Source organism: Vipera ursinii (assembly GCF_947247035.1).
Source record: "Vipera ursinii genome assembly, chromosome: 1".
Taxonomy (NCBI): Eukaryota; Metazoa; Chordata; class Lepidosauria; order Squamata; family Viperidae; genus Vipera; species Vipera ursinii.
The window spans coordinates 259956940-260023676 of NC_139512.1; the positions used below are offsets into that span (position 1 = coordinate 259956940).

Here is a 66737-nt window from a genome sequence, read left to right on the forward strand (position 1 = left end):
AATCCCTGCCATATAAATAGTCATGGAATTTTTTTATTCCAGCAACGATGGCCAGGGCCTCTTTGTCAATATGAGCATAGTTGTGTTCAGCAGAGGACAACGTCCTTGAATAAAATGTTATAGGAACCTGTTTCCCATTTTTTTCTATGTGACTTAAAACTTCCCCCACCCCATAGGGAGATGCATCACATGCAAGACATACAGGTTTAGACTCTTTGTAGTGAGTTACAGTGGACTTTTCTGACAATAGTGTTTTAAGTCCTGGAAACATTTTTCATGTAAGTTAGTTCATTTCCATGGAGCTTTCTTATCTAGAAGCCTGTGGAGGGGCTCTGCTATTGCTGCCTTATGAGGTAGAAATGTGTGCTAGATGTTTCAGAGGCCCAAGAATGCTTGTAGCTCTCCTTTTGATTTGGGCCTAGGAGCCATTTTAATGGCCTTCACTTTAGAATCAGTGGGGTGAATGCCATTAGCATCAATTTGGAAAACCAGGAATTCTATTGAAGAAACCCCAATACTACACTTGTTCTTTTTTAATTTGAGGCCTGCTTCATGAAGCCTCTGCAAGACAGCCCTGAGCCTACTGGCCAACACTTCTGGGGATTCCCCTGCAATAAGAACATCATCAAAATAAGGGCAGATGCCCTGAATACCCTTGAGTGTATGCTCCATGATTCCCTGAAAAATACCTGGTGCAACACTGACTTCAAACTGTAAGCGTTTAACTTTGAAAAAACCCCTGTGAGTCACGATCATTTGAGCTGTGGCTGTGGCTTCATCAACCAGCAATTGCTGATAGGTCTGTGCTAAATCAAGTTTAGCGAAAATAGTACCCCTTGCAAGGAGGCTAAAATATGATTGACCACTGGGACTGGGTAAGCGTGTTGCTTGAGGGCTTTATTTAGGGTGCATTTATAGTCTGCAAAAATACGAATTTCCCCTTTGGCTTTAAGTGGGGTCACTGTAGGAGTTTCCCACTCCCCACCATCAACAGTCTGCAACACACCCTGTTCTATGAGCTTATCGATTTCGGAATCAATTTTATGTCTTAAGGCAAAGGGGACCCTACGAGGCTTAACCTTGATTGGGACTACATTGGAATCTAACTTAAATGAGATAGGAGGGCCTGTGTATGTTCCTAGGGTTGAATCAAAAACATCTGCATATTCCTCACATACTGAGAAGAGGTCTGCAGTTTGTGTCCAGTTTATGCCTGTAATCTGAATACCTAAGGCATCAAACCAATCGAGTCCAATGAGACTTGTTCTATGGTCCCCTACTACTATTACATCCAGGTGCCCCAAAAACCCTTTAAACTTTACCAACAAAGTGGCTTCTCCAATAACTTTAATGTGAGCATTTTGAAAATCCATTAGGATTATGTCTGAGGGCCTCAGCTTGGCCCATTTGTTACTGCGCCTACACACGAAGTTAAAAGTGTCTTGAGAAATAATTGAAACTGCAGAGCCAGAGTCCAATTCCATCTTACATGGAACTCCTTGTAGCTCTATCATGAGTTTAAGTTTGGGTTTGAGGGGGCGTCGAGCCCCAGTGCGGCATATGCTTCTACGGCTTCTGAAAAAACCCACACTAACTAGACCCTGGGCCCCAGTACCTCTCCTAGTCGGTTCTTCCAACTGGTGTTTGGGTGGCCGGACCCTCTGGCGGGGTCTGCAAACCACTGTGATGTGGCCTGTCCTTCCACAAGCTCTGCACATGGTTGATCGAAATCTGCAGTTGGCGCAAAAATGGTTGCCTTCGCACCCCTTACATCTCGGTAAGAGAACTGCCTTGTAATTGTCCTCTCGCTGCTTTTGGAGTTGGTTGATTTCAGTTTCATCCTCCTCAGAGAATTCTTCGGTGCATTTGGCGTCCTCACGGTGGACCGTTTCTTCAAACTTTGTCAATTTGGCAGGCTGCACTGTTTGAATGGCACCCCTGGCAGCTTTGTCAGTCATCACCTCGTCTTGTCCTTCAGAAAACGTTAAATTTGGCCTAGCAAAGAGTCTCTGCTGAAGCATTCTGTCCCGTAGGCCGCAGACGAGCTGGTCTCGTAGTCACTGTTCTAAATTTGAAAATTTGCAAAGGTGTGCGGCCTGCCTCAGCCTTCTATGAACTCAGAAGCTGATTCACCCAGTTGCAGCACTCTTTGGTCGAACTTGAAGCGCCAAGCCATTTCAGACATCTTGGGCTGGAAGTGCCCAGCTTCTTTTTGAGGTCAGCGTAGGAGACTTCTTCAATAAGGGTCAGCTTGAAAAGGTTCTCAGCCAAATCAAAGGTTGCTGGGCCACACACGCAGAGTAGTGTTGCGGCCTTCAGTCCTTCTTCTGCGATCTGATTGGCCCTGAGGTAGTTTTCTACTTGTGATAGATATGATGGCCATTCCTCCACGTGTTTCACATCGAATTCTCTCAGTTTCCCAACCTTCGGCATTCTTTTGCTGGTTCCTGCATTCTTTTGGATCCTGCTTCCAGGCTCAGGGAATGAGTCCACTGAGCATGAGGTCGCTAGCGTAGCTTGCTAGCCGACCATGAGAGGGGGGGGAGAATGCCTTTTCCCTCTGGCATGCACTGCCTTTTCCTTATAGACTTCAACTCTTAATCAGTGAAGCAGGATCCCACCCTCGTCGCCACTGTTAAATAGTGGGTTCTTTGGCGCAGGAACGAAGACGTGAAGCTGAGAACAAGGTAACTCATCGTTTATTTCGTGCAAAAACTGTACTGGGGAAAAGGCTGTAACTAGCCGCAATATATAGTCTAGCCCCTAGGCATCAGCCAATAGGTTTGAATCAACCATTGCCACCTGGAGATAGCCAATTGCAGCACAGGAGACTTGTAGTCTGGGTTGCTGGAGAGCCGTTAGCTGCTCCAGCAACCCACATGGTATTCTTTAAGAGCCCAGTACATAACAATAAGTGTACCTAAAATAGGTGCCTTCAAGTTAGTGCTGACTCTTGATGACTGCCTAGACTAGTTCCTGCAATTTACTTGGCAAGATTTTTCTAAAGTGGCTTGCTGTTGTCTACTTCTTCCTAGGGCTGAGAGAGAGAAGGACTGGCCCAAGGTCACCCAACTAGCTTTGTGCCTAAGGGTCATTGCTTGCATAGATTTTCATACGAAATTTGGCAGATATTTGTTGATTTTAGAAGTTAATCAAAATATTCAAAATCTAAAAAAAATGTGCATCCCTGCACAAGGTGGTTAGTTGGATTTTTAGTTTTGCAGCCATCCTAATTATGCAAAAGAAACAGTTAAAATCCTGTTGACACATATCTGGGTCACAAAAACATATTGAAAATTTGACTATTTCTAAAGATGAATTTGCAATAATGGAATATATGCTTGGTTGCAGCTGCTGAACTGTGTGGTTTACTCATGTAATTTACATTAGTTGAAGAAGAAAAAATCCTACTGAGTCTTTCCCTCAGCAAGAATTGGTATTTTCCAGACATAAAATCCCTACCAGGAACATTCCAAACACAAAAAGAAAGAATATGAATCGGCCGCGGCCTGGCCTAGCGTCTTGGCTGAACTGGCTTGCGTCCTTGTTGTGGCGTGGAGGCCTCCCGCCCTTTTGGAACGGCAGCAATGGCCGGGAGATTATGGCGGCCTGACGATTGGCTGTTGCTGCGTTTAACGCCCGGTTGGAGGTTGGAGCAGGGCGCAGTTGGTGGGCGCCGTATTTCGGTATGGTGGTCCCCCATACCCCTTCAGCAAATGCAGAAGCAGCGAGGAGACAACAGTGGCCTGGAGATCGGCTACGGACATGATCTCGGAACTATAACTGTGGTGTTTAGACACCGGACCTTCCTGCTCATCTGCTTATTTTAACATTAAGCTGGTTATTTGGACATGGTTCATGCCCCTGCTCCTGTAACTTCCCTATTGATAGTCCGGAATCGACCTGGGACCTGACTGTGGTGGTAAGGCGGTTTTGGATTGGCCATCAACCACCCTTCTGGTGTGAGAGACCAGTTGGGGTAGGTTTACCCCGGTAGTTGTACTCTGTCCACCCCTGGCTTGATTCCTCAGCTGTAGTGAGAGGGCGGTTGGGGTTTCTTTTGCCTGGTTACCAGCTCGGGTGAGAGCGGAGCCAGATTGGTGGACTTGAGGTACTTCCGGACTCAATATCAACGTCATCTTGATATTAACTTAATACCATCTGACTACCCACTTGTTTACAACTGCCCTATGTGGATATCTTTTGCACTATATGGCTCATCTGCATTACTCTACTGCTGACCTGTATGCCCTCAGGGGGGCTCCTCCTTCCTAGGTACAACCTGCTGCCTTTTTCTGTAATTGCCTTAATGACGGGCCCAATTTTTGGGACCCCAAGAGGTGGTTGGGCATGGATAGGGGCCTCTGGTGGAAATGCATTAAGAGGCCCCTAGTATGTTTTTTAGCCAGTTGTTTTAAAGGGTTAGGGAGGGGGGGAATGGTAGGGTCAGGAGGGAATTAGGATGTGTTTCCTCAACCGGTTGTCAGTCTGGGCCTGAGATGGTTCCCAGCGAGATGGGGTTGGGGTTGGGGTCTTCTGGTTCTCCTGGCATTCGGGTGGGGTTTCAAATCCCCACAACGATTGGGAATTGCAGCAGGCGGTTACACGGAGGGCCATATCGACATCTGGGATCATGCCCCCACTGTCTTCAAGCGGTGGTGTGCTCCAACCCTCCGGTTGGTACCCGTTTATCCAGGGGTGAGGGGGATCAGGTCCCTGAGCTCAGGCTGGTGTACTTTAACACCTCATCTGTGGTGAACAAGGCTCCCCTCGTCCACGATTTGATCGAGGAGGAACGCGCGGACCTGGCATGTATTACAGAAACCTGGTTGGGCTCAGAGGGAGGTGTCCCTCTGACTGAGCTTTGCCCTCCAGGTTTCGGTGTGCTGTATCAGCCAAGGGCTCAGGGCAGGGGCGGTGGGGTGGCGGTAGTTATATGGGAGACCTTATGTCTGCGGGAGTCCACTGTTGTACAGATAGGCGGGAGTGAATCCCTCCTCCTGAGGTGTGGCCCTGGGGCTCAGTTGGGCTTGTTGCTAACATACCTGGCACCCAGCTGTGTGGCAACGGCCCTGCCCGAGCTTCTCGATGCCCTCTCAGGGTTGTTGGTTGAGTTTCCCAGACTTATAGTTCTGGGTGACTTTAACCTGCCTTCTCTGGGAGAATCATCTGAGTTAGCCTGGGAGTTCTTGGCCTCCATGACGGCTATGGACCTGACCCAAGTAATTTGGGGTCTGACTCATGGGGGGACACACTCTCGACCTAGTTTTCTTATCTGGGCAGTGGCTTGATGATCTGGGAGGGGGCTCGCCAACTATTGTCCCCCTGTCATGGTCCGATCATCACCTCCTGCAGTTGGTCTTCCGTTATGCCACCCCCTGCTGCTGGGCAGCGGAACCGACCAGGTGGTTCCACCCCAGGTGCCTAATGAATCCAGAACGGTTCCAGACGGCGCTTGGGTCTATACCTATCCCCCTCACTCACAACCCAGCCGACACCTTGGTGGATGCCTGGGAAAGGGCTGCCACTGAGGCGTTCCACCGTGTTGTACCCTTGCGACCCCTGACCTTGCACAGATCCCGGTGGGCTCCATGGTTTTCTGTGGAGCTCCGGGAGATGAAGCGTAGGAGACGAGGTCTAGAGAGCTGTTGGAGGTCCAGCCAATCCGAATCTGACCGATTGCAGTTAAGAATCTTTATAAGGTCTTATCTTGAAGCAATGAGGACGGCAAAGGCTAATTACTTCTCTGCCCTCATCGTGTCCTCAGATAATCGCCCAGCCGGCCTGTTTACGGCGACTTGCTCCCTTCTTAACCAGGAGGTGAGGGAGGATCCCTTACAGGGATGGGCCGAGGAGTTTAGTCATCATCTGATGGACAAAATCGCTCAGATCCAGGCCGGTTTGGACTCTGACTGGGCAGAGTCTGACGTGGAGGAATTGGACGGTCTTGAGCATGTTATCTGGACTGAGTTCGATCCTGTTTCCCCTGATGATGTGGACAAGATGATGGGGAGGCTGAGCTCCACCACCTGTTTGTTGGACCCGTGCCCCTCCTGGCTGGTTTATGCGGCCCGGGAGGAGACACGAGGCTGGTTCCAGGCAGTAATAACTACTTTCTTGAAGGAGGGTATCTTCCCCGCTGCCTTGAAGGAGGCAGTGGTGAGATCCCTCCTCAAGAAGCCTGCCCTGGACCCGGCTGTTTTAAATAACTATTGTCCAACCTTCACTTTTTGGCAAAGGTTGTTGAGAGTGTGGTGTCACATCAGCTTCCTCTGTTCCTGGAGGAAACTGATTATCTGGACCCATACCAATTGGGTTTCAGGCCCGGGCACAGCACGGAGATGGCATTGGTCATGCTGGTGAATGATCTCTGGTGGGCTCGGGACAGGGGTTGTTCCTCTGTCCTAGTCCTATTAGGTCTCTCAGCGGCTTTTGATACCATCGACCATGGTATCCTACTGCGGCATCTCAGGGGGTTGGGAGTGGGAGGCACCATTCTACGGTGGTTCTCCTCCTATCTCCTGGGCCGCTCGCAGTCGGTGTTGACGGGAGGGCAGAGATCCGCCCCGAGGCCTCTCATTTGTGGAGTCCCTCAGGGATCGGTTCTCTCTCCCCTCCTGTTCAACATCTATATGAAGCCGCTGGGTGAGATCGTTTGGGGTTTCGGGGTGGGGTATCATCAGTATGCTGATGATACCCAACTTTTTTTCTCCACCCCGAACCAACCCAGTGATGCCCTCGCCGTGATGTCCCATTGCCTGGAGGCGGTCTGGGTCTGGATGGGGAGAAACAGGCTTCATCTCAATCCTGCCAAGACTGAGTGGCTGTGCATACCGGCATCTCGGGTTAACCAGACTATTCCATCTTTAACGATGGGGGGGGTGATGTGTTACTCCCCGTTGATAGGGCTTGCAACTTGGGCGTCCTCCTGGATTCACGGCTCAATTTTGAAGACAACATAGGAGCCGTGACCAGGGGAGCTTTTGAACAGGTTCACCTGGTGCGCCAGTTGCGACCCTACCTGGATCGAGATGCCCTACGCACAGTCACTCATGCGCTTGTGACCTCCCGTTTAGACTACTGCAACGCTCTCTACATGGGGCTGCCCTTGAGGACCACTCAGAGGCTTTAGCTGGTGCAGAATGTGGCCGTGCGAGTTGTGAAAGGGGCTTCCCGACACTCCCATGTAACACCTCTACTCCGCGAGCTGCATTGGCTTCCGGTTGCCCTCCGGGTGAGATTCAAGGTGCTGGTGATGACCTATAAAGCCCTAAATGGCTTGGGTCCGGGATATCTGAGGGAACACCTGCTGCCGGCATCATGTTCCCTTTGTCCAGTGCACTCCCATAGGGAGGGCCTTCTCAGGGTGCTGGCGGTAAAAGATTGCTGGCGGATAACACCCAGGGGGAGGGCCTTCTCTGTGGGTGTGCCTGCCCTTTGGAACCAGCTGTCTGCGGAGCTTAGGACTGCCCCCGACCTTCGTTCATTTCTCCGGGACCTGAAGACCTGGCTCTTTGAGCTTTCCGGCCCAGTCTGAGAGTTTTAATTGGGGGTTTTTTATATATTTTTAGGGATTAAATTTAATCTTTTTAATCGTTTTTAATTTTTGTATCAATGTTTTAAGTACCCTGTAAACCGCCATGAGTCCTTCGGGAAAGGGCGGTATATAAATTCAATAAAATTAAAAATTAAAAAAAAATGAAGTACTTTTCCATTTCATACAGCCAGTACTGAATATTTATAGGATGAGAATCTGGGTAGATCGAATGATGATTAAGCTAAGAAGGGAAAAAAAAACTTTACTGGCAAACTCGAAAAAGTCAAAGTGGATCCATTGAAATGCCTTGGTAGCTTCAGATTTTTTTCAGATTCAAACAGTAAATTTCTATGGAGATTTTTTAGCTCAAATCAAAATACAATCAGCTCACTAGGCAATTTATTCATTATTGCTTTTGGGAAGGGTTGTGTATTTATTTTTCTCACAATTGTAATGCTTTATTATTGGGTCTTTGTGTAAACCTATTACAAAACTTTCTATATAATCACATGGAGAATGATAGGTTTGAAATAAATATTTATTACCTAGGAAGACAAAGATTTGTAGCTTGAATATTTTTTTGGTTTAAGTTACTAGCAGTTACCTTGCTGTACATTAAGAGAATACTGTAAAGAAGTTAATCTTTAGAATTTAATAATCTTCAGAAGACATATTTGCATCTCTTTTAAAGTTATTAAATAGCAATAAATTTCCATAAATTTTATGACATTTAATCAAAGTGTCTCTGCTATTCTCTACCTTCCTTACCTTCCGTTGAGTCTTGTTTTCAGATCAGGACAATATTTGGTGGAAGCAGTTATCAGTTCCTTGGAGATGTCTCCATAAAAGGACACTCACTTTAGCTAGAGTAAGCCACATTTAGTCATTCTTACATATTGATATTTTGTTTTAAAACAATACTGCAATATTACAAAGTAACTTGGTACTGAATTGAAAATAACATTATTAGATTGGAATATTTTCTGCTGTGATGATGAAAAAAGTTTCAGGATTGGGATTAATAAAGGGAGCCATACAGATTTTGATAGGCCTATCTATGTATCAGAAACAAAATTCTCCTTCAGTTCAGCAGACTATGTATCTTAATTCAACACAGATAAAAAGGAATCAAGGCTATTGCATCATTGGGGATGTCATTTTTTTAATCATATCCTGCAGACACTGCTGGAAAAAGACAATACATAAAACAGACTATATTACATTAGCTTATGGCAATGTCAGAAATAATTACTGTCTCTATGATATTTACCATTTGCATATGCAAGTTATATTTCATTACAAGATTAATTTATATTCAGCTTGACCTCACCCACATAAGCCTGCACTGCCACTAGGTGGAGCTCATTTGCAAATGACTTCCTCTCCCTGATTTTCAAAAATGGGAATGAGAGAAATAGCCACAAGAGAAGGCAATCAAGGTTGTAATATATTTTGTTTCCTTTGTGCTAGGACCTGTGTGGCAAGATCATGAGCATTGTGTCTATCATTTTAAACAAAGAAAATTTCCACACTGAAAAAAAAAACAAAAAAAGAAAATGGACTCAAGAAAAGACAAAAACTAGAATAAGTCAGAAAAGATGAGTATGCAAACACGTAGATTTTAAGCCTGAAATTGTTTTATTAGGTATAATTCCAGAAAAAATTGATAAACAAAATGTATATTTAACATTACATGTATTAACAGCAGCGAGGATTGTATTTGCGCAGCACTGGAAAAAATGAGACAACACCATTGGATGAAGCGATAATTAAGAAAATATTGGACTGTGCTGGAATGGATAGTCTTACATTGAGAATCAAAGAAAAAGGAGGCACAGAATACTTACAAACATGGAACTTGTTTTATCAGTGGCTGGAAAAACGAGACAGAGAGTAAGAACTTAACATTTGTGACTATGCAAAAAATCAACCCAGACAACACATTGTTCATTAAGCACTAACAAATTGTAATAATAGAAAATTAATAAAATACTTTAAAAAAAGAAAAGATGAGTATGCAGACTCCTACCAATGGTCATTGTTTTACAGAGAATAAAGATAAAGGATGCTAAATGCAGCATCACAGAAACTGCCTATAGTACTTAGTTTAAGGATGATCCAAATTGGGTAAAACTACTTGAATAGCTTCCTTGTTATAGAAATGCATTTTTACAAGCTTTTCTAATATACGGCCATTCATAGATCAAGTATATTTTGAAAACATTTCCCCAAATATTCGGCTATATCTATACAGTGATGGAAAACAGTGACGAGAAGATGTAATTTCATTCCAGATAAATTCATAGATTTGTTTGGAATATTTGGGAGCTGGGAGTTAAATCTTCCTACCTCAGATATTGAAAAACTGGTAAAAGAGTAAAACTCTGGAGATACTTGATTAAAAAAAGAGTGTAGGGACACAACTTATTCCAGAAAAATTCTAATTAAAAAGACAACCAAAATAAATGTTTCAAACTTGATAAGTGAAGATCTTAACTGCTATACTGTTTTCTTAGTGCTGCTAGGGAAGGTATAGAAGCCATTAAACTGCATGATAAGCACTGGCTCAGTTGAAGGGGCATTTTCTCCTCCACAACATAGTCAATAAGCTTCAGAAATTAGCCTGCAGCAAACTGAAGTGCTCCAGTCAAGTAGACAGAAATACTTGAATATCGACATAAAGAGAAAAATTGCATTTTTGGAGCAGAAAAACATATGTGGAAATTGCTTTGAGAGTGATTGGAGGGTCAAAAGAGAGCAAGATTGTTGTTTCCAGCCAGTTCTGACAATGGGTGAAAAAATATGTCTCAATTTGACCTCAGTAAATTAAGTATGAGAGAGTCTGGGGCTGCAATGTAATGTGCGGATGACCCTGGGCGACAAGAGGAAGAGATGTTGCTTAGGAAACAATCAAACAAGAGAGACAGGAGCCCCCAAAGGATTAATGGTCAGTGATAGAAACTTAGGAAGGACCCATACTAATTGTTTGGGCAGTTAGAAGTAGAAAGAGGTGGGATGAAATATCTGGTATTTTTCCCCCCTTACAGCATTGGTTACAGAGGACAATACTTTGAGAAAATTAGAAGAGGGTTTCAGCCCAACCTTAGGAGTCATAGGATAGGAATATTTCAGGTAAGTATAAACATATTTATATTAAAAGCATTTAGATACCACTTTTAAGTTCTGTGCAAAAATTCTTTGCATTCTTGCAAATTGTAAGTTACTGTGTGTTAGAAAGATGGAATCTACCTTGTGACCACAAGTTCCTAGTGTTTTCTTTCCAGCATTATGGAAGTGGTTTCTCATTGCCAACCTCATTTTTTTTAGCATCTTCAAAGCTAGGTTCCAAAATATTTACCCCTCACCTGTGCACAAAAGTAAAATGGCTGTCTATATAAATTGTGTGTGTGCGTGTGTGTCTGTGTGAGTACAGGTAAAACTCAAAAAATTAGAGTATCATGCAAAAGTTCATTTATTTCAGTAATGCAACTTAAAAGGGGAAACTAATATATGAGATAGACTCATTACATGCAAAGCAAGATAGTTCAAGCCGTGATTTGTCATAATTGTGATGATTATGGCTCATGAAAACCCCAAATCCACAATCTCAGAAAATTAGAATATTACATGCAATCAATAAAACAAGGAATGTACATAGAACAATATTGGACCTCTGAAAAGTATAAGCATGTATATGTAGTCAGTACTTGGTTTGGACCCCTTTTGCAGCAATTACTGCCTCAATGCGGCGTGGCATGGAAGCTGTCAGCCTGTGGCACTGCTGAGGTGTTATGGAAGACCAGGGTGCTTCAATAGTGGCTCTTCTGCATTGTTCAGTCTCATGTCTTTCATCTTTCTCTTGGCAATGCCCCATAGATTCTCTATGGGGTTCAGGTCAGGCGAGTTTGCTGGCCAATCAAGTACAGTAATCCCATGGTCATTGAACCAGGTTTTGGTGCTTTTGGCAGTGTGGGCAGGTGCCAAGTCCTGCTGGAAAATGAAGTCAGCATCCCCATAAAGCTCGTCTGCAGAAGAAAGCATGAAGTGCTCCAAAATCTCCTGGTAGACGGCTGCGTTGACCCTGGACTTAATGAAGCACAGTGGACCAACACCAGCAGATGACATGGCTCCCCAAATCAACACAGACTGTGGAAACTTCACACTGGACTTCAAGCATCTTGCAGTGTGTGCCTCTCCATTCTTCCTCCATGTAATATACTGGGTCCGACGCAAGGAAGAGATGCCAGCCGGAGTACGTGTTCAGCTCTTTATTGTGGAGGGTGCGTACTGAGGAACAAGGGCTACCTGGCCTCCTTATATACCCGGCCAGGGAGGCGGCCAGCCAATGGGGTTGGCCCTAGGTTTCCCGCCGAAACTAGGTTTCCTGCCAAAACCGTCCAGGCCAACGCCCCCTGGTGGCTGTTGCTATGCAGATGCCTACAACTGGATACATAACACCCTTCCCCCCTTAGAGAAGAACCATCCTACAACTATGTACATGCATAACTATATACAATGTGTGCCAATACATATGCAGCGAGTTGGGGATCACTTGCAAACATAGTCCGCTAAATACGCTGGTGTCCTGTGGGGCCTGGTGGACCATCTGTGTGTGGCTTCACCCTGGCCTTGAACGTCTGGCTCATGATGCCCCTGTGCTGGGTTGAGTCCGGCCGTTGGATTCCTGCCTCCTAAGGTGCCCTGCTGCTGCTGCAGGGCCGACTGCAGGAGGCCATTCTCCTCTAGTTCAGGGTCCAAGCCGTTTCCGGTTAGTCTGGACTCCTCTGGGGTGTGGTTATCCCGTTGGCCATGGGTGGTTCACTCAGGGACCCTTCCTCTGAGCTGGTCGATGTGCCGCCTGATGTGTCGATCCCCCTCCACCCCCACGATGTAAGAGAGAGGCCCCGTTTTTTCAGACACGATCCCCGGAATCCATGGGTGCCCTGTCCCGTAGTTCCTTACCCAAACCAGCTCCCCCATGTTGAGTACCCTGTGTGATGAGGGCCTCTCAGTCTCTGCCGCCACTCGATCAGGGTGCAACCAGTCAAGCTTGGCGATGAGGCGCCATCCCCATCATAGTTCTGCTGGGCTCTTCCCAGTGGCAACGCACAGTGTGGTGTGTTGGGCGAGCAAAAATTTTGCCAGTCTGTGATGCCAGTCCCCGCTGATGATGCGCCAGAGTGCGTCCTTGGTCGTCTTTACCATCCGTTCAGCTTGCCCGTTAGTTAATGGGTGGAAGGGTGCAGAGGTGGCGTGTCTAATCCAATTCGCCTTCAAGAACGCTTGGAAATCATTAGCGGTAAACTGAGGCCCGTTATCAGACACAATTATGTCGGGGAGGCCGTGTGTGGCAAAGAGAGCTCTGAGCACCTGGATTGTCCTACCCGAGGTCATGTTGGGAACAGGGATTACCTCCAGCCATTTGGAGTGGCTGTCCACTACTACTAAGAACAGTTGGCCCTGAAATGGCCCTGCATAGTCAATGTGGATGCGGGACCAGGGTGTGTGTGTGGCCTCCCACCTGTGCACGGGGGCGTGTGTCATCTCTGGCCTGGATCTCTGGCATGTGTAACAGCCCTTCACCCGCTCCTCGATGTCCTTGTCCAAACCTGGCCACCAGAGGTAACTCCTGGCCAGTGCCTTCATCCTGACCACCCCCGGATGCCCCTCGTGCAGGGACTCCAACACTCTGCTCCGGAATGCTGTGGGAATAATGACCCTGCTTCCCCAAAGGAGGCAACCCTGGTGTGTGGAGAGCCCATGTCGCCTGGTGAAGTATGCCTGGAATTCGGGTCCCGGGGACTTGTCCTGCCAACCAGTGCAAACCCACGAGTGTACCCTGCTCATGATGTTGTCAGAGGCTGTGCTGGTTGCAATGTCCTTGGCATGTACTGGGCATTCTGGTAGTTCCTGCAGAGCTAGGATCTGTGTTGCTGGTGCCGGATCTGGTTCAGTGGTGTCTATGGGTAGCTTACTCAGGCCGTCTGCGTGGCCCATCTCCTTCCCTGGCTTGTGCACCAGCTTGTAATTGTAAGCTGCAAGGAAGATGGACCACCGGAGCATTCTGGGAGAGTATTTGGGGGGTCTGCTTGTCCATTGTGAACAGGCCTAGCAGTGGTTTGTGGTCTGTGTAAATGGTGAACTCCCTGCCATATAGATGATCGTGGAACTTCTTAATCCCTGCCACGATTGCCAGGGCTTCCTTATCTATTTGGGCGTAGTTCCTCTCTGCTCCAGACAGCATCCTGGAATAGTAAGCTATTGGTATTTGAGCCCTAGTAGACTCAAGGTGGCTTAGTACAGCACCCACGCCATAAGGGGATGCATCGCACGCGATGCATATGGGCTTCATTTCTATGAAGTGTGTTACTGTGGACTTGTCAGACAGTAGTGCCTTTAAGCCTCTGAAACTTTGGTCATTGACAGGAGTCCAGGCCCATGCTGCCTTCTTGTCCAATAACCTGTGTAGTGGTACTGCAATTGCTGCCTTGTGAGGAAGAAAGGTGTGATAGAAATTGAGCAGGCCCAGGAATGCCTGAAGCTCTGCCTTGTTCCTAGGTGTGGGTGCCAGTTTAATTGCCCTTACCTTGGACTCCGTGGGGTGGATTCCCTTGGCATCTATCCTAAATCCCAAAAATTCAGTGGAGGGAACAGCAATGCTGCACTTTTCCCTCTTCAGTTTGAGGCCAGCAGCGCACAGCCTGGTTAATACCTCCCTTAGCCTGCCTGCCAGTTCTTCAGCTGATGCTCCTGTGATCAGGACGTCATCAAAATAAGGGCAGACCCCTGGGATGCCCTTGAGAGTTTTCTCCATGATCTCCTGAAAAATGCCAGGAGCTACGCTGATCCCAAACTGCAGCCTGTTTACCCTGAAAGCTCCCCTGTGAGTCACTATCGTCTGAGTGTCAGCCATTGCCCTGGTCACCGTGAGCTGTTGGTATGCCTGCGCAAGATCGAGCTATGCAAAGATGGCACCGCCTTGGAGGGAAGTGAGAACATGGCTGATCGTGGGGACTGGGTAAGCGTGCGGGTTTAGGGCACAGTTCACCGAGCATTTGTAGTCGGCACAGATCCTCACCTCCCCATTGGGTTTAAGTGGGGTGACTATCGGGGTCTCCCACTCTCCCCCATCTACGGGCTCTAAGATTCCCTGGCCCACCAGCTTGTCCAGTTTGCTCTCGATCTTATGCTTGAACGCGAAAGGGACTCGCCATGGCCTGACCCTGATGGGGGAAATGCTCAGGTTCAACTTGAATGAGATGGGGGGCCCTGTGTACTTGCCCAGCTTCCCATCAAAGACGTCTGCAAACTCCTTGCAGACGGCCTCGATGGATTCTCCCTGGATCTGGTGGATCCCGGAGACTGTGATTCCCAGGGCCTCAAACCAGTCTAGGCCGACTAGACTGGCTCTCCAGCCCTCTACCACTAAGACCTCCAGGTGCTCCTCGTGACTCTTAAACCCCATGGAAATGGTGGCCTCCCCCTTTACCTTGACCGGCGAGTTTTGGAACTCGGTCAGGGCTAAATTTGAGGGCCGTAATTGAATCTGCTGCTTGCTCCGGCTGTTAATATAGTTAAGGGTCTCATCTGAAATGATGGAGACTGCCAATCTGGAGTCAAGCTTCATGCTGCAGGGGACGCCCTGCAAGCGGATTGTTAATTTAATTTTTGATTTGAGCAGCTGGTGGCTACCCGTGTGGTGGATGGCCAGCCGGCTCTCAACATAGCCAATTCGTAATTTGATCGGGGCCCCAGTACCTCTAAACGGCGATTCATCCTGGCGCAGCTCGTGGATCTCTTCTCGGGGGCAGCGACTATGACAGACTGCGGCTATGTGGCCTGTCTTCTTGCAGGCCCGACACGTGGCTGACCGGAACTTGCAGAGGCTGCGCACATGGTTTCCGCCGCAGCCTGCGCACTTCTGCAAGTTGTTGGCCGGCTTGGGCTTGTCCGGGCACCCTCCTCGTTGGCCGTGGGTCAACTTCCGCTGGAGGAGGTCGATGCTTTGTTCGTCCTCCTCGTCCTCGGCTGAGATGACTTGCTGGTGGATGCTGGCCATCTGGCTGCTGGTTCTGGATTCCTGGACAGCCTGGACAGCCCCGCAGGCCACTTCATGGGCCAGGATGGCGTCCTGGGCCTCCTGGAGCGAGACCTCATCTTTCGCAAACAGGCACTCCTGCAGCCTCGTGTCTCGTAGGCCGCAAACAAGCCTGTTGCGTAGCTGCTCCTCCAGGTTCGAAAATTTGCAGGCGATGGCGGCTTCTCGCAGGGCAGCGATGTAGTCGGCCCCAGACTTGTTGGGACGCTGGTCCCTCTTCTCAAACTGAGACCTCGAAGCCAGTTTGGACATGCGGGGCCGGAAATTTGCATTAAGCTTGTTGACGAGGTCCCGGTAAGAGACGGTTTCTATGGCCTCTGGGGCAAACAGGTTTGCGGCGACCTCAAGGATTGCGGGTCTGCCTATGCAGAGCAGGGCTGCCGCCTTCAAGCCGTCCTCCGAGATTTTGTTAAATCTCATGTACAGCTTGGCATGCGACAGGTATCGGGCCCATTTCTCCAGGTGGCGGGTGTCGAACTCGTGGGGTTGCCCTGTTCGTGCCATCGCCCTTCCGTTGGTTGCTGCGGCATGTGGTCAAGATGCTTGTTGCGGTGGCCGGAGCCGCTCTCGGGTCTCTCGCGGTGGCTAGCGGTCGCGTTGGGGGAAAAAGGAAAAGATTCCTCTTTTCCTTCAGCATGCAGTGTGTTCCTCTAGTGACTTCAGCTCTTCTGTCGGCCTGATCCCATCCTCGTCGCCACTGTAATGTAGTGGGTCTGACGCAAGGAAGAGACGCCAGCCAGAGTACATGTTCAGCTCTTTATTGTGGGGGGTGCGTACTGAGGAACAAGGGCTACCTAGCCTCCTTATATACCCGGCCAGGGAGGCGGTCAGCCAATGGGGTTGGCCCTAGGTTTCCCGCCGAAACTAGGTTTCCCGCCAAAACCGTCCAGGCCAACGCCCCCTAGTGGCTGTTGCTATGCAGATCCCTGCAACTGGATACATAACACTCCAGACTCTGCAGCCTCATTTGGTTTCCAAATGAGATGCAAAAGTTGCTCTCATCAGAAAAGAGGACTTTGGACCACTGAGCAAAAGACCAGGTCTGTTTTTCTTTAGCCCAGGTAAGACGCTTCTGACGTTGTTTGTTGTTCAGGAGAGGCTTGACAAGAGGAATACATTTGAAGTCCATGTCCAGGATCCATCTGTGTGTGGTGGCTCTTGATGCACTGACTCCAGCCTCAGTCCACTCCTTGTGAAAGTCCCCAACACTTTTGAATGGCCTTTTCTTGACAATCCTCTCCAGGCTGCAGTCATCCCAGCTGCTTGTGTACCTTTTTCTTCCACACTTTTCCCTTCCACATAACTTTCTATTAATGTGCTTTGATACAGCACTTTGGGAACATCCAACTTCTTTTGCAATCACCTTTTGAGGCTTTCCCTCCTTATGGAGGGTGTCAATGATGGTTTTCTGCACAACTGTCAGGTCAGCAGTCTTCCCCATGATTGTGATTCCTACTGAACCAGACTGAGAGACCATTTAAAGGCTCAGGAACCCTTTGCAGGTGTTATGGCTTAATTAGCTGATTAGAGTGGGACACTTTGAGCCTAGAATATTGCACCTTTTCACAATGTTCTAATTTTCTGAGATTGTGGATTTGGGGTTTTCATGAGCTGTAAGCCATAATCATCACAATTATGACAAATCATGGCTTGAACTATCTTGCTTTGCATGTAATGAGTCTATCTCATATATTAGTTTCCCCTTTTAAGTTGCATTACTGAAATAAATGAACTTTTGCACAATATTCTAATTTTTTGAGTTTCACCTGTACATTACTCAGTAAAGATGACTAATAAGCAGCATTTACATCCACAACTCAGAATTATTACTTATAGTATATAGTTTATTCCAAATATATTTCTGTCAAGATTTTTTGAAATTTATATTTCTGTCAAGATTTTTTGAAATTTTGATAGATAGATAGATAGATAGATAGATAGATAGATAGATAGATAGATAGATAGATAGATAGATAGATAGGAATGGCTCTGCTGCCATCTAAAGGCTACAGTTAAGAATACAGTAAGATTGGACTTTTATTCATAGCATTTCAAAATTATAAAAAATTCTTCTTCTCAGAAGATTTGCCTCTTTTTGATAACCTCTGAATTATATAATTTTAGTGCCCTCATTTGGACAGTTCTTTCTAGGCAAGAGTTTATGCTATAGTAATGTGATCGCGATCACCTCTTAGCAGCATAATAGAAACATTTCAGGTTTTAATTGAATCCATAACTGTGGGCACTATCATGTAAAAACAGGATACAATTCCAACTAAGAGAACAGAAAAGGTAAAACACACCTTCCTCCATTCACAGATACAGATTCTGCTCTATAGAGTAGCTTCAAGTAGCTTTATGGTATAGATCAGAGGTCTCCAACCTTTCTGGGCTTGCAGCCTGGAGGGAAGGAGAGCGGCTTCCAAATTGGTGTACGCACACATGAGCATGCAAACGAGGCCATTCACACATGCTGCATGCACTGGCACTGTGCACATGCACAAATGGCCGTGCACCCTCCACAGTGGCTAGCAGCCTTGTTTGTGCCTGAACAAACAGCCGTGCACACACAGCCAGCACTAGCGGTCCCATTCGTGCCAGTGCAAATGCGCCACACACACCCACCCGGCGCTAGCAGCCTCATTCACGCATGCATGCATACGCAAATGGGCCCGCGGGTGCTAGCGCAAGTGGGTGGAATGCATGCCCACTCCTGCGTGCACCAGCCAGCCATTTCCACGGCCTGGTGGCCAAGTGCCCATAGCCCCATCCCGGGCTGTGGCCCATAGTTTGGGGACCCCTGGTATAGATCAAACCAAATAAGAAAATGCCTGGGATTATTTCCCTCCCCCTCCAAAAAATAGTCTGCCCTTCTGTGTTCAGGTATCCTCAAATTGTGTAGTGATTACAGTTCTCCAAATTTCCGAGCATTATCCCAATGTACCTGAAGGGCATTTATAAGGAAATTCTATTGTTCCTTCAATCAGACTGTCAGGGATAAGGCAAAGTGTGAATATCCATACATGGTTATGTCAGAGGAAAGTCACACCAAGCAACTTTACCTTCTGAAACAATAGTCTTACTTTAATGCTTCAAAATAGGGTGCATCTGCTGCAGTGCACCGCAATAATTAAAGCCTTCTGTTCTTGCCTCTGAATTTCAGAGGCCCATCCAGAGGGAACTGTAAACTGTTAGTAATTCTTCATGCCAGATCTTTACCTAGGGCTTTGTAATACATTTCTCTGCACAAACTGAAACCCACACTCATAATGAAATGTCAAAAACAAGTCTTGGAAAGATGAATTGCTTTTATTACTGATACAAGAATTCCTACAGATCTTCTATTGCAGAATCAATATGCTGATGATACCCAGCTTTTCATCTCCACCCCAAACCAACCCAGCGATGCCCTCGACTTGATGTCCCATTGCCTGGAAGTGGTACGGATTTGGATGGGGAAGAACAAGCTCCAGCTCAACCCGGCCAAGACTGAGTGGCTTTACATACCGTCATCTCGTTTAGTCCAAGAGGTTCCATCTTTGGTTATGGGAGGAGAGGTGTTACCTCCCGTTGATAGGGCACGCAACATAGGTATTCTCCTGGATTCATGGCTCAGTTTTGAAGATCATATAGGAGTCGTGGCCAGGGGGGCATCTGCCCAGGTTCTCCTGGTGCGCCAGTTGCGCCCCTATCTGGACCGAGATGCCTTACATACAGTCACTCACGCACTCGTTACCTCCTGTATAGACTACTGCAATGCTCTCTAGATGGGGCTGCCCTTCAAGACCACCCGGAGGCTCCAGCTGGTGCAGAATGCGGCCACGTGAGTTGTGATGGGGGTTTCCCGATACTCCCATGTAACACCTCTACTCCGCGAGCTGCATTGGCTCCCGGTTGCCCTCCGGGTAAGATTCAAGGTGCTGGTGATGACCTATAAAGCCCTAAATGGCTTGGGTCCCCTTGAGCTTCGGATGGCCCCGGATCTCCGGTCCTTTCGCCGTGGCCTCAAAACATTCCTTTTCCATCAGGCTGACCTGGACTGACGATAGGGATTTTTAAAATGTTTTTAAATTTTAATTTATTAATTTTAATTATTTTATTGGGGCTGTTAGTTTAATTCTTTTTAACTTTTGCATTATTGTATTTTTATTGTTGTTAGCCACCCTGAGTCCTTCGGGAGATAGGGAGGCATATAAGTCCCATTAAAAGAAAAAAGAAAGAAAGAAAGAATCAAAGCTTCTATTTATATCAACCCTGAGATTTAATTATTTTATCCTTTCTCCTTTTCCTATCCCTGTAATAGATTTTTTTTGATCACTCATTTCTCAGCATTGAATATGAAGAGTCCCTGAATTGTGTTTGATGATACCATGATATAAAAAATATGTTGAGACTCTAGAAAAAGTACAGAAAAGAGCAAACAAAGATGATTGGGGGACTGGAGGCTAAAACATATAAGGAACGATTGCTGGAATTGGGTATGTCTAGTTTAATGAAGAGAAGGACGAGGGGGGACATGATAGCAGTGTTCCAATATCTCAGGGGCTGCCACAAAGAAGAGGGAGTCAAGCTATTCTCCAAAGCGCTCGAAGGCAGGACAAGAAACTATGGATGGAAACTAATCAAGGAGAGAAGCAACATAGAACTAAGGAGAAACTTCCTGACAATTAGAACAATTAATCAGTGGAACAACCAGAAGTGGTGAATGCTCCAACACTGGCAGTTTTTAAGAAGAGACTGGACAGCCATTTGTCTGAAATGGTATAGGGTTTCCTGCCTGAGCAGGGGGTTGGACTAGATGACCTCCAAGGTCCCTTCCATCTTCTTCTTCTTCTTATTATTATTATTATTATTATTATTATTATTATTATTATTATTATTATTATTATTATTATTATTATCTTGTCTGATCTTCAGCTTTCTGCTTCTGTCTTGCCAGTTTTAGTCCTCACAGTTCAGAGCTGGCAACCTGAAATGTCAGCAGGCTATATAATCTACTCAATATCCAGACACCTGAACTAGAGTGACTGACAATAGATTAGTATCCATTGGTATGGCTTTAGTCTGTTCACATTACCTTTATTTCTTGGCTTGGATTATTTTGGTGTGGAGGACTAATAACAAACCCAATATCACAGATATATTTTCAGTAAAGCAAACTGAATTCACCAGCTAACCCTGTCGCAAGAATCTATTCTAGGATCCTGTACACAAATACCAGAAAGATTAAACAAGACCTCTCACGTATAGATACTGTAGATCAGATATGTCAAACACAAGCCCCGCAGGCCACAAACGGCCTGCCACATGATTGAATCCGGCCCGCACAACTCTCCCAGAAATTACAAAGGTCTGGCCCCCACCACCTTGGCACCGGCCCGGCTGAGCAGTTGCTCAGTAGGAGGCGGCAAGTGCACATGGACTGGTGTAGCCCAGCACCATTTGCAGCTCATTAGTCTCCTGCAGCTCCAAAAAAAAAGTGGAGGAGGAGGAGGTAGGAGGTAGGAGGGAGTAAGGTGGGATGCTGGGGGGGGGAGGACGAGCAACACCCAGCCAGTGAGGGGGAGAGGTGCCCAGGTAGGAAGGCAGACTTGAGGCGGCCAGAGAAAGAGCCACAGATGGCTCCTTTGCCGGGCTTCTTTTGCATGCAAGCTACTTTGCCGGCTGCTGCTGAGGGCGAGCAGAGGCGCCCAGCCTGGATCCTGCAAGGCCCAGCTGAGACGGGCCCCCAGCAGCGGAGCCGCTCTGGCTCCTCTGCCAGGCTTCTTTTGCATGCGAGCTACTTTGCCGGCCGCTGCTGAGGGTGAGCAGAGGTGCCTGGCCCAGATCCTGCAAGGCCCGGCTTAGACACGCCCCCAGCAGCGGAGCCGCTCCAGCTCCTCTGCCGGGCTTCTTTCACGTACAGGCTCCTCTGCCGGGGTTGTTTCGTCTGTGAGCTACTTTGCCTGGCGCTGCTGGGGGCGCATCTCAGCCGGGCCTTGCAGGATCCGGGCTGGGTGCCTCTGCTCGCCCTCAGCAGCGCCCGGCAAAGTAGCTCGCACGCGAGATAAGCCCAGCAGAGGAGCCAGAACAGCTCCATTGCTGGGGGCGCGTCTTGGCCGGAGCCTTGCAGGATCCGGGCCGGGCGCCTCTGCTCGCCGCTCCCAGGCTTGTTTTGCGTGTGAGCTACTTTGCCGGGTGCTGCTGAGGGCGAGCAGAGGCACCCAGCCCAGATCCTGCAAGGCCCGGCTGAGACACGCCCCCAGCAGCGGAGCCGCTCTGGCTCCTGTGCCGGGCTTTTTTCATGCACAGGCTCCTGTGCCAGGTGCTTGAAGTGCAAGGATCACGTCCAGGCAAGAATGTTCAGCTCATAGAAAATGAGATTCTGGGCATATGTCTGAAGTCATGAGAGATCTTCCTGAGCCAGCCCATTTTGTTGGAACTAAAAGCCCCACTCAAAATTTGTGTTAAATGGTGGTATAACATAAAATTATAGTAGACCTTCACTGGTTGCTTCAACTGCCTACCTATCGCTGCCGAGGGCAGAATCCTTTAATTCCAGGCTGTGTTATGGGTAATTTTGCAGCTGCTGGGTTTCTGCTGCACAGGGTAAAGCTGTAAAATGGAAACTGAAGTGGGATCCCCTGCTGCCCGTGTGGTTTTGAAAAGCTGGCATGGGTACAGAAGTGAGATTATGTGTTGAATTGCTGTTCAAGTGTGTGTACTTCAGGGGCACTCCTAGCCTGGGGAAAGTAACTCTCTGGTCCTTTTTTAGGAAGGTTTCCTGAATTTGAAGCTCTCTACCCCACCAAAAAGGACATAGAAATACAGGTAGTTCTCATTTACCGACCACAATTGGGACCAGCCACTCGGTTGTTAAGCAATGCAGTCACTCTGTGAAACTGCAACTGACTTAGGATCTTACTTCAACTGCCATTTGCCACACAAACCTGAAATGTTCTAAATGCAAGGATTGGCTGCAAAGTTACTTTGTCACCACTGTTGTAACTGTACTGTTGCTAAACGAGGACTACCTATCTTACGGGTATGCAATGCTCATCGGGGTGCCTGCAATGAGCCAATATCCGCCCCCACCCCACTAGGGCTTTTTCAGGGGCCTCAAGGCCGAAGGGGGAAGTTGGCCCTCTGGGAACCAGGTTGAGTGGCACTCTGCCTGCTTCAAGTGCACCTACCTACAAGGGTAACCCTGGTGCGATTGCTTGATTTGCTGGTATAGTAGAGCTGAGCGCTAAAAACTGTTTTTGCCACCCTGCCTGCCCCTCAGGGGCACTGCTGCCAACTTTCTTTCATTTCGAGTAAGCTGCGCTGAGTGAGCAGCATTGAGCTGACCATGCCCACTTGGTCACGCCCACCTGGCCACGCCTCCCCCCCCCCAGGGCAACCATAATGCTGATGTGGCCCTCAATGAAATTGAGTTTGACACCCCTGCTGTAGATTGTTCAGTAATACAGCTGCTTTTAAACACACAAAACTGCTCTGAACCTGTGTAATTTCACCTGAAATTTCAACATTTTCTGAGCCAACATCCCTTCTATGGTATATTGTTTCATGCCTCCCTCTTAGTAGTAATGTTAGTTTTATTTAATGTCTGCTTATTTAAAAAAGCTCAGTATAGGGGAATTCAAATGATATATGACATAAACCAATATCATAATAAAATTATGTATAAGGAATCAAAAGTACAGTTTACAATAACCAATATAAGCAATCCTAATATTATCACAACTTTTGCATAAATCTACAGTAGATGAAAAGGAAGGTTTCTCCAGCTTCATGAAGACCTTGCAGGAAAAAGCATAGCTGGCAAGATTGCTGTCTATGGGTGGCAATTTTAACAGGAGAAAAAGCTAATACGTTTTAACTGAACTTTTGAGCTGAGCCCACAAGAGCATAAACTGTGATCGTGATTGTCAAATAATTGAATTTCTGGTACAAAACACCTCAAAAGATTAATACCAACAATTTGAAAACATAACATTCCCAAGAACGCAACCTTGATGGAAAAAAAAAGAGATAGGAGGATTGCAAGAGAAATCCAGAATCATTTTGATTCATCAATAAACCTCCAGTAGTTTTTATTAATCTAACCCTAATGCTAAACTACAGAACATCAGAATGCCAAAGCCTGACCTTACCTTCAGTCTATTGTTAACAGAAATTTTCTACTGTACACTTACAATTAACCATAAATGTCATATTACATTAACTCTAAGCAAATGCCATACTAATGTGAACGGAAAAAAAATTACCCTAAAATTTACTCAAGCAGGTAACCTGCACATAACATTAATTTAAGATGAAGCCATCCCAAGATGTTTCAGCAGGAAAGCAGTGTTTTCCCAAACATCACAACAGAATATCTGTCATAAGGACATTACATGCCACATGAAGGAAGAATCTTTGTAGGTTACAATAGACCTACACTAGGACAGACTCTTTCTTACAGCTGCTGAGCAGTGTGCCTCTATGGCACTGTCCCCAACCTTTATGGCACCAGAGACTGGTTCTGTAAAAAACAATTTTTCCACAGACTGAGATGGTAGTGGTTTTGTACACTACCTAGATCCCACATATGCGCAGATGAAGCTTTACTCGCTTGAATTTTAAGACAGACCTAGCCATTTTACAGCTGGTGGGGCACATCAGGCCTGCAGGCAGTCCCCATCTGGCCCACGGCATCAGTGTGGAGGTGAGAGGTTAGTGCAGTGTCAATGGTGAGGGGGCATCAGCAGGGGGCAGGGCGGCATCAGTGGCCCTCTACAACAGTCCCAGTTTCTCATGAGTCCTCTTGGGGAAATTAATTGCCCACCCATTCCAGGATTTCACAATTCCCAGTTGAAACTGTGGTTGAGTCTGTACACGTGTTGTGAGATTATGGAGTTTTCATCATATCATTTGACTGATAGTTGATCTAGGACTCTAGGTTAACTCCGTCCCTGCCCTGAATTTCACCTCCCACTCCAAAAAATTGGCCAGACTGCCAGAATTAATGTTACAATAACTATTTTCCATCCAATAGATGTGACATGTATGGCTGCAAAATTTGCTCATTAGTGACAAGAACTTATCTGATGATGGCATGTTTAGAATAAGGCTGAAATAAATTAAACTGTTGTAAATTTAATTGAAACTTATTGGTCCATCCACTTTTATTTGTATTCTGGTCTATGATCTTAATAAGCCACTATTACATTTCTTGGCCATCCTGTAAGTAAATAAGTGCTAGAATGCCACATTCCTCCTATGAGAGTTTCCCCATTGAAACAATTTAGAAAGTAACCTCTTTTATTAAACTGAATGAAAAATGGTAGAAAAACATTGGGCAAATTTCTCTGCTATGCACTAAAGATGATTTTTGCTAAGAGTTGGAAGGGATCTTGTAGGTCATCTAATCCAATTCTCTGCTTAAGCAAGACAGTCTATACCACGGGTGTCAAACTTGCTGAGTCACATGATGTGTTGTGACGTATCTCAACTTTTTTTGCATTGCTGGAGCTGGGGTGGGCGCGGTCTCCGCATGATGCAAACAGCCCACAGACCAGCAGTTTGATACCCCTGGTCTATACCATTTCAGACAAATGGCTATCCAGTCTTTTCTTGAAAGCCTGCACTGATGGAGTAACGATAACCTCTGAAGGCAAACAACTGGTTGATTGTTCTCACCATTAGGAAATTTCGCCTTATTTCTAGGTTGCTGCTTGATTAGTTTCCATCCATTGGTTCTTGTCTTGCCTTCTGGTGCTTTGCAAAATAGTTTGCCCCCCTCATCTTTGTGGCAGCCCTCAAATACTGGAAAATTGCTATTCTATTCTATTCTATTCTATTCTATTCTATTCTATTCTATTCTATTCCCCCGCCAATCCTTCTTTTCACTAGACTAGATATACGCATCTCCTATTCATATCTTTAGAAGGCATATGTGCTAAGCCATTAATAAGCAATGCCCTTAATAAAAGTAGGCAGCTAGTCATAAATAAATTAAAAGTTTTTAAAACAGTGAATAGTCATTTGGATGAGGAGCATGGTTGAAAGGGACAAAGGGCTAAAAGCAGGCTGATTATATATAGAAGAAAAGATAAGTGTTTAATCTCCTCAATAAAAGTGGCTTGCTATTTGTAATATGCAAAATAAATAAGAAAATGCCTGCCTTTGCTGATCTTGATCTGATAATATAAATGACTGAGCCAGAGTTCTAAACACACATAGATATGGCATCTGCTTATGGGAAAGGGAACTCGAACATCTTTATTCAACTTTCTAATTTTTACATCACAATCTGGTGATTTCCAAATCTCTAACTAATGTTTAGAGAAAAAAAGCTAAACAGCAAAACCAAATGCTTATGGAGTTGATATTCTCACCTTTGCTATAGATGTGTTCAAGCTCAGGCCACTTAAACTTAGTTACTTCCTGTTAATAAAAGTGGAGAGCCATTCTATACCATGAAATTTAACAATTCTGATCCTGGCTGCACAAATATTTGGCACTGTGGACCATATAGTCGATTTTTCAAAAAAACAGCATCATTTTTAAGCATGAAATTTAACCCCAACTCTGATCCCGGCATACATTTTAGCATTTCGATTGAAAAAAAAAATTGGCCTTCTGGCCTACCACGTCCCTGACCACAGCATTACAAATTTTCCAAATCTTCACTGGAATAAATATTAAATATTTCAGTGCTGACAGTTCACTCCTGAGTTTTACAGACAAAGGCTGAGTAGGGCCAAGAAATTAAAAGACGCTTGCTCCTTGGGAGGAAAGCCATGGCAAATCTAGACAGCACACTAAAAAGCAGAGACATCACCCTGTCAACAAAAGTGCGTATAGTCAAGGCTATGGTCTTCCCAGTTGCAATGTATGGCAGTGAAAGCTGGACCATAAGAAAGGCTGAGCGCCAAAGAATTGAAGCCTTTGAACTCTGGTGCTGGAGAAGACTCCTGCGAGTCCCTTGGACTGCAAGGCGATCAAACAGGTCAGTCCTAGAGGAGATCAACCCCGACTGCTCTTTAGAAGGCCAGATCCTGAAGCTAAAACTCAAATACTTTGGCCACCTAGTGAGAAGGAAGGACTCACTGGAGAAGAGCCTAATGCTGGGAAAGATTGAGGGCAATAGAAGAAGGGGACGACAGAGAATGAGGTGGCTGGATGGAGTCACTGAAGCAGTAGGCGTGAGCCTAAATGGACTCCAGAAGATGGAAGGCCTGGAGGAACGTTGTCCATAGGGTCGCGATGGGTCGGACACGACTTCGAAACTAACAACAACAACAGGTCCAATTTAGTTCCTGGGGATTAGAAAAGTATAGGATTGGACACGTAAACAGAGGAACAGCGGAATGAAAGTTAATCTTCCATTAAGCACCGGTGTGTTTTCTCCAACGCTGCTGTGGTTGCTTTCCTCTGTTGCTATGGTAACTTTTCCTCCGCAGCTCCAGTAATTAGGCAAACCCCCCCCTCCCCTTTTTCAGCCGACGCGCGCGTCTCTTTCATTCTTATTAGGCGAACGCTTCTCTCATTGGCCGTCTCGGCTCTCTCTTTGGCATTCCAGTCGGTGGAAATTTCCGTCTCCCGCCGCGCCGCGCCAATGGCGAGCCCGCGAGCCCTTTACCCAATGGCGGCGAAAGCTTCTGGCTGTTGTGGTTCGTGAGGGCCGCGCACGTGGTCCCGTTATGTAAAGGCAGAGTTGAAAGCGGCTTCCCGGCCCTCGCGCGCGTGTGTCTCGCGAGCTTGCGCAGGCGCGCCAGGCCAGGAACGATCGCCGGTCCGGATTCCCTCCGCTCTGCCGCCCCCCCTCCCTTACTCCGCGGAGCCATAATGAAGCAGCAGCAGCAGCCGGTCATGTCGGCGGGCAGCACGGGCGCCGCCGCCGCCGCCACGGCAGTCCCGGCTTTTCTAAGTAAACTTTGGGCGCTGGTGGGCGACGCACCCAGTAACCAGCTCATCACCTGGAGCCAGGTAGGCGTTCTGGAGAGGGGCCCGCCGCGGAGGGAGGGGGAGAGAGAGAAGGGAACCGGCCTTTTCCCTTCCCTTGCTTGCCCTCCTGGAGCCTTGCTTTCGCGGCCGGGCTCCCTCTGGCCCGTACGGCGGGACAAAAGGCCCGGCAGGCGGCGCTTGTAAGAGGAAAGGGGGCGTGATCCGGCGTGAGTCACGGTTTTTATTTATTTTTTTTCGGGTGAAGGTTTGTCCCGAGATCACCGACGGCTATCGGATCCTGTCACCTCCCCGTGTAAACTCTCCCGCCCCGGTTCCCCGCCTCGGTCATTTCCCCGGGCTCGCCTAGCGCCCTCGTCCTTCCCGGGGACGAGGCCGTTGGGAGGCCCCAACTGTCACATGGCGTCCAAAGAGGACTACTGCAAGGCCGCCAAGGGGGAATCCTCCGAATGGGAAGCATCGTTGCAGAAGGGCCTGGACCGAGACCGGCACGGGGCACGTCTCTGGGGCTCTATGCAGAACTGGAGAGAGATCCCTGGGTGCGGGAATCCTGACATGCCCGGTAGTCCTGAGTGAGGAAGCTGATCTCTTAAGCTAATCAAGCATCCCTCTTGACACCCCCTGCTCCAAATCAAGCTGCTTCTGCGAGTAAGGGATGTGCGCGTGGAACAGTCTGATTTGGGGAATATTTATTTCACGTAAAAATGCAAGTAGAAAAATAGGGACCACTACGGTGGGAAGGTAACAGCGTTCCGTGCGCCTTTGGCATCTAGTCATGCCGGCCACATGACCACGGAGACGTCCTCGGACAAGCGCTGGCTCTTCGGCTTTGAAACGGAGATGAGCACTGGCCCCTAGAGTCGGAAACGACTAGCACGCATGTGCGGGGGAACCTTTACCTTTTTTACCTACTTATTTATTTATTTATTTATTTATTTATTTATTTATTTATTTATTTCCACCCTTCTCCCTAAGGACTCAGGGCGCGGTGAACAGTGAACATAAATAACAGAATGCACAAATAGTTATCTTAAAACAATAATTAAAACAGAACCCGTCAGACCAGACCGGATTGCTTAAACAGATATGTACTATTGTACTTTCCAATAGTGTTAATTTGGTACCCAAAAGAGGATGTTGAATTTAATGTTAATTCGTTAAATTCATCAATTTAATGTTCATACTGATTGTATGCCCTGAACCTCTGGCTGAGCTATTTTATTTAAATTTATGTGGCTGGCTGACATTTGAGGTAAATTATAATTTCAATAATAAAAGCCACATTACCAGCTGGACTTGCCTCTCCTCCTTGCTCATGCACCTGGGGAAATTGCCTTCAAGGTCTTTAAGATAGACCAAGAATGCAGTGATAGACCAAGAATGCAGTAATTGTCCTATCCCTATAGTTGGCCAAATTTTTTTGAACCCAAAGAACTCACTTTTATATTAGGCTATCATCGTTTCTTTCTCAAGTAGGATATAATTCTGCATTTTCAATAAGTCTCATCAGGCTGCTCAGTTTATGCTGTTTTGCTTGTTCACCAAGTCAGTTTTTCATTTTATTTGAAAGTTTTTCTGAAGGTATTTGCCTCAAAGTTTTTGCAAGAAAAATATTTGTGTTTGAGGGGTTGTCCTTGTAATAAACAGGAAGTGGAGTTTGCGCCCCACATTCTTCCATTTTTAAACTGGAACCCACCATTGATTGATTTTACCTGTGTTGATTGCACAGCCAGACAGGGCCACTCATTAAATATTTCTTGGAAGGTAAAATTTCAAAATTTACTCTTGGTAGCTAATTTTCTGTCAGTGGTTGTTGGAATTGGGAAGCAATTTACTAGGAGTGTTGTTTAGAACAGTACTTAGATCACTCTTGTTTTCATGGCCTATCTCAGTAATGGCGAACCTTTTAGAGACCGAGTGCCCAAACTGCAACCCAAAACCAACTTATGTATTGTTGGGTGCCTGGTGGGCATGGCCCATTGAGTGGGTGTGGCTGCGGTAGTAACGGCAGACTGGGTGGGACTAAAAAGTTCAATCAAGCAATTCCAACTTTGCAAGATTTTTTTTTCTCCTATGAGAAGTTGAAATTGATTTGAGCTTTTTTTTTTCTTTGCCCATGGCGGCAGAGGCCTAAAGCGAAAAGGTTTTATAAAACCCAGCTGAAGCCTTAGGACTAGGGCAGTGGCAGAGAGGGCTCTGTGTGCCACAGGTTCACCACCACAGGCCTATCTGATCTTTTGATTGTTAGCTACCTTAGCGCTGATGTATTTACTATTAACATTTAAATAGGTTCAGAAATAGTCAGCAAGGTCAGTTGAAGTGTCCCGATTTTGCTTCACTCTAATATGAGTAAATGTAAATATGCATTCATACGTTTTCTTACTCTAAATAAAATAGGGTCAGATATAGTAACTCTATTCCATAAGTTACAGTGGTTGAGTTCAAATGTGGTAAAGAAAATGCAAGCAAATCCATTTAGGATTTAGTTATTGACTGCAAAAAAATTGGGGCAATAATACTGCCCCATACCTTTTTGTAAACAGATACTGTAGCTTCATCAGCTCCATGTGGGAAAACTTGTATAATATCAGTAGATTTAGGTGTCATAAGTAGGGCTTATTTCAGTAGACTTTTCTGTAGATATTGGAGTATTTTCAACATAGAATGTCCTTGTCTTGGGTCTAATTTAATATGTGGAAATAGTTCATATATAGCCTAATATGGTATTAGGAGAGAGAGTTGCTTCATAGATCAGTATTTGGTATCAAAAATATTACAGAGAATACAACGTAACGGTTAAGTTACTATTTTGAAGAAATTGCTTACAAAAGAATTCCTAGATATTAAGGGCAAGAGAATTTATAAGCATATCTGTTCCTGTGCCAAATAATTATGTTTGAAAGTGGAGATGTTGTAATTGTTTCCTTGTTACAACTTCAAAGTTGTTTTTTTTCTCAAAGGAATATAAATAATATTAGAAAAACTTATGAAATTATCTTATACCACTTTATTTCCGCTGGCATAGTGAATAAGATTTGTAAGGTTATTTTTGGCTCTGTACAGGTTGCAATAGGGATTGGAAACTAGGGTGATCAATTTTCATGCATATTCTTTAGATGACTAAAGCAAACATTGAGCAGATCCTAGGAGACATTCATAGTTTACATTGCCTTTATGTCATGTCCACTTGCATGTGTCTATTTTTAGCATTAATTGGATATTTTATTGTTTTTTTATTTTAATGTTGAATTTTGGATTAATCACTAGTAGGTAAAATAGGCCATTAGGTCATCTTAATGATATAAAAATAGGTCTATAAATCCTAGTCTTCTAGAATATAATTGTTTCTAAATCCCCTTTGTTGTCAGAACCCATGATACTCTGGTATATTAAATCTATATCGGTATGATTTTACATTGATGCTAGTAAGCTACATACAGTGGCAGGGCATTTCTGGTATAAAAGTAAAATGATCATCTTGCCTCGTGTCTGAAGGGGATAGAGTAATTTTGTTGTAGAATTTCTGAACTTTTTACCTTTTTTTGATAATCATAATGGACATAATGATAGGCAGGTTACCTGTCATTGCTATTATGCTGATTCCTTTAGCAACCATTGTCATGTGTTTGATTTTGTTGCTGGGGCTATTAAGGATCAGAGCCACATTTAAGATTACTCTCCCCAAAATATATAATTTAGAGAAATGACCAGAAAAATCTCAAGTTAAAATACTGAATTTGGGGAAGCCATAATGTTTAGTTTGTCATTTGGGTTATATACATAATATTCAATTGTGTTATAAACCTCTTACAAAAAATTAGTTTATATGCAGGCAGTCCTTGACTTATGACCTTCATTTAACATCAGTCCAGAATTATAATGGCCTCAGAAACAGTGTTTTATAGCCCATAAAGCAGTTCAGCCAGCACAAAACATTGCAACGCTATTCCTGTGGTCACATGATCACAATCTGGTATTTGCAATCTCTTCGCACTTACAAGGGGGTTGCCAAGAACCCCATGATCATAGTGATAGCTATTTGCAATCTTTGCCAGCTGATCTAGAAAGGGAAGGTTGCAAGCTGCTGCTTCTTGCTAAGATAACTGCCTCCTGTCTGGCTGAAAGAGCTGCCTGCCAAGGGGAGCTGAATTCGTGAGGAAACAGCTCGAATCTTAAAGATTTTGCTTTATTTCTGAACCCTGCCGCAAGTACTCTCTCCTTCCCATGGAGGATAGCTGACTTCTTTTGGCAGGGTGCGGAAACAAAAAGTCTAAACTTGGATATTTGGGCTGTATTCCTGTACCTTACTTGGACAGGTTTTTTTCCCACATACAGAGGGAAACTGAACTCCAGCAGGTTGCCAAAGTGGAGCTCCATTCCTGCACTCTGGCGAAGGAGTTCCATTCTGGGTGCAGAAGGAAGCCGAATTCCTTTGGTAGGCAGCTCTTTCAGCCACCCCCGAAGACGAGAGGAAGCTAAAATCTAAGCATTGAATGTAGATGCAATTTGGTAAGGAAAAGAGGGCAGGGGGGGTCTCAGCTGGGTTGATGGGGGAAGGCCATCACAGAACACGGATGAGTATCTTTGCTCGGGGCTGAAAATGCTGCTTGGATTTTGGCTGGGAGGATTTTCAGCTCCTGAGCAAAGCCTTCCCCAGGCATCTTACTGTCCGTACCCTATGACTTTGCTTAATGATCCACAACATCACTTAATCGCAACCAGGATTGCGGATGTAGAACAAAATAGTTGCATGACAACTTGCTTAGTAACTGCTTCACTCAGTGACTGAGATTCCAGTGCTAATTGTGATTGCATATACGGTAACACTATTTAAACATTTTAAAATACTATACACACTTTTGGTGGGGGAGGGGGGAGTACCTTAAAGCTAGTGTTGACTCCTGACTGCCTGAACATGTCCCTGCAATTTTCTTGGCAAGGCTTTGGGATTGGTTTGCCATTGCCTGCTTCTTCCTAGAGCTGAGAGACCATGAATTGTCCAAGATCCCCCAACTAGCTTTGTGCCTAAGGCAGGAAATATATAGCAACTATGGGCCTTCTAGTTTTTAATCTAGTACTTTAACCACTACACAAAACTGGTTCACATACACATAATAAAATCTGCGTAATTGGAAAAAATGATATTTGATAATATGCTAGAGATACTATAGCTACTATTTTAAAACAGTAGTTAAAAATAATTTATGTCACATATGCCAAGCTATGCAGTGTCAATCAAGGGCCCTGTCTGACTCTAGTTCTTGATGTGCCAAGTCTCTTCCTACCTCTTTTTTCTTTTCTTCAGTCTTTTTATACCAAAACTTTGTCTGAGCCTTACAGTGATTCTGTCTCCTCATTTGTTATTACTTCTGCTACCCAGTGTTTCATATTCTCCTTTCTAGTCCACAAGTTAAATTTATTATTATTTCTTAACCTGCTGTTCTAGTAGATAATTTTCTGTTAGATCCTCTTGGTTCTTAATTGATTTGCTGTTCTGTTATTCTTAGCCTATTAATTAGTCTGCCTTTTTGCTTAGACACCTTGTCTATATCTTTCATATCTTGATTTTATTCTCCCATTCCAAACTTAAATTTTCCTCATAGATTTATTCACTGGTATAATCGCTTTTTCCATAGAAACTAAAAACCATATTCTCCAATAGTCTGAGTTACTTATCTCATTAGGCAATTAGTATTTCCCCAAATGAATAAGGAAGAACATCTTTCCCAGCTTGTTCCCTTATCATTAGTGTGCCACCATCATTACACTTTTTCCAAGGACACATCAATAGCAAAACAATAGCAATAGCACTTAAGACTTATATACCATTTCACAGTGCTTTTACAGCCCTCTCGTCAGCATATTGTCTCAACAATCTGACTCCTCATTTTACTGACCTCAGAAGAATGGAAGGCCGAGTCAAACTTGAGCTGGTGATAATCAAACTTCTGGCAGTGAGCTGAATTAGCGTGTGATACTGCATTCTAACCAGTGCACCACCACTACTCTTAGAAGTTGAAATAATAAAAATTACATGTTTTAGAACCAACCAAATAACCTGTAACCAAAATTCCTTTTGTTAGGCAGTTCTTATATGGTCAAGCACAATATTAAACTGTTTTGTACTTTGATCTGAGTTCCTGTCATTAATGTATTCATGACTTGCCTCTTTAAGATTCTGTGTTAATCTTGTTCATAATCATTACCATTTTCAGTGAAAGCTCTCATAATTTTGATATTAACTATTTTTTAAATTCTATTATATATACACACACACATACATTAAAGAATGCTTCAGTGAGAAGTTAGTTGTAAATATATACAAAACATTTTTCATTTTATATAGATTCTCACCATAATTGTATGTGATTCTTTAATTTCAGAATGGCCAGAGTTTCCTCGTATTGGATGAACAAAGGTTTTCAAAAGAGATTCTTCCGAAGTATTTCAAGCACAACAACATGGCAAGCTTTGTGAGGCAGCTGAATATGTGTGAGGATTTTTTTAAAGTAATATTACATATTTAGATATGCACTTAAAATGTGGAATGTTTTATACTATTAATCTTGAAGTAAATTTATTTTTTTTGTTTTACATTAGTACATTCTATAGTCATTCAAGATTAAATTTTGATCATGAACATAAACAAATTTCTAAGGAATGTAGTTGCTATATTTTAAGAATTGCATTTGCTGAAATTTTCAATGCCCAGTGTTCTAGGTCCTCTGAAACACTAAAACCCAAGAAGGATAGTTAATATTTTTTCATGCTTTGTGTCATTATTGAATATTATAGTTCAGGGTTATGAAAAGACTTAACTGTTGTAATATGTCCTTAAGCATCAGTTAGCAGAACTATTTTTTCACAAATATATTGAGAATAAAATTCCATGGTATTGATAATAAGTATCACCTGAAAGGTTAGGTTCTGCTCAGTTGTAGCAGGGCCAATTTATGTCCCAATTTTCGGAAGGAAATCTTGTTTATATATAGTATTTTTTATACATATCAAGTGGTATAGTAACAAAACAGTTGCATTTGCAATTGCCCCATCCTTCCCAGAAAAATAGCATTATCTGTGAAGCTAGAAGGGGAAGTAAGTGATCAGGTACTGCTTCCTATGTTAATTTTTTTGTCTTATATATTAGCAAAACTGTTTACATGAGAATTGCAATGTTTGTTACATTGTTTAAGTATGGAAATCTTCACTTTGTTTGAATGAAGCCTTTGAATATTCCTCTTGATTTTTACATTGTGGGTGTAATTTTTCAGATGGTTTCCGTAAAGTGGTCCATGTGGATTCTGGTATTGTTAAATTGGAAAGAGATGGTCCTGTTGAGTTCCAACATCCCTATTTCAAACAAGGACGGGAAGACTTATTGGAACATATTAAAAGAAAGGTTAGTGAAAAGTTTTATAGAACTTTGAACACCTTTTGCTGAAATTCACCTATATTATGCATATCTCACAGGCATCATAGTATTTTGGAATTCATTTCCAAAACAAATTTCAATTTCCATTATCACAGAAGACCTATTTCAAGCTGTTATCAACTTGTATATTATTACTCATTTGCATCTGGAATGTTTTTTTTAAACAGGTTTCTTCCTCGAAGCCTGAAGAAAATAAAATTCGCCAAGAAGATCTGTCTAAAATTATAAGCAGCGCTCAGAAGGTTCAAATTAAACAAGAAACTATTGAGTCCAGGCTTTCTGCATTGAAGAAGTAAATACACGTTAGTCAATATGATATCACTTTATTGTTTATCAAAACTGGAAAAACTGGCCTTTTAATATCAAATGTTTTAATGTGAAAATTTCTATAACTTTAAAAATTATGTCTCATATCAATAGAATTATCTGTGTCATACTAGTGATTGTTAATATTGTTTTTCAGGATACATTTCTAATACTCATATGCAAACATTTTAATCTTTGCCCTAACTATAAATGTCTTGAAACAGAGAGAATGAATCACTTTGGCGGGAGGTAGCAGAATTGAGAGCAAAACATCTGCAGCAGCAACAAGTTATTCGGAAGGTAATTATCTTAATTTTTCTCAGATTCATTTTCATATATAATCTATGTGAAGGGGAAAAATGGCTTTAGTGAATATAATACAAATTAACAGATTAAATACTTTTTACTGACAGCAATTGGAGAGTAAAAATTCCTGCAAAATCAGAATCTTAAAAATATATTAATTGGTTCCTACAAATTAACTCAAATGTTGTAAATGATTAGTTCTTTGGGGGAAAAGACGTAACAAAAATAAAATTATGGGGGTAGGGGTAAAATACAGCCTCACTCATTATCTTTGGACTGATTGGGTTGCATTCATTTTGTTCTTTGTCAAGATAGTAAGTTCTTAAGCACTATCCCAAAAGCTCTGAAAGATTCTCCAGAATAAAACAGAGCAGATATGGAATGTGTGTGGAAAAGTCATATTCCTTATTACTTCAGCAGAAGTCTTTTTATATAATACTTGATGCTTTAGGCTACATTGTAATGTAGGAATTCTTTCAAGTATCTTCATATTGGCTATCCATCACTTATTCTCATTGCAGAAACCTTAGCTCAAGTTATTGATGCAAGTGCTTTATTTATGAATGTTGGTGTTACTAAGAAAATATGTACACAGCACAATTAAAAAAACAATATAGAAAAAAATGTTCCTTCCTTGCTCTGAGGGGCAAAATTTACCTCGCTATCTGGAGATTTTTCCTAGCAGCCTCATGTACATGTCAAACAACAGAGACAAGAGAAGCTGACAAGGGAACATCCATGGAACCAGCCTTTACTCCCCACTGCCGTTGACTGGAACTGCTTGTTTTGGAAGGAGTGGAACCACTGTAAAACAGTGACTGGAATCCCCAACAATAGTAGGCAGTCTAGAAAGTTCCTAAGAGGCCAAGACAACTGTGTCAAAGGTGATCTACCAAAATGACCAGTCCCATTTTGTTCATTTCTAGAATTGATTAAAAAGATCCATATAATCTATATAATCTGTTAAATCTAGAGCATTCTGCATCTGGAACCATATTGCCTTCTCAACAACTTCCCTTAAAGGGGAAGATTAGAAACAGGATAATATTTGCCTAATACAGGTAGTCCTCGACTTACAACAGTTCATTTAGTCACTTCAAAATTGCAACGGCACCAAAAAAAGTGACTTATGACCATTTTTCTCCCCTGTGCAGCATCCCCATGATCATGTGATCAAAATTCAGATGCTTGGCAACTGGTTTATGTTTATGACCGTTGCTGTGTCCTAAGATCATGTGATCACCTTTTGCGACCTGACAAGCAAAGTCAATGGGGAAACTAGATTCACTTAACAACTAAGTTACTAACTTATCAATTGCAGTGATTCACTTAACAACTGTAGTGAGAAAAATCGTAAAATGGGCAACGTCTCACTTAACAACACAAACTTTGGGCTCAATTGTGGTCCTAAATTGAGGACTACTTGTATTACTTACTTTAGGGAAAGTTTCTTTCGAAGGGAGTGCACCAATATTTCTTTAGAAGTATCAAGGAACCACAGAGGTGTTGACAGCTTCATGAACCAGCTATTCTCACATGTCCAAGCCATCTGAAGCATCTAGGAATGACTTCTCTTTTGTTTTTGTGCAACTTGATAAACAATTTGTTCTCTTATGCACAAGAAACTTAATTTTCAATGTAAATTAACAAATTCTGTTAAGTTCAGACTTATTTCCATAGAGGTATGTAGTTTTGTTTTATTTATTACAGTGGGAGAGTTTAACCAAGTGGATTTGAAAGCTACCCTGCCACCTTTCCATCAATATGTGGACTTTGCAACCAGAGGGGACAATACACTGGATCTTGCTTATTCCAACATCAAGAAGGCTTTCAAAGCTATCCTCCACCCTCACCTGGGCCCCTCTGACCATCTCTCAGTGCTGCTTATTCCAGCATATAAACCTTTATTAGTCAGAGTGAAACCTACAGTAAAGCAGGTCAGGGTTTGGACAGAGGGATCTATAGAAGCATTACAAGACTGCTTTGAGTGCACAGATTGGGGCATGTTTAAGGAAGCAGCTACTGATAACCAACATACAAATGTTGAGCGTGCCATTACGGTGTCTGCATATATCCAAAAGTGCATAGAAGATGTCTTATGTCCTGAAAATCTTTGCTGTGAGGGCAAATGAAAAACTCTGGCTGACTTACGAGGTCCGCAAGATGCTGAAAGCACCGAATGTGGCTTTGAAATCTGGTGACATGCTGGCACTTAGAACAGCCAGAGCAAATCTGAGAAATGCTATTAAAGTTGCAAAGCAAGCCCATTGCCAGAAAATTCAGAACTTTTTTCAGGACCCAACAAACACCAGGCGAATGTGGCAAGGAATTGAGGCCATTACGGATTACAAGGTGACTCCATCAAGATTCAAGGACGTCACAGACTTCCTAAACAAACTGAATGCATTTTTGGTAGATTTGAGGTATCAAATTGCACTCCTGCTAGGAAAGCTGTGCCCCATCCTGATGAGCAAGTGCTAAGCTTTGATGTCACCTCTGTCCAGAAGACACTGCAGAAAGTTAACATTCAGAAAGCAGCAGGCCCAGATAACATCCCTGGATGTGTCCTTAGGGAATGCGCAGATGAGCTGGCTTGTGTTCTCACAGATATTTTCAATCTCATTGCAGCAGCCAGTGGTTGCATCGTGTTTTAAGACGCTATCATCTTGCCAGTGCCAAAAAAGTCCACAATTACAGGCCTCAATGATTACCGTCCAGTTGCACTGACATCCACCATTATGAAATGCTTTGAGAAGCTGATAAAGGACATTATTGTATCTAGCCTCCCACCAGCATTTGACCCACTTCAGTTTGCCTACCGACCAAATCGCTCTATGGAGGATGCTATTTCTTCTGTTCTCCATCTGAGCTTGAAGCACTTAAAGGAAAGAAATACATGCGTTTGTTGTTTGTCGACTTCAGTTCGGCGTTTAACACAATCATTCCGCAGCATCTAGTAGAGAAACGGCCCTTTAGGCTTAAACTCTCCTTTGTGCAACTGGATTCTTGATTTTCTTACCAACAGGTCCCAATATGTGCGAGTTGGAACAAATACCTCTAATACCATTTTCTTCAGCACAGGTTCTCCTCAGGGCTGCGTCCTAAGTCCGCTGCTGTTCACCCTGTTGACCCACGATTGTTGTGCTAGGTTTGCCACCAACCATATTGTGAAGTTTGCAGATGATACAACAATAGTGGGCCATATTCATCATGACAGTGTGGATGCTTACCGCGAGGAGGCTGAGGGGTCAGTGAACTGGTGCAAAGAAAACAGCCTAGTTTTAAATACCGGAAAAAACAAATAGATCATTGTCGATTTCAGAAAAGGCAGGTACAGCCACACTTCTCTGTGCAATAATGATTCACCTGTGGAGATGGTTACTAGCATCAAATTCCTGGGTGTGCAGCTAATGAGTAGGCTGGCCTGGTCGGTCAACAGTGAGACACCGGTGAAGCGGGCACAGCAGCGCCTGCATTTTCTGCGTCAGATGAGAAAAGCACATCTTCCTTTTCCTATCCTTAGTACTTTCTACAGAGGGACGATTGAGAGCATCCTGTCATACAGCATCACAGTCTGGTTTGGAAGCACCACTGCTTCAAGACAGGAAGGCAGTGCAGAGAGTGGTGAGGATGGCTGAAAAGATAATTGGCAGTTCCCTCCCTCTCATCCAGGACATAGCACAGAAGCACTGCTTGAGCAGGGTCTGAGATTATCTGGGACACTACACATCCTCTTCACGACCTGTTTTCCTTGTTACATTCTGGGAGGAGGCTTCGTGGTATCCGAAACAGAACATCCAGATTCAGCCATAGTTTCATTCCATACAGCATTAACCTTGTGAACTCTCAAGCTTCCTCCTTCTGTTATATATTCAAGTTGGACAGTATTTAATATTTATTTGTTATGTATATGTAGGGGTGTGGGTCTGTCCATATGTTGTATATTAGTATGTTTAAGTGTGTGTCAAGGATGTGTTTCACTTTGAGCACGGCCAACTAAATTTCATTTTTTGATGTGTGCCTTTGTGCCTACAGTAAAAAAATGACAATAAAGGTTATCTTAACTATCTTATCTTATTTGAGATTGAAATGCACTAAAGCATTGTTTTTTTCTGCAGATTGTGCAGTTCATTGTTACTCTCGTTCAAAATAATCAGCTTGTGAGTCTGAAACGCAAACGGTAAGCTCATTTTTTAAAATTCTTGGATTTTTTTTTAAAAATGTAGCTTTTAGAACTGCATTAACATTTTTTTTTCTGATTTAGCCCACTGCTTCTGAATAATAATGGGGCTCCAAAGTCTAACTTATTTCAGCAGATTGTCAAAGACTCATCAGAAAACAAACATGTGAGTTAATTTTAAAACATTTAAAAAATAAAACAGTAAATAGTTATCTACCTTAGAGGAGCTATCTTATTATGGATGTTTGAGATACAGTTGAAAAGCAGTTTAAATGAAGTTTTTGTTTTATTATGAGGAGATTAGTGATTGCAGTTATAAACAGATTAACAACTATTTTCATTGTGGCTGTAGACTACAGATTACAGATAGTCCTCAACTTATAACAGTTCATTTAGTGATCATTTGAAGTTACAATGGCACTGAAAAAATGTAATTTATGACAATTTTTCACACTTATGACCGTTACAGCATCCCCATGGTCACATAATCAAAATTCAGATACTTAGCAACTGACTCATATTTGCGATTTAGTTGCAGTGTTCTGAGGCCGTGTGATCATATATATTTGTGACCTTCTGATAAGCAAAGCCAATGGGGAAGCCACATTCACTCAATAACTGTGTTACTAACTTAACAACTGCAGTGATTCACTTAACTGTGGCAGGAAAGGTCATAAAATGGGGCAAAACTCACTTAACGAAAGGTCTCACCTAGCAACAGAAATTTTGGGCTCAGTTGTGGTCATAAGTCAAGGACCACCTGTATGTAGAATCGAAGTTGTGCAAATTCAAATCACTTTGCACAGGTCTACTTTTTCTACCCTGATGTTCTACATTCTCCCTTAAATCGGCTCTTAAACTTTGAGCATTTTCTCTTTTTTTTCAAGATGCAGGAAATAAGAGGGCATCACCATCCCATGGTTTTATCAGTAGGAATGGTTTCTACTGGAATAAACTTGCCTGTATGCTATCCATTGCATTTCTTTTCTATGACCATGTCATTTTTTTAGTAAACATGGCTGGTCTATGTTTGGGCCCATTACTATGTTTTTAAGAGAATAACATATTTATTTCCTCTGTTGAATATAACAACCCTCCTTCCACTATAATGACTTCAGTTACAAAGACTAAATAATGGTTTATATTAAACCAAACTATACAATTCAATGCAAGTAGAAAGAAAATGATAAAGATCATGAGGTTAATTATTCTTGTGTTTGTGGCATATTTGCATTTCCCTAACTAAGATTTTTCATTTCTTTGTGGGTTGCATAGTATCTTTAAATTATTAGGTTAAAAATTATTTTTTTGTAGTTTAAAAGACAAAAAGGCAGTTTTATATCTAATAAAGCTTGTAAGCCGCCCTGAGTCTTCGGAGAAGGGCGGGATATAAATGGAATTAAAATAAAAAATAAAATAAAAATAAAATGTTAGTTAAATTCCAGTAATCAAAATTTCACCATCTTTACAAAATAGAATTATTGATAGACTTTAGTTAATTTTGATGGTTGCAGCATCTTCAGGACAATAGGCAGAAACCTTAGAAGAGACTCTTAAAGTAATGGCTTAGAATATTAAGAGACTGAAGCCTTGTTTTAACCTGTAATCCCACTCTTAGAGTTTCATAATTGATGTCACTCAGATGTGAAAAAAGATTGATCACTGCTCCTTGCATACTGAGTTGTAAATAGGATTGTAGCTGGATGATGGAAGAGAAAAAAGACAGAAAGAATCATCCCATGAAGGCTTAAATTGATGTCTCCAGGACAGAAGTGAGAACTAATAAATACCATTCGAAATATTTTTCATTGATGGCTGAGATTAGGTGCAAGTGTGTTCATTTCTTTCCCCTAAATGAACTAAGAACCTCTGAGATACAATACAATAAAAGTAATCCTCAACTTACAACAGTTGAGCCCAAAATTTCTGTTGCTAAGTGAGACATTCGTTAAGTGAGTTTTGCCCCGTTTTATGACCTTTCTTGCCACAGTTATTAAGTGAATCACTGCACTTGTTAAGTTAGTAACAATTGTTAAGTGAATCTGATTTCCCCATTGACCGCTTATCAGAAGGTCTTGAAAAGTGGATCATATAACCCCTTACACTGCAACCATCATAAATATGTGTCAGTTGCCAAGCGCCTGAATTTTTTTCATGGGACCATGGGGATGCTCAACAGTCCTAAAAGTGTGAAAAACGGTCAGAAGTGACATTTTTTCAGAACCATTGTGACTTTGATCAATCATTAAATGAACTATTTTGAGTTGTACTTCTTTTATTTACATTATTACTCTTAAATTATTTAAGAATGATTATCCTGTTAGAAATCATATTTTAATTCCATAGCTGTGGTGTTTGAACTAATGATTTATAAATCCATTTCATCTGAATGTACTACTTTTAATTGCTACTTACTCACTTTAAAGATATTTCTATCCTTATTCCTGTTTTATCTTTAATATGCAATTAACGTTATTACCGCTTGTAAATGGACAGGTTTCACATAACAGGAGTGATGGTTTAAAGCAAAGAGAACAACTGTCAGATGACATTATTATTTATGACATCACTGATGATAGTGGAGATGAAGAAAAGACACCTGTTACTCCAGAAACCAGTGAAGATACTGTTTCAGATTCCAAGTAAGAAACATCTATGTATGTTATAAACATAACTGTAATCTTGGGCAATCCTGCATTGATGCCTGCAGTTTTTACTTCTATATATAAGTTAGAAGAATCTCAACATTTTCTTTGAAATAGAAATGCTTAGATCTGGCAAGACCTGATTCAGACTGCATCAGCCATTACTACTAGTAGCAAATAACTAAAGTAAAAGTATTAATAATCCTGGCTTGCTTTGCAGAGGTAACTTAAAGCTGCCGGTTTTGTGTTTGGGGTTTTATTTTTGAAGCAAAAGTTCTAAATGCCTAATAAATGTAGTGTTGCAGACACTTTGTGGATTTCGTGAAATGGATTGTGATTTTTTTTAAAGTCTATGCAATATACTCTATACAATATACATTAAAATGTCACATTGTTCAGTTTTAGGAAAATGTGCATGTGGAATGTGTGGAATTTGGTTGTGTAAATCTCTAGTCTCCCTTCTGTTACCTCCCCAAAATGTGTTGAACTTCTAATTATTCAAAGGGAAATACAGAAACAGGAATGCTGTCTGAGCAAAGCTGAGGAAGACAATAGTTTGACTTCCAATCAAATTACAGAAGAAACACTTTCTTTTTGCTAATCTTACATTTTCATTGCAGCTATAGTCCTGACATTGTAATAGTAGAAGATGATAATGAGGATGAATATACACCTATAATTCAAGAAAATACAATCGCTGAACCAGTTGGTATTTCCTGTGATGAATCAATGAGTCCTTCCTCAGATGGTGCAAACCCATTAATGTCTAGTGCTGTTCAGTTAAACAACCAATCGAGTTTAACGTCAGAAGATCCAGTGTCAATGATGGATTCTATTCTTAGTGAAAATGGAGTGATCTCACAAAATATCAACCTTCTTGGAAAGTGAGCCAAACTTTCTTACGTTCCTTTTAATTTTAAAGTTTATGCACCATCTTATTTTCTTCCTCTTTTAAAATTGCACTTACATTTTACATTGTGCATATATTTCAAATATGCTGATTATGTGTTTTCCTGTTTGGAACTGGCTAAATTCAAGAGATTCCAATGTGCTTACTATAGAATATTGAATTTTGAATTCAGTAGTTTTAGAATAATTGGGTACTTATTTGAATTCACAATAACAAAGGTACTCTTAAGTCTTTAAATTCTTAAATAATTAGGTTTTTCTGTTAAATCAATTTCCATGGGCAATGTGTATCTCCATTCTTGATAAATATTAAGGATCACTTACAGATGAATTTCAGATAGCCCGGGTGGTTGTGTCCAGGGCAGTTGTGGTTATATGCTGCTGCCCTTGGGTTTTATACTTTGTACCAGCTGATATTCTGGAATCTGTAGAGAAAAATACTCAAGCATTTTTACATTATATGAAAAAGAGTATATTTTTCTTGATTTTATTTTAGAAGTCCAAAGTGGCAAGCAGGGAATAAGTTACTGCTCAAAAAGCTAGAGTGTCTTCTTTTTCCTTTAGGGTGGAACTCCTGGATTACCTTGAGAGCATTGATTGCAGTTTAGAGGACTTTCAGGCTATGCTGTCAGGACGGCAGTTCAGCATAGATCCGGATCTTCTGGTGGATGTAAATATTTGCTGCTTTTTTTGTTTCAATTTTATAAAACTTGTTTTTTCTTTTAAAATATTTCATCAAGGTACTATATTAATGCCAACTGCAAAGTTTAACGTTTCGGAGAAAACAAAAAAAACCCCGTTCTTAAATTTTCTAAAGAATATTTTTAATGTAGACATTTTCATAAAAGATTGGTGTGATTTAAAAATAGCCAATTTTATTATTTAGAATCTTCTTTTTAAAATGTGACATTTTGTTTTGTTCAGCTTTTTTCAAGTTCTGTACAGATGAACCCTACAAGTCATTTCAGTAGTACAAAAGTAAGTTTACATTAGCACATCAGTGAAATGTGTTACAACATCACATGTTTGTTTTTTTAAAAGTCTGAATTTTAGCAAGGTCGTAATTTAAGACTACTACTGTTTGTTTCAATTGCCATGCTTTCTAGTACTGATCTGAGTTTCTTTTTACATTGCTTACTAGATTCCATCTTCTGTGTCTTATCTAGTACATCCGTATAGGAATGTGCTACAATTTCATAGCAATGCTTCTAGAACTATCAAAACAGCAGTGTTTGTAAAATGGGAAAATTATTTTGGTTTGAACCTGCAACAAGATTTTGTATTCCAGAAGTATTGTTAAACAATTTCAGGAAACTCGGTTTGCAATACTGAAACCTTGAATGTGGTTGTCATTTCAAGCTTCAGATGAAACAAAATCTGGATAGGAAAATTGGGCAGAGTCCATCTCCTTCCACCTTCCTTTAGCTGTTCCCAAACATGCACATGCCACCAGCCTGCCTTTCCCCCCCCCCCACCTTTTTTTCAGGATCTTTTTTTCTTTTCCCTCCCTTCAGCCACGGCATATTCCACTGATTGATCTAAGCCTCATAACCTCCCAATAACTCCTTTTCTCCCTGTCTCTTCTTATCTGCTGACATCTTGGCCTTTTCTGTCCTCAGTCCTTTAAACTATTTTTGTCCATATCAAAACAGCTCCATTTTGTTCCCTGGATATACCAAAATACACCAAATATGTATGTTTTTGGTTCAGGACCAAACCTTCCAAAACAAATTGTTCTGTGCACCAAATGTTTTGCACATCCTAATGTAAAGTATTTATCTGGTAGGAATAAAATTACAATTTGTATATTATGGTATTAATGTCCCCAGTCTCTTTTTCATGCACGTAGAGGAAATACAGATGAAGGTTTCTACAATTCCAAAAATTTATTTCTTGGTACATGGCAAAATATTAGTTTGTCATTGTTTTTTAATGTTCTTATTGTTTATTCTAATTAGAGCATGTCACATATTTTTAAATACTGCTGCAGAATACAGATAGTCCTTTGTTAATTACAGTAATTGGGACTGAATTTTCCATAGCTAAGCAATGCAGTCATAAAGCAGACAGCTTAGCTATGGTGGTCCTGGTGGTCCCTTTGTCTTCATTAAATGAGAATCATGGCCTTTTAAGGAAGGATCTCCTTGCAACTTTCTCGTGGCTTCCAACTAATAAAGTCAATGGCAGGCTAGCAGGGCAGTGTGCAACTAAGTAACTGCTATGGCCAAACATTAATACACCTTGGCCAGGGGGAAGTGGGGCTACCGCCAGGGGCCGAAGAGCCCACATGTTCCCTTACACTGTCCTGCCCTCGCCATCTCAAATTCACTTTTGCTGTCTTCTTCCTCCCCTCACAAGGCAGATGCTGGCTATATGTGACTTCAGGAAGGCTGCATGCGGCCTTGAGAAGAAGGCATCACGTGGCCAGCACCTGCCTCACAAAGGGCCAGACCGGCACACCTCATCAGCAGTGAAGGAAGATGGCAAAGGTTAGCTGGGAGCAGCAGAACGAAGGGAGGAGGGGCGGTGAAGTGTAGGGCAGGTAAAAGGGTAGAAATGGGGGGGGGAGATAGGTGGGTTTGGGGAAATTGCAATGCACCCTGCAGTTATAAATGCAGGCAGGTTACGAAGGACCTAGATTTTGATCGTGCCCCTGCAACACCCATAACTTCAAGGACCAGCTGAAAGTGCCATTTGTCCAGTGACATTGTAACTGGTCATAGAACAAATGGTTATTAAGTTGAGGGCTACGTGTATTTTACTTTGAAAGTCTCTTTTCTCTAGTATAACATTTTCTTCATTTCATCTTTTACGCAGGTGGAAACAAAGGAAATTGAAACTATGAAAAGTCATAGTCCTCAACAAGACTCACCAAATGTGCCCAATTCAAACCCTAAAACAGGTGACTGAGGTTTCATACTGTAAAGTTGTTTGCTTGTCCAGTATTCAGAGTTTATGGAAATTATTTTTAGATAGGAACAAAATGCAATCAATGCATACTGGTAACCTTCTACACAGTATGTTGAACATGGTTTTTTTCACTTTCATTTTGTAAAAATACAAAAATGGTTTTTCTGTCTGTTTAAAATAATGACTTTGGTTTGATTTATTTTCTTCTACTATAGATAAACAACTCGTTCAATATACTGCTTTCCCTCTCCTCGCATTGTTTGATGGTAACCCAAGCACAGCAACAGAGAGTACACAAGAAACCACATCTTCTGTAGATAAATCAATAGAAGTGGACGAACTCCTTGAAACCAGTCTGGATCCTCAACCAACCCAAAGTAAACTCGTTCGTCTGGAACCTCTGACAGAAGCAGAAGCCAGTGAAGCTACATTATTTTATTTGTGTGAACTTGCGCCTGTGCCAATGGACACTGATATGCCACTGTTGAACAACTAACCCAATATGTTTAAGACAAACTATTTATTTAGATTGTGTTTGGGGGGCGGGGTCTAACTTTTGTAAACATTTTGTCAAAGCAGCTAATGGGGACTTAAAAAGATTCTATTGCTTCTACAAAATCAGAGCAGTTTAAATATTTACAGAAACCATCAACAGTTCATTCACACTAATTCATTATATTCTGGTGCCATTGTACTTTGAAGTACCAGCTATCTTCTGAATACATATAATCAGATGCTCTGTATTAACCACTGTGGTATCTCATGTTCACTTTTGGTCCTAATGTATGACTGACACAAATTTGTTTTTGATGTTTTGATGGAGGTCATAGATTTCCAAGTTCTATTCATTACTTTTTTTATTTTTACAACCTTGTTTAAATAAAACTGTTAGGGGGACCAGACCTTTATGTAATGTGTCACTTAACTTCAAATCTTATTTCAGCACTACATATTTCAAGGATGCTAGAATGTTGCATACAGAAGAAAGATTGGGAAAAGAGAATGACACTAGCTCCCAGACTGGGGTTAATCTTTTCCATAGAAAAGTGTTCTGCATGAAGATACTTCTGGTTGTGGGATAGAGGGATCAACCTAGGCTAAAAAATTAGTTGGGTTTTAACTTCAACTATACAAATATCCGGGTCCTAATAAGTGAAAGCCATTTCTTAGTGGATCATCTTCCCTTTTCTAAAAACCCTGCTGTTGGAAAGTTGGAAAAATGTTTCCAGGTATGTGCTGGAAAACAATCTTTATCTGAACATCTGTTTGTAAATGCAAGACTATATATAGGCAGTAGCTTCAGTTTGTGTGTGTTTAAATAAATTTTAAAAAGTGGAGACGCATAGCTTTGAAATATATGCGTATAAAGGATAATTGAGTGGATGTCATACTAGGTATTTGGCACACTTTGCTCCAAACAAATTATGTATGCGGTTGGGGCAGTTGTGCTTCTGTTAGCCAGAATGGGCAATCAATGCAATTGAGATTTTGTGCCCCTTTTTCCAATGACAGTGAATGTCCACCTTTTAATAAAAGCTCTAGTTACACTGTTAAACTATTTAGGAAGATTGTGAGTAGAGCTATTATACCATTGCACCTGCAAAGTGATTTTAAAAACTAAAGTATATGTTAATGATGCACACTTACGTTTTCATTTCTAAGACAGACTTTGTAGTGTAAAAAGTAAGCATGCAGTATTATATTTAAAAGTATTCTATCCAACATACACTTCTCGGTGCAATTCAAGGTGCTGAGAAATACTTTTAAAGTCTTTCAATGGCTTGGGGCATCTCTCCCTAGTAGTGTCTACCTGTTCTGTGAGATCCAGCAGAAGCAAAATGATCCAGGTCCCAACTATGAGAAAGTGCCATCTGGCAGGGCCCAGACAGAGAGCCTTTTCTACCATGTTGCTTACAGTTTCATTGAAGTAATCCGAAAGGTTCACATTAAGCGGTATCAAGATTAAACAGCCAGTATGAATGTTTATTTATAGCTACAGCATATACACTCAAAATGACTAAACCAGTAATTGCATTTAAGTTCGACTTCATCAGCCTGTGTATTACAATGAATTGAATACATTTAACCAATTACAAATGCTCAGGAATTTCGAGAAGATATCTGCAGTTGAAACTGGGGAAATTTGACATTGGAGCAATGGGTAATGTATTTACACTTCAAACAAACAGAAACCAAAAGCTGAGTATTTCAAAGCACTTCGCAAAGCAGGACCAATAAGTATATAGTCCTAAGATTTTGCACTTTGTAAAGACTGCCTGCACTGCACCCAACGGGACTAGTAGCAAGAGATGACAAAAATTCTTAAAAGTTCTTCAATGTTCTATGCAAAAAAAAAACAAATGGCATCACTAAATCTCAGCTGCACAATGCAATTGCTTTTTAAGGATGTTGATATTTGCCAATACATCCAGCGAACTGCTATTAAAAGAAGTCATTTTTTTCTTACTTGCAATCTAATGATCACTAAGCCAAAAAGATTAGTGTTCCTACCTGTTTTGTCCTATTTTTAATATTTGATCAGCATTTCCTATATTATGTTACTAGCACTAAAAGACTTGAGAGCCTTAGATCTCAGTTTGAATTGCTTTCCAGCAGCCTAATAATACTTTTAAATACTTAAAAGTATGTTTTTAAACTCAGTGGATCCAAAAATAACTTATTGACACAGCACTCCACTTCAAAGACAACGTGTACAAAAATGCAACAACTTTTCATGGCTAGTTTTTCCATCCATTTTAAGTAAAATATGAATTTTTCAGATTCTTTTAAAATAAGCTCTAGTTAAACTTTGTAGAGAAACATGCTCCTTTAGCAAGAAGCAAAAAAATAGTTTCTTAGATGGTTGTGTGACAACTATCAAATCCTAAATAGAGTGGCTATTAGTACAGAAGGTTTAAAAAGAGAAACCTTCCATGAAAATAGCTTCTTAATTATAAGTGCAATCAATCTGTATTGGCTATCTTTGCTTTGTTCTTTTCTCTGTAAAACTGAAGTCTATCCCTCCACACAACACATTTCCAAAGGAAAGGCAAGGATCATCCAACAAATTAATGCCTTTAAACTGGCTATCTCAGCTATTTTAAGATAACATGTAAACTGATTACTAATTTCCAATCCTCCCTTGTTCACTCAATCAAGAGGGCAAAGACTGTACTGAATACCCTAGTAATATTGTAGGTAATCTAAATTGGTCTGGTCCTTCTAAAGAGGAAGATTTCTTTCCTAATTTTCTCCTTTAGCAAGAGTCCTCATATAGATCACAAAATTGCCAAACCATTACCCCTCACCATGTTTAAAAATGATAAATCTCATGTGGAATCAGTCTGCATTCCCATTTTAAAAACAAAACACAACAACGAGGAAATTAAATGCTTCTGCTACAAGTTTAGAATCTCTTAGATCCTCTGCCTGCATTCTGCCTCTTAGACATATTCAAATATCACAACTGCTCTAGAAGATGCCCAGGGAGAAATAAATGGCAAGCAAGTGAATCCCACAATCCATTTTGCTTTTAAAGGCCAGGTACCTCACTTTTCAATGATATTTTTTTAAAAATTAAAATACTACAGCTGCTACTTGCTGAAATTTTACCTCTTGCAAGCAACAAGTCAAATACTTTGATTTTGTATGTGCTTGATATAGCACACGGGTGTCAAACTTGATCGTGTATCGTGACGTTTGTCTTTGCAGATCCTGGGTGGGTGTGGCCTGTGCATGACGCACCTGGCCCGTGGCCCACCAGTTTGACACCCCTGCTATAGCACTTTGGCATCTCATTACACCTTAATTACTCCAGATAAGTGCAAGTTTTTTCACAACCACCTTAATTACTGCTAACAGAATGCAGCAGCAGTTTTCCTATTTTGTTTCCTACTTGCATTTTGTGGAATAAAGCCTGTGGATCTACAGTTGACATTTCTAGTTTGGCCCTGAATCTAGCAGCAATCATAATCAAGCTCAAGTAGGAAAATAGTCATTGTAATGATAACCTGATTTAAAATTAGCCATGCATAATAAAGACAGGATAACCTATGCTAGTATTAAGTACACAAACACATATTTACAATTATTTCTTAGTACAGAGTAGCATTAGCATCAAATAAGCCACTAAACAATAAAAGCCTTCAAAAAAAAGATGCTTAGTCAAATTCACGATTTGTTAAAACAAGTGGAGCCACCAGAGTCCACACATACAGAATGATACCAATCCAGCTAGAAGAAATCTTCACCCAGACCGAAGGCCATTTACTGGTCATTTGTGCAGAGGCAGGGTCAGGACTAAAAAAAAAGAAAAGAAAAAGAAGTGTAGAAAGGCTTTTCAGATTCACTTGTGCAAACAAGGAAATCAGTTTTCTTACCAGAATTTACTTAATTTACAAATATTCCCCTCCATCACTTGTCAGAGATCAATCCATTTTCCCTTTATTCATCCCCCACCAGATTGCAGAAGGTTCTCTGATTTTCACCGAGATTGGGATGGGACTTGGGAGCAGAGAAAACTGATGGAGGTCAGACTAGAACAGGATGCACAAAACAGAAGCGCTCTGCCTATTCGATATGCATAGTTCTGGATCCAATTCTGGAGTTCAGTACTTGATCTGCTGCCTCATTTCAAGCTTCTTCATAAATAAAAAGCACTTTCCAAAACCAAGAGTAATGGGGATATGTAAAAAAAAAATGCATGTGCCACAAAAAAAAGTTATCTTTCCCCAATTTTCTATAAATCTACTTACCTGTACCAATTGGTTAATGTCATCATGATATAAAGTGAAGCAAGAAAAAGCATGAAGTGAAAGAAGGAATAGCTGTAAGTAACTCCGTCTTTCTCATTATCAACAGCACGGGTTAAATCATCTCCATTATCAAGGGAGCCTTCACTCCGAGGAAGTCCATCTTCTATCAGTGTTGTCTCATCACTAGTCAGAGTAAGTTTGTTTACTTGGCTGTTATTAGATGTTCGGATACTGCAAATGGAAAAATGGGCAGTTACTAAATATCCAGCTGATGTAGAGTTTAATAGTTAGCTTTGTGGAAAGATTTTCTAAAATTCCACTCACCTTGAATACAGAACACACAGTAGGAACAGGATGAGCCCCACAATTCCTTGGGCATCCCACCAATGGACTAGCTGACCCTTGCTTGGAGGGTTTGTGGCATTATATCCAATTATGCTCAGCAAACCTGGATTGCACTGTCTGTCTGGATAAATATAAGAAATTGACATTCTAAGCTATTAATCCAATATGAATATCTCAATTTGAATCAGTATTTAAAATAGTCATAATACATCATGTGAATAATGCACAAATAATATAGTCATGCTTATGAACATCCTTCTAAATATGCATAACGTGTATATTTACATTATATAAAAAGGAGGAGAATAAGAGAATGTGCAGCTGTGGTGGTGCAGTGGTTAGAATGCAATATTGCAGGCTAATTTTTTTAATCACCCTGTAAACTGCCCTGAGTCCTTCGGGAAAGGGCGGTATATAAATGTAATAAAATAAATAAATAAATAAATAAATAAATAAATAATTCTGCCCACAGCCAGGAGTTCAATCCTGACTGGCTCAAGGTTGACTCAGCCTTCTATCCTTCCTAATCGGTAAAATGAGGTAAAATAGATATGCTGACATTTGTAAACCACTCAGAGAATGCTGTAAAATACTATGGAGAGGTATATAAGTCTGATATTGATATTGCTATGATGTGCCAATTAACCTCTACTATGAAATCTGTCTAGGCTCATAAACATGTATAATACCTCAAGTATCTTTAAAAGCAATAAACAAAAAGCCTTTGCTAGAATCATTTTATTCCAAAACTGTATAGAGAATATGTTTACAAAATTGTTTAGTCTTCTTACCTGGCTCATTGGTCATTGCTGCCCAAGTAAGGTACATTGTATAAACTGTGATCACAGATGACTGCAACAAGCCAGATCTTGGTTGTGATTCCTATGTACAGAGAGAAAGAAACCAATTAGGACTTTGAAAAAAGATTGCTTAAAAAAATATTCAAACATTCTCCAAGTATTTGTAAAAAAAAACAGCAACCCATACCTGTATTTTGGGTAAAATTGACATTACAGAAGCTCCAATACACAGCATCATGTTGACACTGATAAAGGCCTTATTTTCAGAACAACCATCTGGATGAGTATAGTAGATATAAAATAAGACAACTGCCACCAGAGACAGGAGATAATTTAGGGCTGTGGCCGATAGCAATGCTGTTTTTAAAAAAAACAAAAAGGGGTTCAGATTGTATTAGCATCTCTAAGAAATTTATTACTGGGCTGCTTTAAAAATAAAAGCAAAAGTACACTACTATTATAACTGCTGAATTCTCAAGGAAATCTGGTGCCTTTACATTTTTCCCATAATAGTTGAAAAATTTAAATGTAATAAGCTTAGAAGGCACCAGGCTGAGGAATGCTAGCTTGAAAGGGTTAGCAAAATGACATCTGATCTTCATGAGTCGTAATGCATACATTCAGCACACTGGCAACTGGCCTTTCATAAAATCTGCAGGAGGAAACTCATACAGGGCAACTGGTACGTGGGAGGAAATCTCTTATCCTGTTTGGGGCTAAACTGCATTCCCACAATTTTCCTGTATCAGGTATCATGAGGTTTGTGAAAAATGCAAAATCCTTATTTTGGGTTGGTGATGGGTAGATATTGTTATTTTGCAAGTAACTAAGATACGAAAGTAAAGTCAGTTTGGGGTAGTGGTCAAGGCATCAGGCTAGAAACCAGGAAACCATGAGTTCTGATCTAGCCTTAGGCACATATCCAGCTGGGTGACCTTGGGCGAGTTACCTCTTTCATCCCTAGGAAGCAGAAAAGGGCAAAGCACTTCTGACATTTTGTGAAGAAAATTGCAGAGACATGTTCAGACTCAAAGGAACAAAACAAGAATATGAAAACCAAGAGCATACTTTTCTGAGCTCATAGCTCCTGAAACTAAGATTATGGCATCATATATTTCAGTTTTAAGACCAAAGCAACCAATCCTGTCATATTTAACAACAAACCGTGGCGTACCTGCATACCAGCATCTCGAGTTTCCTTCCTCCATTTTCTCAACCCACGATTCATTCCAAGAGTGGGCAAAATCAATAAGTAAAACCAGCTGAATAAGAATGAAGCAGAAGGCTCCAGCCATGCCTACATAAAACCATACTAAGAAAAATAATAAAAGAAATATTAATCTTACATTAAGATTATTTTTAGCATCAAAACATTTCTCGCTAATTCAGAGCAATCAGTGTGCCATTCTATAGGCTAATAAGCTAAGAAATAGTTAGGTGTACCCTTCATGGACATTAGAGAAAACACAAAATGAAATAGGAGGGAAAGGGAAGAGAGAGGGAGACCAAAATTGTAGGAGGCATATGCTACAAAACAGTTACATGTTTTTAAGTAGCTTAATTAGGAATGAGAATCGAAGTTCAGCCAAATGGTCCATTCATCCATCAGTAAAACAGTTCAAAATAAAAAAAATGATCAAATAAGATTTCTATATCTAAGAAAGCCCAGAAAACTACTTTTGCTCAAAGATTAAAGGTTTGCATGCAACCTTACCAGTTGTAAAAGATCCTTCTGGAATAAAAAATGCTCCCACTGTAATTGAAACTGCTGTGATAAACTTGAAAAACCAGAATCTGAAAGAATCACCATATCTAATCTAAGTTACAGTAATACTTAACATTTTTAAATCCATAACATTCAAGAAATATTTTAGGTTATCAACACCATTATATTTGATACAATAGCAACAACATTATTTATACACGGTAGAAAATGCTATAGGACTATAACCAACTACATGTAAATTTAGTAGACAGCAGTACAGTGGATAAAGTCTAACTTTTATAATGTAGTCCTCTGAACAATTGAGCTCCAGCACAGAATCCCCCAAATAAAAAGACATTATACACCATTTCCTATGGTTTCAATAGGTACAGAGTCCTGGTACAGAAAAAACACAGCTACGGTTTTTCTATAAAAGAAACTTATCTACACAGTCGTAGCCCTAGAGAAAATGCCTACATCTACAAGGTACAGGATATACAATGAAAAATGTTCTCTTTCATTAGATTTATATCCTGACTTTTATACAGGATCTCAGGGTGGTATACATTGTCTTCCCTCCTCCAATTTTTCCCTACAGCCATCACCCAACCACTCTATGACTTAGATTAGACTGAAAGAAAGTGTGACTGATCCAATGTATATGACCGAGGGTGGACTACTTTGAATGCTTACAGTTATGCTATGCCCAGCACTAAAGATTTGGATAGTTATTGGAAACAAGCACTCAGTGCTGTGAAAATACAAGAATTACCATTCAGATTCAGATTAAGTGGCTTGGTCTTACTGTCCCCATGATAGTCAGATGAATAGATCCATGCAAACAGTCATGGTGTAATACAGCAAGGTAAGCCATCCTTTCTGGATGGCAGATGTATCTTCTGAACGATCAGAGAAAGCTTACCAATCATACCTAGTGAAATTACTCAAAGCTTATTTTTCAGTGGGGGACGGGGACAGGGAAAGATCTGTTCTGCAGCACCTTCCCTCATTTTTTTTTTTTTTTGCTTTGGGTCCCAGGGAGTTGCCAGGGCTAGAAATTGCTTACCCTGATGCAGACTGATAGCAATCCCTTTTCTTTGTCTCAAGAATTTAAATTTACAGAAACACTCAGTCAATGATCCCTGCATTCGTGCAGCCATAACAAATAACCATAATTCGGTAAGTGAAAAGCCAATTTTCTTCTGTGTATTTTGAAATTTACATAATTGTTGAGTTCTAGTTTTTTGAGACAGATTTTAAATGTGCATCCATTACAGAGCAGTAACATTTAATAAGTCATTTTATTTCGCCATTTTAGTCATTGAATTCATAGACCAAAAGTGTAGACTATTGAAAGTATTTTGCTTCTATCAAATTTATGTTCGATCATTATTTATAGAAAAATGCTGAAACCTCTAATTGTTTTAAATTTGTGACTGTATGTCTCAAGTTGTGACATAGCAGCTTTGTCCAACCTCATATAATCCACTTGTACTGGGATTGCAATTCTCAAAATTTCCAACCGGCATGATTCTGGAATGTGCACTCTAACATACTTGGAAGGCACCAAGTGAAACATACACTTGTAGCTAAGTACAAATTTAGACAAGCAGTCATTTCTTTCTTACCCATTGTGGACTGCAGCCCTTGGATCACTGCTACTCTTTACCTTGATCATCAATAGGGAAAACAAGAGGAAGAACATGGCCATACCAAAGCATACACGATACACTGCTTTATACCCTACTAGAACATCACAATTCACCTGGCCATCACAGAACCCAGGAATCTATTAAAAAAAACAGCATAAAAACTATCAAAATGAATTCATGGATAATGCGAAATGTCTGCTTTATTTTCTGTGTTTGCTCTAAAGAAACTGGAGATCTTCCAACATGAATATTCATTCCACAAATTTTATAATATTGAAACTGCACATCAAACAAATAACTCTGCTCTTTTCAAAAGCCACGTATAAGCACACATTTGCAATCAGGCTTTGAAAATCAGGACATTTCCAGAAATTGAGTGCTTGCTTCAGCAGGGCTGTGATATTTCCTCTTTCATTTTAAGATTTGCTGTTTAGCTTGAGCTTCCAAGACTGTCTCCTTATCACTCTCCTAAACATAAAGCAAGCATTAAGGCCTTTATTATACTACCACAGATAATGGCTCATATCTGATCAATAACATAATATACTACTTAGGACAAGAATTTTTCAGAAGAGATAGATGCAAGACACCAAAGTTTATACCAAAAATAATTCTAGCATACTCGTCTCAATAAGGAACTGACCTTCTTCAGTTGTTCTTCCATTCCTGGTATTAACATCACACATGCAACGCTCACTCCAAGAAGCAAGAAGAATGCATATATCAACCTTGTTATAGTGGAGTTATTTCCACTGGGACAACATCGACACAGGAGGCAGGGGGCACTACCACACAAACATGGTATCTGATAAAAGAAAAAAAGACAAGTAGCAACACAGCCAAAGATTCCTGATCACCTATTTTGCTTAATTGATTTCACAATATTTGAAAATAGTTATAATCTGTGACCAGCAAACCTAAATCAGTCTTTCCCACCTACAGCTATCTGGACGTGTTTCACAATATGGCAGCTGCAAGTTATGGGAGTTATGGTCCAATATATCTGATAGGCACCTATTGTGCAGTTATCCTAAGAAATTTCAATTTGTTCCTAGAGGAACTATGTTTATGCACTAGAAATATGAAATATGAGCAGGTGTTTATTGGGCTCTTTGAGCATTAAGTTACAAGCAAGAAACAGCAGAGTTGATGTTGCAATATCAACTCTTATGTGTTTCCATGCCTGCTAGTTAATGGGGAAGGGAGTACTCACAAAAAACTCTTAAGAGTTCTCCTCACCAAAAGTACCCACCAGAGTCAACAAAAAGCAGAATCTCAACTATAGAGCAAGTACCATTTTCATGCAGTGAATGTTGGATTGCTTCAACTTAAGTTCCTTTTTGTTTAAATTGGAGTTATAAAGATGGAAAATATAGAATGCTCAGAGTGGATTGTAAAATAAATATTAAAGATATGTATATTTTATGCTGGGTTTGAAAGAAATAATCTGAATTACAAATGTTACATGTTGAAAAGACCATGTTGGAGGAAAAGCCCTTAGGAAGCCTTGGTAATGTTTGTTGTTGTTGTTAGTTGCGAAGTCGTGTCCGACCCATCGCGATCCTATGGACAATGTTCCTCCAGGCCTTCCTGTCCTCTACAATCTTCTGGAGTCCATTTAAGCTCATGCCTACTGCTTCAGTGACTCCATCCAGCCACCTCATTCTCTGTCGTCCCCTTCTTCTCTTGCCCTCAATCTTTCCCAGCATTAGGCTCTTCTCCAGTGAGTCCTTCCTTCTCATTAGGTGGCCAAAGTATTTGAGTTTTAGCTTCAGGATCTGGCCTTCTAAAGAGCAGTCAGGGTTAATCTCCTCTAGGACTGACCGGTTTGATCGCCTTGCAGTCCAAGGGACTCGCAGGAGTCTTCTCCAGCACCACAGTTCAAAGGCCTCAATTCTTTGGCGCTCAGCCTTTCTTATGGTCCAGCTTTCACTGCCATACATTGCAACTGGGAAGACCATAGCCTTGACTATACACACTTTTGTTGACAGGGTGATGTCTCTGCTTTTTAGTGTGCTGTCTAGATTTGCCATGGCTTTCCTCCCAAGGAGCAAGTGTCTTTTAATTTCTTGGCTACAGTCCCTATCTGTAGTGATCTTGGAGCCCAGGAAAATAAAATCTGTCACTACCGGTACCTCCATTTCTTCCCCATCTATTTGCCAGAAATTGAGAGGGCCAGATGCCATGATCTTGGTTTTCTTAATGTTTAGTTTCAACCCAAATTCTGCACTCTCCTTCTTCACTCGCAACAAGAGGCTCTTTAGTTCCTCTTCACTTTCTGCCATTAGAGTGGTATCATCTGCATATCTTAGGTTGTTAATGTTTCTTCCGGCAATCTTAATTCCAACTTTTGATTCATCTAGCCCTGCCTTTCTCATGATGTGCTCTCCATATAAGTTAAATAGTAATGTTTATTTTGTCTTAAATCTAGATTCAACTCAAATAATCCTAATCGCATGCCAGGTATAGCCTGTTTTCAACCTTTTACTCCACGACACTAATACAGGTAATCCTCAACTTACAACGGTTCATTCAGTTACAACAGCACTGAAAAGTGACTTATGACCATTTTTCATATACGACTTTTGCAGCAGTCCCATGGTCACGTGATCAAAATTCAAATGCTTGGTCCCAGGATCATGTGATTACCTTTTGTGAACTTCTGACAAGCAAAGTCAATGGGAAAACCAGAATCACTTAACAACCATGTTACTAACTTAACAACTGCAATGATTCACTTAACAATTGTGGGAAGAAAGGTCGTAAAATGGGGCAAAAGTCACTGAACAAATGTTTTGTTTAGCAACATAAAATATGGGGCTCAATTGTGGTCGTAAGTCAAGGCCTACCTGTACTTCAATATTTGAATACAACAAGATACTATGTCTGTAAACATATTTGAATTTTCTGTCCAAGAAAAGCCCTCATCGTAACACAAGCAATTTTCCAGATATGAACAAAAACTGAAGGAACATTCTGTTAAATTTCCTAATCTGATCCTTTTATCTTAACTTCAGAAAACAAGAATATATTACAACACAGTTCAGGCAAATAATTACTGTCCTAGGTTATGTTTTATATTGTTTCTTCCCCAATACTACTATCTATAATTATTTAGTTTTAAGATATAAATGGTCTTTGTCAAAAGTTATTGATTCAACTTCTCATGCCAACCTTCGTGCACGTGTACCTTATTAGGGTCTGATCATGATGGGATGTTTAAACTGTACTCAAGTTGGGACTGAACTGGATGTCCACTTTGGAGTCATTCCACACCTGACATTCAAATGTCAAGCAACAAAGAATGGGAAATGGCCAGAGATTATCCTGAGAAGAGGCAAGACCATTCCCCCCCCTTTTTTTTCTAAGTGAAGGCCTGCGGCCTACCTACAATAATCATGTCACACCTGACAATAGAGTATGTTGCTAAACCATATTGGGGACCACAAAAAGATAATAACTTTTAATAGACCGTAAGCCTTTCCACACACAAGTCTCCACATCAATTCAAAAACAATTCTAGATCTCTTTGAGCCAAAGAGCTCCACTGATTTATTCCAAGCTTAACTGTGATATCTTCAAAACAACATTACAACACCTTTAAAAAAATTGCTGTTCCCTTAGAGCTCGTGTGTAATCTGTTCTCTGCAGGGACAGGGCTTCATCCCCACCTCCCAGCCTTCAAGCCTTAGATCCTCCAAGGGAATCTGACATAATTTCCCCGTTCAGTTCCCCTTTTAAGAAATGGTTGGATTTTCATTTATTTCTGTAAATAAATTAATACACATTTTTGTGTATATGACCAGACAAATACATAAGTGGATGGAAAATCCAAGCAATTTCTCTTTTGTGAAGAGTAGGGATGAGAGGATTTTTGTGATGGAAAAACCTAATGAAGTCAAGAATTATAATGATTTTTACTCCTTGTTCTTTGCATTCTAAGGGGAATAGATTAAAAAAGTAACATATAACTGCTTTTAAGTGGCTTCTAAAGGATATGGAACTGGTACAGAAAATAGACTCTGGAAGACCCAGACTACAGCATTTTGAAAAAAATCTCATACAGGATGCATGAATTGTGTACATCTGGCAAGGGACAATTTCAACCTGCTTGTAAATTTGTACAATGAACTCAAATATTATAAAATACCTTACACTTTCTGTAATCGATTCCAAAAAGGCCCAGCTACCAACTACACTCAAAGCCCTCAAGCAAGTAACTTATTATTCTAACACACTGGAGCTAAAAAGTCACGTGCGTTTTCCAAAGGTCTTTGGGATTTTTCTCCTATCACTCCAGCAACACCATCAGGAAAGTAAAAAATCGGTATTTCGGGCGGTCGGGCAAGTAGGAACAAATACGGTACTAAAACAAAACCCCACGTGCTTCTTCCGCAACAAAGAATGTCAAGGTACTGCAGAGGAGGGAGAAACCCGACTTCGCCCACCTTTTTCATTACTAGACATTTATTATGACAGCCGTCCATGAAGAACGATATTTTAAGTTCTAACTCGACAGAGATCGAATAGCCCCCCCCACACACACACACACGGGATAATCCAACAACCGGAAATAACGCCCAAAGCGGGTGTTTTATTTTAACAAAGAAAGGAGGGAAGGGGGAAGAGAATCCAGCCCTGCGGCGCGCCTGCGCCTCCAGAGAGCCTGCTTGCCCGCCGCCGCCCGCACCCCGAGCTCTATCGGCGCCGGGAAAGGAGGGGGGAAGCGAAGGGGGGGGCCCTAACGCGGCACCTCCTTACCCAGCTGGACAAGGAGCACAAGCCCAAAACTGCCCCCATCTTGGTCCTCGCTCTGCGACGGCCCTTTAAAGATGGAGACGGCGAGACAGATCAGCTAGGGCTTGTTTACTCGCCAGCCCTCCTTTCTAGCAGCAGCGAGCGCGGCGGAGCGTCATTTCCAGAGAGAAACGCCCTGTCGCCGCCTCCTCGGGCTCAGAGTCAAATGTCTGAATTGAGAGAGAGAGAGAGAGAAAGAGAGAGAGAGAGAGAGAGAGGTCTTAATCTTCCGGGTTCTTGTTAACCCCCCCTGCCAGCCCAGCCCGTCCTTTTCCGCATCGTCACTCCTTCGCAGAAGCTGCTTGTCTGTAGGAAAACGACGCAGGAATGCAGCAGCAGCAGCAGTTACAGCCTGTCTCGGATAAAAGCGAAAGGCGACAATCCCCTCAAGGCAGTGCAAGGCACGAAAGACAAACGCAGTTGAAACCCCGCATTGGGTTCATACGAGACGTTTGATTAGAAACGTCTGAACGTTCGTCCGTTGCTGCAAATCGAAGGAGCTTTGGGCGAGACGCTTTGGGCTAGCGACCTACTATTTATTCTCTGCTCTGCTCTGAAGATGATCTGAAATACTGTAGTAGCTTGCCCGACAGGATTAAGGGCAGGCTATGCCGTTACTTCCCAAATCGCACATAGATATGAACTTACATTACCATGGGAAACTGTAATGCATGTTTGATTTTACACTTTAAAGATTTTCCCAAAGAACGTCTGATTAAAAAACAAAACTTTTCTATTACTCGCCCTCTCTTTCCTAGGCTGCTGCTTAGAGGAAGTGTGAAAAAGAACTATAAGCGCAATGCAATGGCAGTGAAAAATAGATGATTAGAAACAGTACTCATAATGGTTTACAAAGCACTCTGCTTTAAGAGATGCACTTCACAGAACGCATGCGGACCTCAACAAATAGGTTGATAAACAGATTATACCCTTGATCTGTTAATGTGCGTCATGGTTACGGTCACATAATTCTGACTTTCAAATTTAATTCTTACTAGTTCTGCCTTTAGAAGGCAATCCCAAAATTCTTTAGAGTACCAAGTATTAGGACTTGGTAGCATCTTTTCTGATTAACAAATTTTAGGTAACACAAATTTAATGAGTTATGGTTCACCACTTAAGGAAATGCAATTCTGCCGTACTACCCAGAGGTCAGTATTGGACAAGAAATAAACTTTCCTTATAATGACTGGAACAGATGTTTTTTTCCCATTAAGTATCAATTTCAAAAGACATTTGACCTCAGTATTTTTGCTAATAACTAAGGTTCAGTTGTGTGGGCATAGTTCCCTATTGATATAAATACTGCTCACATTGAAACTACTTTTTCTAACACAGTAAAGGTGATTGTCAGAATTATCAACGCTAGAATAACTTCCATGACAACAACCTTACCTTGCTTTGTTTCCTTTGTAAAATGAACATAAGGAGTCTGAGGCCACAGCCCGGATACTTTTATCTGAGTAATAAATTAAATGTGATTAAATTAGAGTTTATTGATGACTAACAGGTGCATAGGATTACACTGTCAAACTAGATTTTCCTGTAAAGTGTATAAAGGAAGCCATACAATTGTTGTTTGAAAACTAAATGAGTTCATATACTGTATATTCTGCAGTGTATAGGAAACAGTCTGAACAGTGAAATAGCTCTTTATTTTAATGCTTTAAAATAGACTCTTTTATTCTTTAAGATATGTGACCCACACTGGAACAACATACTCAGCTCAAGGCCAAAGCTAATATATGCAATGTGGATGGCTGAGCTCCCCATGTGTAGTTTATCAATTTCCTGATGATATTGTTCCTTGAGCTGACTCTAGCCTTAGTGTTAAGGCAATGCTGTTTAAAAAGGGACGCGGTGGCTCCGTGGGTTAGGACGCTGAGCTTGTTGATCAGAAGGTTGGCAGTTTGGCGGGTCGAATCCCAAGTGCTGCATAGCACAGTGAGCGCCTGTTACTCGTCCCAGCTTCGGCCAACCTAGCAGTTTGAAAGCACGTAAAAATGCAAGTAGAAAAATAGGGACCACTACGGTGGGAAGGTAACAGCGTTCCGTGCGCCTTTGGCGTCTAGTCATGCCGGCCACATGACCACGGAGACGTCCTCGGACAAGCGCTGGCTCTTCAGCTTTGAAACGGAGATGAGTACCGGCCTCTAGAGTTGGAAACGACTAGCACGCATGTGCGGGGGAACCTATACCTTTACCAACGCTGTTTAAAAAAGCTATTGGTAAAGCTGATAGACAAAACATGTAAGAGACTCCAGAAAATGTTTAATAGCCAAGTTAGATGCCATAGTTGAGACTTCCCACAGTGTATACAGACAGAACCAAGTATAATGCAGTTGAAAACATTTAAACTAGAACATATTTTATATGGCTGAATCATTTGATTTTAGCAATGATAGCTTTAAAAATGCTTTATAGAAAGCACAATCAGTTTGAAAAAAGATAGGGCTGTATTCAGTACTATCTTGCAACATTTATAAATTCAAAATTCTCAGTTGTTTCATACAATCTAATAGAAAACAATTCCTCATAATGAGGCCAAATATAATTCAATTTGTGTTATTCTGATTGAGATAGGTGCTTATTTTGATATTAGATTCTGCTTTCAAAAGCACAAAGTGACTTAACAACTTCATATTGAGGGTATCCAGGCAAGTAGCTTTTAATGCTATAAAGCAGGGGTGTCAAGCTGCCGGCCCATGAGCCAGTTTCATCATACTGAAGCTGTGCCCACCCCATTGCCGGCTATGCAAAAAAAAAATATCACGATACGTCATGACATGTTATGTGATGTGGCGAGTTTGACACCCATGCTGTAAAGCAATAGGTGTAGGCAAGCAATCCATCTTTAACACATTGGGGATGAGGGTGGGGAATGAAATGGGAAAAATGGAATTAATGGGACAATAGAGAAGTTCTAAATGATGATAGCTAGGCTGCAGGAAGATATTTCTGCTATTATTGTTTTGGATAATGGCATAATAGATCAGGCTGTAGGTAATACCATTTAATTTTAAATATTACCATTTTGCAACAGATCATCAAAGTTGGGCTTCTACATTCTCATCAAGTCCACATGATACTTAAATCAATTTTCTGAATGCTCTCGCTGCTATACCCCTATATTTTAAACTGTTTCCAACATTATTCTAAAACATGAATGCCATTATTCACAGCTCAGTAAGTGAAGAAAAGTACACTCTTCTGATCTGTACTTCCAACATTTCAATCTCAAAATTTCAAATATATACAAGGAGAGGAAGTATCCAAAAATAATTACTCTGGAAAGATAAATTTCATTTGGTCTTAACAAGTGGATTGTGAATATATTATTTATCAGTGCTTAAATAGGCCTGTCTGGCAAATTGGCAAAGGGCTTTAGAACAATTTGATAATTCTTGTTCCTATAACACACATTTCCAGGATTTTTTAAAGAAAGATAAACTTTTTAATTATTAAAATGTATGTTCTACTAATACTTGATAATTAGATAATAATTAAATAATAATTATCTAATAATAATTATTGGATAATTAAATAATTAGATAATTAGAACTGTGGAGGAGCAGTCATTAAAATGCAAAATTGCAGGCTAACTCACTGCTCACTGTCAGGAGTTCGATCCTCACCAACTTAAGATTGACTTAGCCTTACATCCTTCTGAGGTCAGTAAAATGAGGAGCCAGATGTTAGGGGCAATATGCTGACTCTATAAACCACTTAGGGAGGGCTGTAAAGCACTATGAAGGGGTATATAAGTCTAAATACTATTGCCATTGCTATGTGGATAGTACCTAATATGACATTTACATTTATTTTCTTTTGTGAGCCAATTAAAACCAAATAAAGCTAAACTAATAAAGTTAAAAATTGCTTTTGCACTTCACTGCTATTCTGGAATCTCCAGAGTTTGCTGTTAGTACTGGAGTACTTTATCTTCCTGAATTGCCTGTTAAAACACTTCAGTAAATATGATGGTGGGGAGAACTGACAGATTGTATGATCCCCTGCTTGAATAAATGAATGAATGAATCAAGAGGCATGCTACCATTTCCACCAAATTATCTGTTGCTATAGATTCTAATGATAGAAGCAAACAAACTATGCCTATACATCAGTCTATTGTCCTTTCATTTCAAAAAAAGACTTTGGGAAGTAGTTGATATTTACAAACTTGTTGCTGAAGTATTTAATCAGTTCCCTGAACAAGAATGAATTATGAGGGTGTCACTGATGTCACTGCTCAGAATTTCCTCCTGGAAAAGCTACATATTGGAGACCAAAAGAAGTTTGAAATAGCTCTCCTCTAAAGAAGAATGCTTCTAATCAAACATTCAGCTGAAGTATTGGGACCACCTTACATGGACTAAGTACCATTAAAGAGTACATCAGAAGTCACTTATGCAGTCCAGGAAAAAAAACTGGACAGGAGTGCTGCTATTTGCTCGCCCATTGCATTGGGATCCAAGATAGAGAGTGTAGCGTAGGCCTTTCAAGAACCTTTTGGGAGCAATTGGGAGCATGAAAACAGAGGACCCTCTATATGACTACTACTGTAGTTACCAAAAGGTGAGCAATGATCTAGTGGAGGGGGAAGATATTTGAGAGCAAACAGCAGGCAAGAGAGAGAAGTGATGAAAGTCTGGGAAGAAAGACTTCTGGTCAGTGTTAAATTGCTTAAAAATACAAGATATTATATTAATCATGCATAAAATATATCAAAATACTGTATTGTATTGTATAATATAGACCAGGGGTCCCCAACCGCCAGTCTGTGGACCAGTACCGGGCCACAGCATGCCAGCAACCAGGCTGCACAAACAAGCGTGTGATGCAGGCAGCACACAAAACCATGCACTCTCTGGTCCACAGAAAATCTTCTCTCCATGGAACCAGTCCCTGGTACCCAAAAGGTTGGGGACCTCTGATATAGACGGTGCTCGCTTGGTTGGGTCTGGAAAAGTTTTGGAATGTTCTGACTTTTCAGGCAGAATCTTGGTTGGTAACATTTAAAGAAAGACAGAAGCCTGATCTTGGATTGAAAAAAGATGCCTTGAAAGTGAAAGTTTATTTTCCCAGTTGCTGATAGGATTAACATAACTTTGCCTGAATAAATTACTGTTAGAACATAGATATTTTGTGTTTGGTTAATATTATTTCTTCCTTCCTTAATGTCCTTAATATTCTTTTATTGAAACAAGCATTATGAGTCATAAGGACCCTGATATTTCTGCAGATGAAGGAAGAGCAGCCCAAATGTACTTGATCTGCTTATATCTCATTGTATTCGCTGATAACTCATAAAAGGCAGACTTATAGCTGAGGGAATTTATTGGATCAAATACATAAAAGAAAAAATGTTTTGTGTGCTCTGGCAACAATAGCTCATTCACAAATTAGTTTTTTGAAAGCAACCCAGAGCCATTTGAGATAATAAAAATGTGCATTAAATAAAATACATATAATGAAAACTATCAATAAAAGTATTAAGGACTGTAGCAACTCTCCAGCAATCTACTTCACAGCATGTACCTGGGATAAAATTAAGGGTGGTTTTCTTCTCTACCCCCATCCAGAGTTTCTGGAGGAAACGTAGGATATAAATTATATAGCAATCCTAATAACATATAGTGGGACTGAGTCCATTGTTATAGTTGTTATTTAAAACCATTATTTACGGTGGAATATAACAGGATGGATGCAATGCAAAGCTGTAGTGAACACCTCTCTATTGAATAGGTGAGTAGCAAGAGATCTGATGGCCTCTGATTCACTTGCCATCTATTTTCCAGCTGGATGGAGAGAGTAGGTGGTAAAATGTTGCTCTCTAATTGTAAATCAGTCTTGCAATGGAATGATGGCTAAAACTGAAAATAGAAACTTTGTCTACAGTACCTTGTTACAGTGGTGAGATTCAAATATGTGAACAACCGGTTCTCTGTGTGGATGCCACTTCCAGAAGTCCATTCTGGGCCTGGGCAACAAAAAAATTAACTACTGGTTCTGCCAAAGTGGTGCAAAGCAGCTGAATCCCACCACTACTTTGTTATGTAATAAAATCTGAAAAACTCGTAAGAGATATTTTGAATCCTAAGCGATAGATCCTGTGATCCACAAAGTCCTGTGATATTTATCGTTGAAAGCTAAAAAAAATTTTTTTAAAAAAAGCCGTCTCTTTGGATCCTCTGGCTAGCAATGTTTTGGCATGTTATTCGTAGAACCTGGTTATCAGTTTGAGCTTCTCTGTAGTATTTGAACCCTATCCAGACCCTCCTTAGACTTGTGTTTACTTGCATTTTGTCCAGTTCCAGATCTCTGTTTCCTTGAATTTTGTCCAATTCATTGGAAAGAAGAATCATGCTTGATTCAGGGATGACAGAAAGGATATTTAGTTGAGGTTCACAATATCAAATGGAAAATTGGG

The 66737-nt window shown here is 41.4% G+C and overlaps 2 protein-coding genes across 5 annotated transcripts; one reads left to right on the forward strand and one right to left on the reverse strand.

Moving 5' to 3' along the window:
• The first annotated feature begins 27350 nt into the window (after positions 1-27350).
• Positions 27351-48615, forward strand: HSF2 (heat shock transcription factor 2). 4 transcript variants are annotated; one of them, XR_014493411.1, is made up of 13 exons: positions 27351-27590; positions 33950-34058; positions 34838-34965; positions 35166-35290; positions 35529-35604; positions 39729-39790; positions 39875-39956; positions 42287-42432; positions 43056-43319; positions 43909-44014; positions 44269-44322; positions 45703-45833; positions 46162-46240. XR_014493411.1 is itself a non-coding variant. In XM_083370485.1 (13 exons), exons 1-13 carry the CDS (start codon positions 27450-27452, stop codon positions 46748-46750), a joined length of 1659 nt encoding a protein of 552 aa, XP_083226611.1. In that variant the 5' UTR covers positions 27351-27449; the 3' UTR covers positions 46751-48615. The 4 variants fall into 4 exon arrangements, 3 of the variants coding, with proteins under 3 accessions (XP_083226611.1, XP_083226612.1, XP_083226613.1); XM_083370485.1 differs by lacking the exon at positions 45703-45833 and adding an exon at positions 46470-48615 and having other exon boundaries at positions 46162-46246; XM_083370486.1 differs by lacking the exons at positions 44269-44322; positions 45703-45833 and adding an exon at positions 46470-48615 and having other exon boundaries at positions 46162-46246.
• On the reverse strand, positions 48211-60471 carry SERINC1 (serine incorporator 1). Its single transcript, XM_083370521.1, has 10 exons — positions 60272-60471; positions 56154-56315; positions 55487-55647; positions 53868-53947; positions 53328-53465; positions 52341-52510; positions 52145-52235; positions 51333-51474; positions 51009-51239; positions 48211-50553 (listed from the first exon to the last, which is right to left on the reverse strand). Exons 1-10 carry the CDS (start codon positions 60308-60310, stop codon positions 50415-50417), a joined length of 1353 nt encoding a protein of 450 aa, XP_083226647.1. The 5' UTR covers positions 60311-60471; the 3' UTR covers positions 48211-50414.
• Positions 60472-66737: the final 6266 nt, after the last annotated feature.

Coding starts and splice junctions, on each gene's coding strand:
- HSF2 (XM_083370485.1), top strand. CDS start 27,450: ATGAAGCAGCAGCAGCAGCCGGTCATGTCGGCGGGCAGCACGGGCGCC. Junction 35,291..35,528: donor AGGCTTTCTGCATTGAAGAA/GTAAATACACGT, acceptor GTCTTGAAACAG/AGAGAATGAATCACTTTGGC. Junction 44,015..44,268: donor ATCCGGATCTTCTGGTGGAT/GTAAATATTTGC, acceptor TGTTTTGTTCAG/CTTTTTTCAAGTTCTGTACA.
- SERINC1 (XM_083370521.1), bottom strand. CDS start 60,310: ATGGGGGCAGTTTTGGGCTTGTGCTCCTTGTCCAGCTGG. Junction 51,240..51,332: donor CTGTGTGTTCTGTATTCAAG/GTGAGTGGAATT, acceptor TTCCATTTGCAG/TATCCGAACATCTAATAACA. Junction 50,554..51,008: donor ACATTAACCAATTGGTACAG/GTAAGTAGATTT, acceptor CTTTTTTTTTAG/TCCTGACCCTGCCTCTGCAC.